Source organism: Alnus glutinosa, chromosome 1, assembly GCF_958979055.1.
Source record: "Alnus glutinosa chromosome 1, dhAlnGlut1.1, whole genome shotgun sequence".
In the NCBI taxonomy this organism is placed as follows: domain Eukaryota; kingdom Viridiplantae; phylum Streptophyta; class Magnoliopsida; order Fagales; family Betulaceae; genus Alnus; species Alnus glutinosa.
This window is the reverse complement of record NC_084886.1, coordinates 36,743,414-36,815,502: the sequence shown is the minus strand read 5'-3', so window position 1 is coordinate 36,815,502 and position 72,089 is coordinate 36,743,414. Positions and strand designations below refer to the sequence as shown.

General features: G+C 37.5%; 4 protein-coding genes across 5 annotated transcripts; 2 read left to right on the top strand and 2 right to left on the bottom strand.

Annotated features, from left to right (window-relative positions):
- Nucleotides 1–18,112: 18,112 nt before the first annotated feature.
- On the top strand, nt 18,113–18,972 carry LOC133879763 (calcium-binding protein CP1). The gene has a single exon (XM_062318543.1). It carries the CDS (start codon nt 18,197–18,199, stop codon nt 18,683–18,685), a length of 489 nt encoding a protein of 162 aa, XP_062174527.1. The 5' UTR covers nt 18,113–18,196; the 3' UTR covers nt 18,686–18,972.
- Nucleotides 18,973–19,584: 612 nt separating this feature from the next.
- On the bottom strand, nt 19,585–42,087 carry LOC133879753 (DNA replication complex GINS protein SLD5). Of its 2 annotated transcripts, XM_062318520.1 has the most exons (6): nt 41,469–42,065; nt 22,453–22,575; nt 22,080–22,162; nt 21,886–21,995; nt 20,163–20,238; nt 19,585–20,075 (listed from the first exon to the last, which is right to left on the bottom strand). In XM_062318520.1, the coding sequence occupies exons 1-6, from the start codon at nt 41,634–41,636 to the stop codon at nt 19,979–19,981; spliced, it is 657 nt and encodes a 218-aa protein (XP_062174504.1). In that variant the 5' UTR covers nt 41,637–42,065; the 3' UTR covers nt 19,585–19,978. The 2 variants fall into 2 exon arrangements, with proteins under 2 accessions (XP_062174504.1, XP_062174514.1); XM_062318530.1 differs by lacking the exon at nt 22,453–22,575 and having other exon boundaries at nt 41,469–42,087.
- An 11,939-nt stretch (nt 42,088–54,026) lies between these two features.
- Nucleotides 54,027–54,877, bottom strand: LOC133858834 (uncharacterized). The gene is made up of 2 exons (XM_062294288.1): nt 54,738–54,877; nt 54,027–54,609 (listed from the first exon to the last, which is right to left on the bottom strand). The coding sequence occupies exons 1-2, from the start codon at nt 54,822–54,824 to the stop codon at nt 54,304–54,306; spliced, it is 393 nt and encodes a 130-aa protein (XP_062150272.1). The 5' UTR covers nt 54,825–54,877; the 3' UTR covers nt 54,027–54,303.
- A 13,994-nt stretch (nt 54,878–68,871) lies between these two features.
- On the top strand, nt 68,872–70,254 carry LOC133862991 (protein SINE3). Its single transcript, XM_062298948.1, has 3 exons — nt 68,872–68,996; nt 69,090–69,221; nt 69,640–70,254. The coding sequence occupies exons 1-3, from the start codon at nt 68,901–68,903 to the stop codon at nt 70,075–70,077; spliced, it is 666 nt and encodes a 221-aa protein (XP_062154932.1). The 5' UTR covers nt 68,872–68,900; the 3' UTR covers nt 70,078–70,254.
- Nucleotides 70,255–72,089: the final 1,835 nt, after the last annotated feature.

The window sequence follows — 72,089 nt, the reverse complement described above, 5'->3', positions numbered from 1 at the left end:
TTTTTGACCAGGTTCAAAAGATCGTCTCAATATGTTCTGGTCATGAACCTTCTTCATTCGTGCTTTGTACAACCTAGCACAATCATAAGCAACGTTCCTCAGCTCTTCCAATTCGTTGAGTTGAAGCTTCCTTAGTGAGCCAGCCTTTGCGAGATCGAAATTCAGCTGCTTAATGGCCCAGTAGGCTCTATGCTCCAACTCTACTGGCAGATGACATGCTTTTTCGTATACAATACGGTAGGGTGACATGCCAATCGGGGTCTTGAAGGCTATCCGGTACGCCCATAATGCATTGTTCAAACGAAGAGACCAATCTTTCCTTGACGGGTTCACCATCTTTTCCAAAATCCTCTTGATCCCTCTGTTTGAAACCTCCACTTGACCGCTCGTCTGAGGGTGATAGGGAGTGGCAACCTTGTGCGTGATGCAATACTTCTTCATCAGCTGTGATAAGTCTTGAATTATTCGATTCAAGACCCTTTAATTTGCATTTGTTAGACCTAGTTCGTATTGTATATATAACATTTTGTTGTAGTTTTTGTGTTTTATCTTATTTTCAGGTCTTAGTTGAAATCTAATTCAAAACTCTTGAATTAGACCTGGAAATACATCAAGGGCATTTTGGTCACTTCCAGAGTTCGAGACTGACCCTGAGAAGATGGAAAATCGTCCAAGGCATTTCGATCGATCTACTATTTGTACAGCCAATAATTCGATCGATCGACTCTTCGATCGATCGACATATTTTCGATCGATCGAATTCGCCGACTTCCAGAAAATCAGATATTTCCAAATCTTTGCATTTTTTATGCAATTCAAATCATAAGTTGGATTTTGTGGACAGAAATGGATGCCGACCAGCTCTGTTTGTGTGGCTAGGATTAGCTCTTGATGTTCTTTTGTAAATCCAATTCTCTATATATATGAGATTAGGGTTTTAGGTTAGAACATGCATCTTTTGGGGTTTAATCGGATTTGCTCAGGTGTATCACTTCAATTTCTTGTATTTTCATTCACTTAGATGCTACTCTCTGGACCGAAATCCAGAGAGTTTGTTTCCTTGTTGTTTTTTTTTCTTTGTTCTTCATATTTTAGTTAGTTTTCTTCTTCCTCTTTTGTAATCCGAATTTCTTTAAGTTTAATATAGTTGATTTCAATTCATTTCTCCTTTATTCCTTTACTGTTTTCATTCATTTCCATGCCTAGATTAGTTTAAATTCATGTCTAGCTAATTTAGTTCTTAGGGTTTGATCCAAGTCCTATCCAAAACCATGTAGTGTTCTTGATGTTCTTGGGATTTTCTTTAGATGTTTGATGATTGCTAAGGGCTAGAGAATATCAAAACTCATGCTAAAAGGTTTTGATATCAATATTCCAATCCAATTATTCATGAAAAATAGATTAACTTGTCTATGAGTTTTTCTTGAAGTCTTGAGTAAAACCAACATTCTTGGAAACAAGAATGATGTCTTTTGCAATGAAGCTATTTGACATGATGTATGATTTCTCATTAGAGTCACCTTATAGGGTATGCTAGGGAACACCAATCATTTCATCCCTTTGGTAGTCTAATGGTTTTTCAATTGTAGTTTAACTTTATGTGGAATGATTTGGTGTGAAACTAGATATCTTATCATTGTGGCCTAATTAGGGTTTTCATGTATTGTGTATACTCATTAGGATGTGTTATAGAGTAGTAAGCTAGGGAACATTAGTCACTCCACACCTTTGGTAGAGTAAATGTTTTTCAATTCTAGTTTAGTCTTTACGTGGAGTAGATTAATGTAAATCTAGGTGCTTTATGATTACGTCTTAACTAAGGTATTTTCGTGTTGAGGTCGTCGTAATGGTTGACGCCCATTACGCGCTCATATCAAGCATGTTGGGAAAGTCCATATAGACTTTAAGCATTGCATTGGTGGAGGATTGGATAGGATCAACACCCTAAGTTTTCTTTTAAGTTAATTTCATTTCCGTTTTCATTTCTTTCACCTTGTCGTTGTAGCTTCAATTCTACAACCCTTTACTTTTATTTTTGTTTTTAAGTTAAGTTAAATACGCTCTTTAGATATTCCATTACGCAAAACAACCAATAATCTTTGTGGTTCGATCACCCTTACTATAGTACAATCGATACGTACTATTGCGAGTGGTAAAACATATATAAATTTAAAATCCACGTGTAGCCGGTTAGTCCCGAGCTATACCAATTTTTGAAGCTCGAAGACCCGGTTGCAGAAATGCTTTCCTCCATCACTAATAATTGCTCGAGGAGTACCAAAACGAACAAAGATAGTGTCTTTTAAAAACTGGACCACAACTCTGTGGTCATTGGTCTTGCAAGAAACAGCCTCCACCCATTTGGACACATAGTCCACTGCAACCAGAATGTACAGATAGCCGAAGGAGAGTGGGAAAGGTCCCATGAAATCGATGCTCCACACATCAAAGATCTCGACAATAAGAATGGGGTTGAGGGGCATCATATTTCAGCGTGAAATACTCCTTAGCTTCTGACAGCGCTCGCATGAGACACAATAAGTGTGAGCGTCTTGAAAGATGGTCAGCCAATAAAATCCGCACTGCAAAATCTTTGCAGCGGTCTTCTTCGCGCTGAAGTGGCCTCCACAAGCATGATCGTGACAAAAGGAGATGACACTAGATTGGTCGGGCTCGGGGACACATCTCCTAATGATCGGATCGGGACAATACTTGAACAGATAAGGATCGTCCCAGAAAAAATTCTTCACCATGGCCATGAATTTGGACTTATCTTGCCGCCCCCAATGCAAAGGCATTTGGCCGGTGACAAGATAGTTTACTATGTCAACAAACCATGGTGAATGAGTATGAGCAATATGCATCAATTGCTCATCAAGGAAGGACTCAGAGATGGGGGTGGCCTCCTGAGTGAAATCTACAGTAATCCTCGAGAGATTGTCGGCCACCACATTTTCGGAACCTTTCTTGTCCCGAATCTCAATGTCGAACTCTTGTAAAAGCAAAATCCACCGAATGAGGCGAGATTTAGCATCCTTTTTGAAGAAAAGATACTTCAATGCCGCATGATCCAAGTAGATGATGACTTTTGATCCCAACAAGTAGGATCGAAACTTATCCAAAGCAAAAACGACTGCTAGCAGCTCCTTCTCAGTGGTCGAATAATTCAGCTGGGCATCGTTTAGAGTCCGACTCGCATAGTAGATGACATGGGGGAGTTTATCAATGCGCTGCCCCAAAACAGCTCCAACCGCGTAGTCTGACGCGTTACACATGATTTCAAAAGGTGTACCCCAGCTGGGGGGCCGAATGATAGGTGTGGATGTCAAAATCTTCTTCAAGGCCCCAAATGCCTTCTTGCAATCCTCATAAAAAATAAATGGGGCCTCCTTTACCAACAACTTGCTTAAGGGTCGGGCAATTTTGCTGAAGTTCTGGATGAATCGCCGATAGAATCCTGCATGGCCCAGAAAAGAGCGAACCTCTTTCACCGTACGTGGGGGTGGAAGGTTGGATATCAGATCCACCTTTGTCTTGTCAACCTTTATCCCCCGATGAGAAATAACGTGCCCAAGTACAATCCCTTGTTTCACCATAAAATGACACTTCTCCCAGTTGAGCACTAGGTTCTTCTCTTTGCACCTCACTAAGACCAGAGTGAGGTGGTGCAAACACTCCTCAAAAGTTGAACCGAAGACCGAGAAGTCGTCTATGAATATCTCAAGAAAACGCTCCACCATGTCAGAAAAGATGTTGATCATGCATCGCTGAAAGGTAGCGGGTGCATTGCATAACCCAAAAGGCATGCGTCGGTAGGCGAAAGTCTCAAACGGACAAGTGAAGGTCGTCTTCTCTTGGTCTTCAGGGTCCACGGGGACCTGGTTATATCCGGAATAATCATCCAAAAAGCAGTAGTACTCGTGCCCAGCCAACCGCTCCACCATCTGATCAATGAAAGGAAGAGGAAAGTGATCCTTCCTGGTGGCGGTGTTCAACTTACGGTAGTCGATGCAGACTCTCCATCCTGACTGAACTCGGGTCGGTACCAACTCGCCCTCCTTGTTCTGCTCGACCGTTACTCCAGCTCGCTTGGGCACAACATGAATAGGGCTCACCCATTTGCTATCAGAAATTGGATAGATGATCCTTGCATCCAATAACTTGATTACTTCTACCCTCACAACTTCTTGCATGGATGGGTTGAGCCTTCTTTGTGGCTCCCTCGATGGTTTGGCGTCTTCCTCCAAGTGTATCATGTGCATCACCACCGAGGGGCTGATTCCCTTAATGTCGTCAATGGTCCAGCCTATAGCTTCCTTGTGCTTTCTTAAGACGTCTAACAACCTCTCCTCCTGAGCAGCATGAAGATCTGAAGCTATGATCACAGGCAAAGTCTCTGCTGGACCGAGGAACTTATACTTGAGATTGTCCGGTAGGGGCTTAAGTTCCTTCTTTTGAGGCTCAGGTACTGCTGCCTCCTCTTTCTCATTGCTCTCCAGAGGAGCAAACTCCAAAATGGCATTGGCTTGCTCAAGTAACATGTCCAAGTCCAAATCCTCTCCGAACTGAGCAAAGCATGCCTCTAGGGGGTCTTCAGTGCTTGATTCTTCAATAACTTCCTCTATGATCTCCTCAATCAAGTAGGCACTTCCGATCTCATCGCATTCCCTCGGCTTCTTGCTGATGTCAAAGATGTTCAGCTCCACTGTCATATTGCCAAAGGAGATCTTCATTACCCCCGTCCTATAGTTGATCAAGGCGTTAGCCGTAGCTAAGATTGGTCGCCCGAGGATCACCGGTATTTGAACTCCAACGTTCTGTACCGGCTTTGTATCTAGCACTATAAAATCCACGGGGAAATAAAACTTGTCGACCTTGATCAAAACATCCTCCACAATTTCCCGTGGTATCTTAACTGACCTGTCAACCAACTGCAGTGTCATAGAGGTGGGCTTCAATTCTCTTAATCCTAATTGCAGGTAAACTGAATAGGATAGGAGATTGACACTGGCTCCACGGTCAACCAAAGCCTTCTCATTGTGGCTGACTCCTATCGTGTAAGAGATAGTAGGACATCCAGGGTCCTTGTACTTGATAGGCAGCCTACATTGGAGGATTGAGCTGACTTGCTCGGTCAAACAAACTTTTTTCGGGACATTGGTTCTTCGCTTGACGGTGATCAAGTCCTTCAAGAACTTGGCGTAAGACGGCACTTGCTGGATGGCATCCAAGAACGCGATGTTGATCTGCACTTGTTTGAATACCTCCAGAATGTCCTCAAACTTTCCTCCTTTCTTGGGCGCTAGCAATTTGTCAGGGTATGGCGCCTTAGATACAAAAGACCTAGGAGGAATCTCAATAGTGGGAGTGGTGGTAGATGGCTCCGCATCTTTCTCCTCTGTGCTCCAGCTTCCTTGTCCTTCTTGTGTAGCAGGGTTCTCTGCAGGAAGAACCACTTGTTATCCACTTGTCTCCCTGACCTAAGTGTGACAACAGATTGCACGTGCTCCTGCCCATGCACTGCATTTGATGAACTTCCCTCATGGAACTGCAACTTTGGATTCGGCACAGGCTGACAGGGAGCTTTCCTTTCTCTCTCTCCCCCAGGTGACTAGCAATTTGCCCAATTTGGGTCTCCATCTTGGCAATAGCTTGAGTGTTCACAATGGTAGCATTCTTCACATCATTTTTATGGATTGCCCTGTAAGCTGTATGAAGGCCTTGAGAGTGTCTTCCAAAGTGGATTGTGAAGAAGAGGCAGGGACTTGAGTAGGGGCTTGATATGATGGTGCTGGCTGGGTAGGACGACTTTGATGGTGAACCGGTTGATGAAATCCAAGGGGGTATTGAGTTTAGTGAGGAACCCCCCCTTGAGTCATCGATTGGTTCTGCTTCCATGAAAAGTTAGGGTGGTTGCGCCACCCAGGATTGTAAGTCTCAGAAAAGGGTCCATTGGATTGCTTCCTAAAGTCGTTGAAAGCGTTCACTTGCTCCATTGGTGACTCGACAAAAGCCGACAAGGATGGGCAAGTCTGTGCTAAGTGCATGGGACTAGCACAGATGAAACAACAATCAACGTGGAATGAGTTGATAGCGCTGATGGACTTGCTTACGACTAGAGCTTCGGCCTTCTTTGTGAGAGCATCTATCTTCATCTTTAACTCAACATCTTCTTTCACCTCATAGATGCCTCCCTTCTTCTGAATGCGAGCAGCTTTATCTCCACAGCTTGAAAATTCCCACTGTTGGGAATTGTCGGATAACTGATCTAAGGTCCTATACGCCTCCTCTCCCGTCAAACTCAAAAATGCTCCTCCATTCATTGACTCGATCATGCTACGGTTGGATTGAGTCAATCCTTGGTAGAAAAATTGCACGAGTCTTCACTTCTCGTATCCATGTGGAGGGCACTTAATCAACATATCTTGAAATCTCTCCCAACTCTCAGAAAATTTCTCATCTTCTTTTTGAGTAAATGAGCTTATTTCCTTCCTACATTCATTGACTTTGGACATAGGGAAGAATTTGTTGTAGAACTTGTTCAGCAAGTTCTCCCAAGAAGTGATGGAACCAGGCATGTTTGAATCCAACCATGCCTTGGCTCTATCATGGCGTGAGAAAGGAAATAGCCTAAGATGCACAGACTCTTCAGAGAAAATTTGAAATTTGAAGGTGGCACAGATGTCTTTGAATTTCTTCACATGGCTATAAGGATTTTTGACGTCCAAGCCATGGAATGCAGGTAGGAGTTGGATGACATGGGGTTTAAGGTCAAAGTGAGTGGCATTGGTTGGGGGTAACACTATACATGAAGGAGAATTTGTTGCAACGGGTGCAAACAAATCCCTAAGTGTCCTAGTATGATCAACGTTTTCTCCCCGATTCCTCTCATTCTCACCCGCATGCATGTTATCTCCCATCTCAACAGAATTTCTAAGCCTTCTCCTAAGAGTTTTTCAATCTCGGGATCTAAAGATGTCAAGTCTATATTCAAAGATCTTCTACCTAAGCATACACTAACATACAAACAGTTATTTATTCCAAAAGGACAAACAAAATAAAGAAAAGAATTTGCAAATTGGGAACAAAGTTCTCCAAAGTACAATCTAGGCTAGTTCCCAGGTAGGTGAAGGGGGTCACACCGGACACACTTAAATCCCAAGACCTTTTCTTGCCAGAATTTACCTTGACATTGCCCTTTAGATAGCTAAGTAAACCTACACTAGCAAATTTTTTTTTTTTTTTTTTTTTAGAGATTAAAAGAAAAATAGTACAAACAAATTAAGAAAAATAAAGACTAACACAAATGCATATAATGACACAAAGGTAGCAACAAGGGCAAAAATTTAAAACTTACAAGAATAGACCAAAAAAATGTTTTGGCAAAAATTTCTGCTACTGAACTTATCCAAGAGCTACCTCCTGTGTTGAAGTCGATCGATCGGATGTACTGGTCGATTGATCGAATCTTTGAAACTTTGCAGGACCAGGAACAAAAACAGAAACAGAACAGAAATTCTTTTTTTCTTTTTTTTCTTTTTTTTAACACAAATCAAAAACTAATAGACAGTAATATGAAGCGTAAAACGTACATAAAAATTTTAATTAAACTAAAATAAACTAAAAGAAATCAGACAAACAGTAAAATAATGTAAAACAGAAACAAAATATGAACAAAATAGACTAGAGAAAAGAAATACTTACCTGGTTTCGAGCAGCTGCTGTGTGCAGAAAATTCGCTCGATCGAAGTTTATTTCGATCGATCAATTTATGAGTCGATGGATCGACTTTACAGGGCACTCAGAAAGCTGTAGCAACTGCAGAAACAAATCCGGGAGAAACAAAAGAGAAACTTAGAACACAGAACAGAAGCTAAACAACAGAAAAATGAAACAAAAATCTATCTAACTAGTAGAAAAACGAAATGAATCAAACAAAAACCAATTTTTGAACCGATTTCCCCGGCAACGGCGCCAAAAACCTGTTGTGAGTTTTAAAGAGTACTCGCAAGTGCACGAATCGTTTGCAATATAGCGTTATGCAAGTGAGAGGTTGAATCCACAGGGAAATGGTCAAAAGTTAGTGTTTTGCTTAATCAACCTCATTCTAACCTAGTTCCAAGAGTTTGAGGGTTAAACATACACCAAAAATGCTAAGTTAAAGAGGAAGAAATGAAATATGTAAAAAGGGACTAAGGCTAGGGAATTCACCAAACCAAATCCAACAACTCACACTTTTGGTTTCCACTTGAACACCCAAAGAACATTAAGCTTAAGGTGTCATTCAAGTTTCTCAACCATAAACCTTAGAACCATTAAATGAATCCAACTCAAAGATAAATCACAAAGAGTACCCATTTGAAATCAAATCATCCATTGTATCCATTCAAAGAATAAATCAAAATGGATATCGTCTTTCAAACCGATAAAACAATGTATCCATCGGTTGAAACACATCAAATGTCCTATTTCTACACCAACCACATTCATTGCAAAAGATAAAGCATTAAATGAATGGAACTTGAACAACATAATGATATAACATTAAATGTGCAAGTAGTACTACAAGAGTGTGATTGTCATCAATGGAGAGGTTTCATCCTCAACCTTAGTTGAGAGTTCTAGCCTCCCATGACTAAGAACACCACAAAAACTTGAAGAACAAACATGAAAATGGAAGAAAAGCTTTACAAAGACAAATGTCTAAAGAAAAGAGCTGTTGAAATAAACTACAAAATGCACGAAATTAAACCTAGTTACTACTCTCAGAACTCCTTCCAACAAGAAGGCATGACTATGGCTTTATAGAAGGAAATTAGGGTTAGAAACCCATGTAAAATGACTCCTCTAACCCCCTCTAGGGTTACTCTCTTGCTATAGACAACCAAGGTCACGAAACCAGCGTATTCTGCTGCGAAAATCAGAGGGAGAACTGCTTTTTGTCGTGGAGAAGCTCCTGATTGGGCGTTCTGGTGCGCTTCTGCAACAGTCAGTTCTGGGAAAATTCGATCGATCGAATTATATTTGATCGATCGACTTTTGAGTTCGATCGATCGACTTTCGGGGACTTCCGAATTTCCAAGCATTTCCACATGAAATTTTGCCATTCCTCTCTTATTGACCTACAAAACACAAAAACACAAAAACTAACCAAAACATCAGAAAATAACAAAGCCAAAGGTCTAACTAGTGTAAATCTAGAGGTCCAAATACACAATATTTGGCACTCATCAATGGACTCTAGCCCATAACTAGGCCCAAGGCCATCACAGCCCAATTGTTCCTTCAGGTCAGGCATTGCCAGCAGCAGCCACAGCCAGCCTACACTACCGCCTCTAGCCGCCAATCTCCGACTCCGCCACCATACTCCGATATCTTCCTATAAGTTTTTCTGTGCCGCCATTGCTTCTGCCAAATCTTATCGCTTTGTCCCCTTCAGTTCTTCCTTTTCTAATCATCGTCTCAAGTTGGTGACTACACCACTCGAAACCTTGGGAGACGACCATGCTAGAGCTCTTGAGAGCAGATTCATCGTAGTCATCACACTCCCCCACACGTCGCCTAAAGATTCTACCATCCCACCTCACGCCGCTACCGTCAGCCAATCAACCTAGTTACTGCTCTAATCCATAGATCCGCTGCCGAGATGTCCAGAACCACCAAGACCACCACCATCTAACGTCTAACGCGTCGATGGATGGTTCTGCATTTCTGCATCACGCGCCTACGCACCACCAGCCTACAGCGCGTGTTCTACATGCGCCTACAGTGGAATTAATTTTTCCCTTTCTTTTTCCCAAGCTCAAGGGGGATGTTAAGAATATTATATTATTCTCCAGGTTTATTGTCTTTCCTATTAGGGTTTATTCCCTACCTTATGTATCATAGGTTTAGTGTAGGGTTTCTTGCTCACTACTCTTTGTCTCTCAATAAATAGAGACCTATGTAATATTATCATACACTACTTCAGTACAATGAGCCTCGTTTGGTTCGCAGAATAGCAATTCCATTAGGAAAATGAATAGTTATTCATAGGAATAGAAGAAAGTGGAATGAAATAGCTATTCCTATTCTTTTGTTTGGTCGTAACGTTGGAATAAAACACTGAATATGTATTCATTTGTTTGATATTGTGCAATATGCTAGTGAATGGAATCATATTGTAATCAAATTTCCTAAAACACCCTTATATAATTTTACATGTCATTTTTTATTTATTTTGGAAACATAAATGGTCATACTATAACTTCTTTTTTCTTTTTTAATTCCATCGGGTTTGTGCCTTTTTTTCTTTTTTTTTTTAATATACAATTTCAGTACAAAATGATTTATAAAAATAAAAAAATAAAATAAAAAAGAACATAATCATCATATCACCATCAATTTTTTTTGTTTTTTTTTTAGGAAATATATATATATATATATATATATATATATATAAAGCGCATCAACTAACTTGACATCATTTTGTAGAATGAGTCATTATAATGATTGAAAAGCACATAAATTAAAATAAAGCTGATGCTAATGCAAGGTATAAAATTGTCTCGTAATACTCAATAAAATTTAAATAAAATCACAAAATCAATTATATTTCATCAAACATACCATCCAAAAATGGTCTAGCACAAGTTCTTAATTTTTTTTTTTTTTTTTAAAAAAAAATGCAAACTAAAAATAGATGATTTTCAGCAACTGCTCATACGTTATTTATAATTCCACGCACTAATTCTTCCTTGTCATCATCTGAAATGCTGAAGAATCGATCCATTACTTCAGGCTAACAAACAATTGATCTTGCTACTTTTAGACGATCCTTAATACTAAGACCAATTTTTTTGATAGCTCGTCATTAATTTTCAATCTATTCTCAAGTGCTACCGTCCTGGTAATTGCCTTGTTAAGACTATTTAATGCAGTAATTAAATTTGTTGCAAGCAACTTATTAACACATATCAAACATTGCCTTAACAATTGATGAATGCCTGAAGCTTCTCATGAAACCAAGAAGTCATCAACCAATTTGGCTACCATTCCATGGTTATGATAGTATTTGATTATTAATAAGCTATAATTTATAGACATATGCCAACAAATCCCCAAACAAGGAAAGATTAAAATAAGGGTAAATATCAAATTACTATCCTACAGGTTCCAACAACTAGAGGCTACAAGACACTCAAATGTACCAGATAGAGAACAAAAGTATGTCACCTTGAATCTACCAAAAAAATCTCTCTCTCTGTTTCCCAAAGGTAATCCATCACTATATTGTCAACTAGCTTCTTCAACCCTAAAATTCAAACCATATCAATTGTTTTATTGATCATTCTGCAAAGCCCTTTTTTATTTTATTCTTTTCTATTTGTTTTCCAGCAGCAAACATTCGTTCTATTCCGAGAGAGAACATCAGCATGAATATGATCTAAAAGTATCCAGAATTACTTTTATCCCCCTAAAATTAACATCATGATTCATGTGTGTTGGCTAAGTTTTGTTCTCTTTGGTTGATTTCTTCCTAGAAATTTATGTTCTACATTATCCACTAGTCTGCATTCAACTATGAAGATCTCTCTGGTTGTTCTCTCAATCTATAGCTATAAACATCTCTTTGATTATCCAATTGGTCATCTGCTTGGGATTATGGGTTACATCGGCCTAATCCCATTGTAACCCATAAAACAACACCATTCGTAAACCACATGGAAGACTATACTAAGGTTGCAGCCTTGCGGGACCCAGATGTGGCCTCCATCTCTTCGACCAACCCACTCTCACTGCTGATCGGCTCCAACACAGTCCCCCTCGATATCAAGAGGTACTCGTTTTGCTACGTCTAAGTACATTCTGTAGGCTACGTCACAGAAAACAGCAAAAAAAAAAACACACACACACACACACACACACACAACGTAACCCACAACAAAGCTGGGTTGAGAAACAGAGAGAGATGGATGAGAGATTGTCTCTTCTTCAACCGTATTGTGTTGAGAGGGTTGAGGCTTTTGGGCAAAAGACGAATTTTATTTATTCCCACAAGAAATGAGGAATACCTATTCATCTTTGTATGGAATAGCTATTCCCTTAATTAGGGTGGGCAATTTTGACACGACCCGATAACCCGACACAAACACGACACGAAATTAGCGGGTTTAGGTCTACCTTAAACGGGTTTAAGTCATAAACGGGTCTACCCGTTTATCTTGGTTTGGCGGGTCGGGTCGCGGGTCACCCGTGGGCGACCCGCCAGACACGATTAACTTCTTCTCTTTTTTTTTTTTTTTTCTTATTTCTTTTTTGGGTTTAAAAAAAAAAAAAAAGAGAATGGCCTCATGGGAAATTGTCAAATTGGGGGGAATGATTTGAAAAGTGAAAAGTTGAAAACAAAAAATTCAAAACTCAAAAGAATCAAAACAGTGAAAACACAAACAAATATATATATATATATATATATATATATATATATATATATATATATATATATATATATATTCTTAGATTCTTAAATTCTTAAATTCTTAAATAATATCACAAGTTTCTTAAACTCTTAGTTTGTTAGTAAGTAGTAACTTAATATATATATTCATAATCACTTACTAATTTTATGTTTATTTTATCTCTTTTTATGTAGAATTTTTTAGTATTTGATGGAGTCAATCCTGATGCACAAAAGACTCAATTGAAACTTTATTTGAATGAACCCAAGTATTTGGAGAAGAACACGACATTTGACATCCTTTTATTTTGAAAAGGAAATGAATTTCGTTTTCCTGAAGTAGCTGCCATGGCTCGTGATGTTTTGAGTATTCTTATTTCTACTATTGCTTCAGAATCCACTTTTAGTATTGGTGGACGTGTGATTGATCAATATAGGAGTTCACTCAAACTTGATATTGTTGAGGCATTGGTTTGCACTAGAAATTGGTTATATGGAGAGCAAGGTAATATAAGTTATTTGCATATTTAATTTCTTTATTTACTTGTATTTTTTCATCTTATTTTAATGAAATTAATTTCTTTTATCTTTTGATATAGAACAAACTTCAATGAAGGTGGATAACGAAAAAGAGGATGTTTTGACATTGGATAGTAGCAGTTCCTGTGAGATCCCCTATTCTTTCTTTTGTTCTTATGTTATTGTTTGTATTTTAGCATGTGAGGCAGAATGGTACAATCTGTTAGATCGATATTGAATTGTAGAAAGTAAATGATGTTAGTTGACATCTTAAACTTTTTCACCTCCCAATGTAATTATTCTGTTTTTTTCCTTTAGGTATTGGAGTTGAATGACAAAGATGGGCATGCCAAACTAACCTGCGTTGGACTCAATCTGATGGACAATGAGCATATGTAGGTCATTCAAGAAATCAAGACTCAAGAGTGGACAATTATAATGCAGTTTGTTGTATTTGTAAATTTGTAATGATGATGTAGTGTTTTTTTTTTTTTTTTTTGGTTATTTGATTAGACAATTAAACATATTAAGTAATTTGGTGCTAGCCTACTAGGAGACTAGGAGTAGGAGTTTAGAGATGAATTGCTAAAATTATTATTATTTCATTTAAATACCAACAAAAAACCCCCCCAAAAAATAATAATAATATATATTTTTTTAAAAAAAAAAAAAAAAAAATTTTATGCTAAACCGGTCTCACGGGTCGTGTCGGGTGACCCGTGAAATTATCGTGTCGTGTCGTGTCTGGAGCCCCGACCCGTTAACGTAAACGAGTCGTGTCTGGGTCTAGGCTAAACGGGTCGCGGGTCTTAAAAGGTCGTGTCAGGTGACCCGTTTTGCCAGCCTTACCCTTAATAATATACAACCAAACAAAAGATCCGTAGGTTTAATTCGCGAACCAAACAATGCCGTAGTTTTTATGCTTCCTCTCTCTTTCTCTTTCATATTCTCCAATATATTCAACAAACGGAATTATAATTTTAGGTGTGAGGGGCAAAAGTAAAAAGAAAATTTTAATTTTGAAAGGATTATAGAGATATTTTTTAAAAAAATAAAAAATAAAAATAGAAGTTGGAGAGTTCCCCGTTTGTATCTATCTTCATTCAACAAAATGAAAAACTAAGAATATTCCAATTTGTGGAATCTCGTCTCAATCATTATTTATCAAGGTTATTCCACATAAATTTGGGCTGGTCAATTCTTTTAGTCCACGTCGTTATTCCTGGATCAAAGAGGAATACATTTTGTGGAATAATTTCTTTAACCAAAAATATAATATATCATAATTAAGAAATACTATGCTTCGAATCGATCTTCTGCATTCTCTTATTCGTTACCAATTTTTTAGTTCTTAGAATTAAAAGTTTCATCTGAGGGTGATTTTGAAAATGAATTCTATGCCACCCAAAACCATTCCCTTTCCCTCAAAACACTAGACAACTTGGCATTAAGACGACTATTAGCATCATATATAATCTGGAAACCATATTCCTTGGCTTTTTCCAAGGTTGATAGGGCCGGGACATTTTTTATTCTTTTAGAATTGAAAAAACACCCATTTCCTCCTTCCTGTGATAGGCACAACTATATCAGATTTGGGTTATTGTTGGGCTATCCCACCCCTCTGTTTTCATTGCTTGTAACCTGCTCTTGTTGAATGAAAGTGGTATTTACAAAAAAAAAAATAATAATAAATAATAATAATAATAATAATAATAATAATATTATGGTGTGTAACTTGCTTATATAATTGAGAATAAGATTCCTTTGGCATATATAGTGGTACGAATTCGATCGGTTGGATGATTGGGAAATTTCAATGGAGAAAAGTGCCCAAGCTCGGATTAGGATCTCATCATGCTTATGTGTACCTAATTTTTTTTATACATAAATTTTCTATAAATTGAGTTAAAAGAAAAAAAAATAAAAAAAAAATTCAGCTCAGTCTCTTAAAGTGTTATGCGTTCCTTAACACATAAAAAATACATATTTTTTTTTAATAATATGTGTTTCTCACATTTTTTTTTAATAACATTAATAAAAAAAAAAATGTACTTATTAAATGCTCAAAAAAGACATGACATTTTTAAGAGTAAAGTAGGAGAAAGACCCATTGTCTTCGTTTTGTTATTCCAAAATTGATTGGTTTTTAAAATTATCATTAAATTTGTGTTAGATCACTATTAAATTTTAATACAATAATAATTTTAATAGTAATATAAATTTTGAGAAAAAAAAAAAAAAAAAACAAACAAACAAACCTTCCTTCCGTAATTACTCCAATTTTTATTGAAGAAATTTATTATTATTTTTTAAAAAAAAAAATTTAAATTTAAATTTAAATTTTTTTATATTGTCAATTCAAGAACAGAGCCAAATTATGTATTGAATGCTATAAACCACACGTTGGAGTTCTCACATGGGTTTGGATCTTGTGTGGACCAAGACCCACCACGAGCCCATCAAATATCAAGTCGCACAAGTCAATATTACAATGCCAACTGCCAAGCATATTCCTGAGAGGTTGGCGCAGAATTGTTCTTCAACGGTCCCATTATGAGCGCAAAATACACGGAAGTTACATGGTTTTTATATTTTTCTAGTTTTATATATATTTATATTTATTTATTAAGATTGACACGTGTCGTTATATTATTAGCGTTAATGTAACACCTAATAAAATTTGTTAAATATTTTAATAAAAATTTACTCCAAAAAACGATTTGTAAATTAAAAGATTGATGATGCATCTTTCCTTTCAATTAATTACTCATGACTACCGACTAGTAGTCAATTTTTTTTTTTTTTTCTCCTTTTAATTATAATGCTTTAAAATTATTAAAATACTTTATCATGTAAAATTATTAAAAACTTAATTATTGTTTTTAATTGAATGGGATGAGTTTTGTCACCCCAGTATGTTCAACTTTTAATATATTATTAATTCATAAAAAAAAAATACTAAGTTAATAAATGGTGTGATAACAAAATCTCATTTATTTAATTTAAAAATATCAATTGAGATTTAAAAAAATCTTCATCTGATAAAATATTCTAACAATTAGTAAAACATAATGTAATTTAGTAGAATGATATATGACAGTAAAAATTAATCTTTGAATAAATACTTGTTAAAAAAAAAAAAAAGGCAACGTTATTTATTAGATTGTTATATGACTGACATACAATTTGATAACATAGCAGTGAAAATTAGCTCTTGTATCAACACTTGTGAAAAAAAAATAAAACAAAAGTTCTAACGACATTCTAATTGTATGACAGTCTTTATGAACATTAACATTAATTGTAAAATTAAGAAAATAAGTAGCAGAGAGATTTATGAGCACCGAAAACAGAAATGATTTATTTTTTCTTATGGTCTTTCTCCCATCTCTTTATTTTTATTTTTTATTTTCTTTTCATAGATCATCTTTTTATTTTTTAAAATTACCATTAAAGTTACTGACTCCAAAAGAAACAAAATCGGAAAAATCAAAGCCTATGTAAAACAACACAAAAAAGCTGCTCTTAAAGTCCTCCCACACAAATCACTGACGACAAAGAAAAAAGGTCGGTCTTTTTTGTTTTTCTTTAATAATGCTCTGTTTGTTTCGATGTAAAATGGTTTCCGTCGTAAAATATTTTCGACGAAATCAATTTCAAAAAAAATTATTTTCTCGAAAATATTTTTCGACATTTGGTTCGTACGAAAAAATTACGAAAAGTGAAAATGCAACTGTCGCCGGAATCCGGTGAACATGTTTGGCCGGATCCGGCCAAAATTGCCGGATTCCGGTGGGAAACCTCCGGGCCCGGTCAGATCCGGCCGGATCCGGTCATTTTGGCCGGATCTCGGCAGGATCAGTGGCTGGATCCGGTCAAATCCGGGCGGATCAGTGTCCGGATCCAGTCATATCCGGCCGGATTCCGGCCATTTTGGCCAGATCCGGCCGGGTCAGTGTCCGAATCCGGCCGAATCCGGTCAGATCAGGCCGGATTCCGGCCGGTTTCTGTGGGGGCCAGATTCCGCCGACATTCGGCGCAGTTGCCGGATGTCGCCAGATTCCGGCGGCCGGCGGTATTCCGGTGGTCGGATTCCGACGCCGGCATTATTCCAGTAACTTGATGATGCTGGATTCCGGTGCTGCCTATTTTCGAACGACCGACTATTGTCGGATTCGGACAGTCAAATATCAAATGTGCGTGTAAGGACGAAGAATATAATTTTAGAAAACGATTTACGGTTTTAAAAACCGTAAATCGTTTTCCAAAAATTAAAGAAGGTTTTACGGTCAAACCGAAAATGATTTTCGTTGACCGTTATTTTCGCCCCTACCAAACACCGTAAAATACCGAAATCATTTTCTAGAAATCATTTTACGCCGAAACATACGGAGCATAAGTAGAAAAGTCGGTCTTTGAATCTGAGTCATTCCAAACAAGCAAACCTACCAGTAAACTGTGACACGTGTAATTTAACCAAATGGGATATGTTATTTTTATATCATATTAAGACATAATTAGTATGAGACCTACGTATATGAGATTTACATATATAAAATTTACATGCATAAATTTCACATTTTATATATTTTAATATAAAATAATGTGACGCTAAAAATTCATATCCCCAACCAAACAGTCCACACAACTCAAAAACACACGAACACGGAACACCGACCGCTAAAAGAGCCAGGAGTCGGACGTCATCACATACGTATCGACCTATGTAAAAAACCCACGTGAGGCCTCAAAACCTTGTGGCCCAAGCCATTCTTTTGACTCGATTCCCAAACGGGTGGGCCCCGAAACTCTTGGAACACAACTGTATAATGATTAATTTTAATATTTTAATGTAAAGAGTTTTAATTCATTAATAAAAAAATAAAAAAAATTATTAATATAAATAATAATTTCATGTAAATCAACGCAAACGATCATGATTTTGCATTCTCTCTTGGTGTGTAATTGTAAAATGTAAATGAAAGCGAAATTTGAATAATTTAATTAAAAATATTAATTACAGTTTTAAAATATAGAAAGATTATATATATATATATAAATAACAAGAAGATATAAAATAACACAAAAGCGAGTAAAAGACCTAGTCCCTTCATTTTCGTCCTATATAATATGATACAAGGCCTCTATATAGCCTGCCTTCATTGAACACGTACGTTTGTTCATTTCCTCGATCTGCAGTCTGCGGTGCAAAAACTAGCTACACGGGCAAAAAAAAAAATGTGTCCTTCTGGTACAAGCCTACGTGCCGAGGTCACCGAGAGCTCGTCTTTGCGGCCAGCTTTCAACGTGCTCGACGTCGACCGAGACGGCAAGATCAGCCGTGACGACCTTCGCACGTTCTACGCAGGGTTTTCGAGCGGAGGAGCCGATGAAGACGCTATAAAGTCGATGATATCGGTGGCGGATATCAACAAAGACGGGTTCGTGGAGTACGACGAGTTCCAACGCGTTTTGGGTGCTCGGAGAAGGTCACCACAGGCACGTGGTGGTAGTGGTGAGATTATGGGAGACGTGTTTAGGATCATGGACAAGGATGGGGATGGGAAGCTGAGCCATGGCGATTTGAAGAGCTACATGGAGTGGGCTGGATTCGCTGCCAGTGATGAAGATATTAGAGCTATGATTGCATTGGCCGGTGGTGATGAAAAGGGTGGGGTGTCCTATGACGGTTTGCTCAAGATATTGGCCATTGATTTTAGCTCCTAGTCTTCCCGTCCTTGGAATCTTGAAATTTTCAGAGTTTTGTTCATCTCTGTCCTATTAGATTAAGTTTTGTATTATATTCAACAGACTTCTGTTGGGTGTCACGAGCCGTTCCAGGCGAAGACGCGGTCGTTTTGGGATTTGACTGGTAGGCGTGCCTTAATATAATTTATGGTATTTTTTTTTTTTTTTGTAAAAGGTTAAAGAATACTCGTTTCCTTTTTTATTGAATTGTAGAATAAAGTCCTTAAAATGAAATGGACTATTCTAATGAAACAGTTATTTCTTTATTTGGTAGGACTTATTCCATAGGAATAATTATTCTCAAAGAGGAATAAATTCCAAGGAATAGACACTCTCTTCAAAAAGAAAATGAAAAATTAAAAAATTGAATCTTAGATACGTGGGTGGCCACCCACCCATAGATTCAACATCTTCAATTCATTCTTATTCTTTTTCTTTATATATATATATATATATATATATATATATATATATATATATATATATTTGAGTTTTTAAAATAAAGAAAAAATTATGTAAATTTTTTAGTAATTTTGGTTCAATTTCAAATATGATATATATGTTATCACCAAGTTAAGAAAATGGAATAATTATTTCATTCCACCTTTCTTCATTCTTAGTAATAACTTTTTTTTTTTTTTTTTAGTAGAATACACATTCCGCGTACCAACAAAGCTCTCACAGATTTGGGGGAAGTGGGTATGATTTTTGAATTGTAGGTACTTCCTCCTCCATGTTTAATATTTTGAATTCATTGGGCTGCCTTGTAAGTGGGGGGAGGGAGACCTCGCTGCAAAACTATATAATGGAAAAATGAACCATCACAATTTCTTAAGAAAGGGATGTAGTGCTTACGGAAGATTTGAAAGATGTATTAATTTGATGAATGATTTTTTTTTCATATAGCCTAATAGGCTTCACATCTGTTCACTCAATAAAGATGGAAAAGCTAATTACAATCCCTTTCTCCGTTAGCGGACATGCATAATGAAAACACAGAGAGGGTGGCAAGCATACAGATTCAGGTCACCTTGTAAGACTAAGGTTGGGCCTCAACATTCTTAGCAACAATTCAACCTTATGGCAAATGCCATAAAATAACAAATGTTGGCACCGCCATGACATTCATATGGTCGAATGATGAAAATGTTCCAATTAGAATTACATGTGTTACAACATCTTTTGGAGAGGAAAGAGCGCCTATCTTCTTTTAGCAGCACATCTTTCTGAATAACTTAAAACATAGTAGAATCCCACCGAGTTGCAAAATTCTCAGACCAAATCAATTTCCCCTTCCTGTACACGCTCCCTTATTGACTTGTAATGTATTATACATAGATCATCAGGCTTCATCTCCAGGAGTTCATCACTGCCAAAAGAGATAAGAGGTTAATTAGCAAACAAATGAAACATGTCTAAGGGTAGAAACTAGAAAAATACAAGAATAACAGCTTGCCTGCCATCAAGCTGGAAAGGTCCCAGAAATCTCCTGCTCTTGCAGACAACAAAAGTGTCCAACTGTGGCTCCGGGACTGGAAATGACAGAGGTATAGAGCAATTGTAAATTTCAAGGTATATATACATAGTGCCTGACTGCCTGGCTTTCAAGCAGTTACAAATCAACCCAACAAAATCTTGATCCAAGTCAACCTGAGTCAAATGCTCAAAAACTTTGCACAAGTTTATGACAGCAAAAGGAGAAAAGTTGAAGAAAAGAAAAGCCCATTGATATATTTGTTTTTCAATCATAAAATAACTCAATCAGAACTACCTAAGAAGTTGAACACGGATCACTTCTAGTCATATACACAGTACTCAAAAGTCCTGACAAATACTGTCCATGTTTGGAGAAAAATATAAAAGCAGTAATCACTGAAACGAAAATACATGTGGAAAATTGTGTATACTGTATAGCACCAAGTGACTAGGACACTGATAACTTTAACCAAGAGAGAAAAGCGATGCATGTAGTAGTGATCTTTGCCTAGAAATACAGCAATAGCTTCTCTTTTTTCCTTTTTCTTTTTCTTATGCGCTGTATCCACAATAATAAAATACTAGTTAGTAGCATAAACCAAAGACCAGGGTGCGCATTAACAGAACAAATAGCTAACATGCAGCCACACATAATATACACATGCAGCCAGTAGCTATCATCGAGTATACAATGAGACATGGAACTCCAACTGCTGGGGGAAGTTGGGGATGTGTCCATTCCCTGTAATCCGTAATCCTAGTAATGCCTTCCCATGTGTACACATGCCCACACCTTCACACTGCTTAAATGCACATCCAACAAAGATAATAGAGCATTGTGGTAGTTGATATGGCCATCAGACCAAACAGGTGGCCCCTAGTAGCTTAATAAGTAAGCATTTCTACCACTAGCTCCAAAATCAACATCTTTAGTCATTGACTAAAGCCATGAGAGAATATTGTCGGGCATCCAGAAAAGGTGCAATATATTGGAGTCTTCCCTATCACTAAAAATTCTCACCAACCAGGAAAAAGAAAAAAGAGCAGATGTAGCGGCCAATGTACTTTCATAAAAAATAGTTGTAAGCAATATGAGTTTGTCAGATATAGAGATATTACAACCAGAAAGAAATTAATCTATGAGGACAGTAGAAGCTGAAATTCACTTCCTGAGTTGTCCAAAACTGATTTACCAAATTGGTCTATGCATTGAAACAGCAAAACTAGTGAAACCCAAAAAAAAATTCAGATTGTGATTCCCTTTGAAAATCTTAATTTAAAGCTCAGTCCAACAATTTTTATTGATCCTAATGTTCACAAATATTAATAAGATGCGTAAAGGAAAATAATTTCTCCTCATGCAATCAACATTCAGACCCAAACAAGACACAATCAACTGTTTGAGCATCCTAAGTAACAATTTACAAGATGCCCGCTTTAGAATTTCACCATATAACTTTTGGAATCTCAAAATGGATCCACTAGTGCCCAAGTAATTCCAAACACATTTTACCAAATCAAAGAAGGTCAAGAAATCTCAGGTCAAAGTTCTACTGACTTCATGTTATAACAACCCAGAAGTCATTAGAATTGGAGTAATAACTAAGGCATGCACAAAATTCCAAACGCAGAAGGGAAAGAGGGAGAGAGAATTAAAATGAGAATAAAACAAACAGAAGTAACTTGCAAGGATGACTGAGTACCCATGTCATTCTCTTCACTTATTATGGACTGCTTTAGCATAGCCTGATAATTATCAGGCAATTTTGACAGAACACTCTCTTCAAGATGTCTCTCCATATCCTCAGTACACCTGTAACCATAATGTCAACTTCAGAAATAGTGAGAAGAAAAACTTTAATATGTGCTTTCAACAGATAAAACATACAGGCTTTACCTTTTGGCAAACCCTTTCTCTTGTTCAGAAAGCCGGTTCTGAACTTCAGGATTATTTGAGATATGGAACATGTACTTTCCAATCTGCGATAGAAACTTACTTAGGAAACAAGATAGACAAGGTAATCCAATGTTGATGGCAGGAATTTTGGGGCATCAAAATTTAATTCAGTGCACACCAATGTTTTTCTTTTTCTTTTTTCTGGAATATTAGCAATCTTTTTATTACTCGTTAGGAAGGGTCTCTATTCCATTGCAGCTACATTTTAGATGAACATTATTCCTTTCAAATGAAACAGAAAACAACCGATTAAATTTCCGCAAAACATCCAGGGAGACACTAACAAAGATACAACAGAAGAACTAATGGCCACCTTTTGGAGGCGAATCCGAAGGTACGATCTCAATAAATACTGAGTCCTATCCAAGTCCATCTGGTAGAGTGATACTGTCAGAGGATCGATCCCACTACTTGAAAATTCCTCAGTGGTTTCTTCCTGTAAACACGCAGCAAAAGTTTTGTAACCCGTTACTGCACCAATAAATCAGAATAGCCATTTAGGAAATCCATCACTCTTTACGATAGCCAGATAAGCATTTTAAAGGTAGAATTTACACTGCTCCTCATTTAGCCAAGGTAAACGCTACAAAAATCATAATGTGTATCACCAATATTTTAGCAAATAGATTGCTACCAGCTGGTTTGGATTCGATTGTGCACCATAGTCAAACAGCTTTCATTCCCTTTTTTATCTATAAGTAAAACAACTTTCATTCCTAATAGACGCATGTTACGTACGTATGTAACATGGGATGAGAAACTAATAAGAAAGATAGATTTGTAGGATTTCCAAGGAATCCTAGACTTCCTACAAGCAATTAGAGGTGCTCTCAACTCACAAACACAAGGTGTGATAATTTTCTTGATTTATTTCTTATCCCATAACAATGCAGTAATTAAATAACAAAATACAATGAAAGAGACACGAGAAACATGGACTATAACTCACTACTAACATAATTAAATCTATTCCTATTGTTAAAGCACACGGACTCTTATCAAAAAGTTCGAGTACTGAAGACCTCTTGCCTTCAACCGAAGATAAGAGAAAGAGATTAGCTTTAAGAGAAAGAGATAAGCTTCAAGAGAAAGAGATAATCTTTAGTTTAAATTGTAAACCAACTGGTTAGACTTAGATCAGAATAGGTTTAGATTAAACCTATCTCTATTAATGTATATCTTATAGTTAGAGTGTATTAACGCAACTCACGCACACGACTCACAATCCAAACATGGGTCTTGTGCACTGCAATCTGTCCGAGAGTCCAACGATAGGAATACATCTCCTATCCAAAGTTCTAGCGCAGATAAGATAAGATAGTGTTCTTCTAGTGTTCAACTTCAAATGTTCATAGTTAGATAGATAAGGGATAAATCTAGATAGAGTTCTAGTCGATTGTAAAGAGGGAGACGTAGTGTTTATCTTGAGTCCTTGTAATCAGTCTATATATATCAATGAAAGCTCATGTTAATGAGCATGGTTGAAAACCCAATTATTCTATGTTCTATTATGGTATCAAATCCCATACATAGACAAACGTCTTGATCAATGGCTGATTCAGAATCTGATTCCGCCTCTTCCGTCGCTTCCGTAGCCTCCATGGCTACTCACCCTCAACCACAAACCTCCCAGCAAGTTGTCTTTACTGTCCCAAATATGAACCACAATCTCCATATCAAACTTTCCAAAGGAAACTTCATGGCGTGGAAGACATAGATCCTCGCCTATATCAAGGGTCAAGATGCCAACGGATTCATTGATGGCTCATCTCCACCCCCTGCTCAGACAATACCGAATCCCAGTACCGATGCTGGAGCTCCTGCTACTATTGTCAACCCGGATTTTCTTGTGTGGTGTCAAAGGGATCAAATGATCCTCAGCGTCCTCATCTCCACCCTTACCGTTGGTTGTACCACATCCTTAGCTTTATGGAAAACTCTGCTCACTATGTTTGCTTCTCAGGTTCGAGCCCGAGTTATGCAAATTTATTTTCAACTCGCCATAGTCAAGAAGGGAAATAGCTCAATCACTGAGTATTTCCAGACTATTAAGACCCTCAGTGACACTCTGGCTGCTGCTGGTCAGCCTCTCAATGACTTTGAGAGTGTCTTGTTTCTTCTCAAGGGCCTTGGATCCGAATATGATCCATTTGTTATATCGGTTACTACCCAAGTTGATCCTCTCTCTATTGATGAGTTATATGGCCATCTCCTTGCTCATGAGATGCGTCTGGAGCAGCAAATTCCACCCCTTGATATTCAACAACCTGCTGCAAATTTATCCACTCGAGCTCCCATGTCTATGGGCCGAGGATACTGTGGTTGTGGTGGCCAACCATACAATCGTGGCCGTGGCTCTTTCAACAACAATCGTGGTCGTGGTTCCTATTTCTCTAATGATGCTACTTCCTCTTCCCGACCTACATGCCAGATTTGTGAAAAGCTTGGACACACAGCCCTTCACTGTTATCAAAGGCAGGAATCCTCTTCCTTCTCTAACCCTCCACAAACTCCTCCATAGGGTTATTACTCTTCTCCGGTTCTGCCAGATAAGGACACTTGGTACCCCGATATTAGGGCTACCCAGCATCTCAATCCGTCACATGAGGATTGTACCGGTTAGGATCAAATCGGTGTAGGAGATGGAACAGGTTTGCCAATTTCTCATATTGGTTCTGCTTCATTAACTCTTTCCCATCGAGCATTTATTCTTAATCAACTTCTTCGTGTCCCTTTAATTTGCAAAAATCTTCTTTCGATTAGAGAATTTGCTTTTGATAATTTTGTCTTTTTTGAATTTCACCCATTTCATTTTGTGATCAAGGACTCTCAAACTGGTATCATCCTCCATGCAGGCCTCATTAAAGATGGGTTGTATCAACTCACTCCTTCATCCAGTTCTTCATCAATAAAATAAGCTCTTGCAGGTGAGCGAACTTCCACTGCTCACGGGCACAAGCGCTTAGGTCATCCTGCTTTCCGCACAGTACACTGAGTCCTGTCTCAATTTTAGCTTCCAGTTCTTTCCAATAAGGCAACATCTCCTTGCACTGCTTGTCCACAAGCCAAGGGTCATCAATTGCCGTTTTCTGCTTCTAATTCCCACTTATGTAATCCTTTAGGTTTAATTTATACCGATGTATGGGGACCTTTTCCAACTCTTTTTATTAATGGAAATCGTTATTATATGTCGTTTCTTGATGCTTTCAGTCGTTATACTTGGGTTTTTGCAATTCAATCCAAATTCGATGTTATGCCAACTTTTCTTAAATTCCAAGTCATGGTCGAACGCTTACTAAACTCCAAAATTAAAGTGTTCAATCTGACTGAAGTGGCGAATATCACAATCTCCATACATATTTTCTGTCTATAGGTATAACTCATCGCATCTCTTGCCCTCACACACATCAACAACAAGGATGTGTTAAGAGGAAACATCGTCATCTCATTGACACAACTTTGGCTCTCTTGGTCGATAGTCATCTTCCTCAAAAATTTTGGGATGAAGCATGTCTCACCTCATGCTATCTCATCAATCGGTTACCAACCCCATTGCTGCATAACAAATCTCCTTTTGAGAAACTCTTTCATAGTGCTCCTAATTATAAATGTCTTAAAGTATTCAGTTGTGCATGCTTTCCTAACCTTCTTCCGTATAATTCACACAAATTCTCCCCTCGTTCCAAAGAATGTGTCTTTCTAGGCTACAGTACACATCATAAAGGCTATAAATGCCTTCATATAGAATCCGGCTTATATCTCCCGAGATGTCATATTTCATGAGAATAGCTTCACTTTTGCTGCTGCCACTTCAGTCACCGATCCTCCTTCATCTATCCAAAATTCTGTTCTTCCTCCTCTCCTTTTTCCATCTACTATCTCTACTCGGTCTTCACCTCCTTTGACAGCATCTCCTTCCACATCATCTTCCAGTCCATCTCCTCCTTCTGCAGAACAAAGCATGCCTAGTTCCACCTCTGGCACTGATGAACCTCGTGCCCGGAATCATCCCATGCATACAAGAGCCATGAATAAAATTATCTAGCAGAGAAAGCTTACGGATGGCACCATCAGGTATCCTATTCCTCGAGTATTACTGGCAGAATCTCAATCTGCACTTGTGGAGCCGACCTGCTTCTTCAATGCCATCACTGTTCCTGAATGGCGGAATGCTATGCAAGTAGAATTTAATGCATTGCTTCAAAACAAGACTTGGTCTCTTGTTCCTCTGCAGTCTTCTCAAAATGTTGTCGGCTGTAAATGGGTCTTCAAACTTAAAAGGAAAGCAGATGGTTCCATTGAATGCCACAAAGCCAGACTTTTTTTTTTGATAGGTACAAAGCCAAACTTGTTGCCAAAGGCTTTCATCAACAAGTTGGCATTGATTATGGAGAGACCTATAGTCCGGTTGTTAAGCCTACAACAATCTGCACGGTTTTATCTATTGCCTATTCTACAGGTTGGCCTCTCAAGCAAATTGATATTCAGAATGCATTCCTTCATGGCTTTCTATCCGAACATGTTTACATGGTGCAACCACCTGGCTTATCAACCCAAGCTTTCCGCAGCATGTTTGTAAGCTCCAGAAGGCAATTTATGGTTTAAAACAAGCTCCTCGAACCTGGTTTTCTTGACTGAGTACCAAATTACTATAGCTTGGTTTCATGGGATCTAAGGCCGATTCTTCTCTTTTCATTTACCGGAACAAGAATATCACTATATATCTTATATTTATGTCGACGACATCATAATTACAGCCTCAGTACCTGCTGTAATTACTGAGTTACTCCAGCTTCTAAGTACTGATTTTGCTGTCAAGGAGTTGGGTGTTCTTCATTACTTCTTGGAGTTGAAGTCCTCAAGGTTGAATCTGGCCTTCTTCTCTCCCAACACAAGTACATCTTGGATCTCTTGAAGAAAACCAATATGATTGAGGCCAAACCAATTACTTCTCCCATGGCATCTTCCTCCAGTCTCTCAGCTTTTACTAGTGACCCTATGGAAGATCCTTCTCTCTACCAGAGCATTGTTGGATCCTTGCAATATCTTTCACTCACACATCCTGATTTGAGTTTTGTTGTCAATCGGGTATGTCAGTGCATGCATAGACCACTTAAACCTCACTGGCAGGCTGTCAAACGCATTCTTCGGTACTTAAAGCATACTCTTTCTCATGGCCTTCTTCATCGCACCTCGAACACCAAATTGCAAGCTTATTCGAACGTTCACTAGGCCGGATGCCCAGATGATCGACGCTCAACAGGTACATACTGCGTGTTTCTTAGCTCAAACTTGATCTCCTAGAGCTCTCGCAAGCAACCAACCGTCTCTCGGTCCTCCACGAAAGCAGAATAAAAGGTTGTTGCTAATACTACTGCTGAGCTCCTCTGCATTCACGCCCTTCTACTAGAACTTGGGATTAGCCTCTCTTCTACACCAACGTTGTGGTGTGATAACTAGGGCTGAGCATGGGGCGGGGGGGGGCGGGGATGGGGATTTTTTGACCCCGCCCCGCAGAGGTGCGGGTTCCCCAAAGTGAACCCGCACCCCGCAGAAAACCCCCTCCACCCGCACGGGGCGGGTGTAGATGGGGCGGGGTTGCGGGGCGGGGATCCCCGCGGGTTTTGACCCATTAACCCTTGTGTTCAATTTTTTTTTTTTTTTTTTTTTTTTTATAAGTATCCCTATGTTCAAAATTTACTAATCCAAATTAATAATCCATTATTTGTACTCCCTGTCACCCTTGCAAATTGCAAGTTGCAATTGAACCCTAATTAAAATCCCAACATCTATTAAAATGTAAGGAGAAAAAAACTTAAAAAGAAGAAAGAAAGCATTTTTGCTTGCAATGTTTTCAATCACTTAGTGCAAAAAAAATTGAAAAAAAAAAAACAGATTACAAAGCAAAAACATAATATTACAAATATTACACATAATTGCTAATTACGAATAGAAATTCAATCCCATAAAATGAACAAATTACTGACAGATCGAAAGATCGAAAGACACAAGTTAAAAACTTTCTATTCTTTTTCTTTCTTTAACTTCTATCCTCTGAGAACAGAATAAATGGAAAAAAGAGCGAAATTCCGATCCTATTCTTGCCTTTTCTTCATTTGCTTTTCTGTATATTCTCAGCTTCCAGACAAAACGCTAAGCTATGTTTGGCCGCTTAGACAATGCATGAAGATTTAGAAGGAAAAATATCTGAGGCTTCAGGTATTTTACATCATTTAGGATCCAAAATGGCCATTAAACAGAGATCAAAACAGTTTATTACTCGATTGAAATGAGCTTTTAAATCTTAAAGACTAAACTAAAAAAGAATTGAATTTTTTTTTTTTTTTTTAAAAAAAAGATTCATAATTTTCATTTTCTCTTTTCTTCCTCAACTCTCCTGACGACCAAACAAAACCCAGAAAGAAACATTAAATGAAGAAAAAAAAAACATGCTAAGTTGAGCTTCCCATCCATCACCGACTATGGACCACACAAAACAGAGCTTCCCGATCTCCTCAGTCTCTGATCTCTCTTCAGTCTCCCGATCTCTGACTCTCCCTCTCTCCCGATCTCTGACTCTCCCTCTCTCCCGATCTCCTCAGTCTCTGATCTCTACTCTCTCTGTGTATCTCGACTCGGCGAGAAGAAGTGAAGAACAAAAGACTACTCTCTCTGTGTATCTCGACTCGGCGAGAAGAAGTGAAGAACAAAAGAAGAGGAAAGAAGAGGAAAGAAGAATAAGAAAAGGAAGAGGCAGAAGCGGCAGTCGGCAGACAGAATAAGAGATGCTTTTATTGCTTTAGGTACTTAGGTTAGAAGCGGCAGTCTTTTTTTTTTTTTTTTTTTAATATGCGGGGCGGGGCGGGGCGGGGACCCGAGAAAATTCTGGGGTCCCCCCCGCAACCCGCCCCGCACCGCGCGGGGGGGCCAAAATCAGCCCCAAAACCCGCACCTGGGCTCTGCGGGGCGGGTTGGGGCGGTTCTGCGGGGCGGGGCGGGTTTCGCGGGGATTTGCTCACTCCTAGTAATAACATTGGGGCTACATGCATGTTGGTCAACCCAGGTTTTCATGCGCATACCAAGCATGTGGAAATTGATTTCCACTTTGTTCATGATCGTGTTGCTGATAAATCTCTGGACATTTGTTTCATTCCTAGTTCGGATCAACTATCTGATGTGCTTACTAAACCACTTGTCTCCACTCGGTTTCAACTGCTATGTTCCAAGCTCAACATGCGTTTACCCACGTTGATCTTGCGGGAGGGTATTAACACAGCTCACGCACAAGACTCACGGCCCAAACATGAGTCTTGTGCGCTACAATCTGTTCGGAAGTTCAACGATAGGAATACATCTCCTATCCGAAGTTCTAGTGCTGATAAGATAAGATAGTGTTCTTCTAGTGGTCAGCTTCTATGTTCATAGTTAGATAGATAAGGGATAAAGCTAGATAGAGTTCTAGTCAATTGTAAAGAGGGAAAAGTACTATTTATCTTGAGTCCTTGTAATCAGTCTATATATATCAATGAAAGCTCATGTTAATGAGCACGTTTGAAAACCCAATTATTCTATGTTCTATTAGAGTGTAACTCTATTCCTATAAACACTCATATGTAGAAGCACTACCTATTAAAAACTCTTGTGACCTATATACTCTATAAATACAAGTGCTAGCAACCAGTAATTAATACGCTTGAAATATTTCATTCAAGAGAAGTTCTTTTATGGAATCAAAGCTACAAAAAGACTAAACATCTGCTCTTCTTTCCTTTCCTTCCTTTTCTCTTCTCAATGGCCGAATCCAGTGTTACCGCTGATTCAAGTTCCAACCTACAATCTCTTGTTTTCAATATTCCTCACATGAATCACTCCCCTTCCTACATGGCTTGGCAGTTCCAGCTTCTTGCATATCTTCGTGGACAAGATGTGTATGGCTTCATTGATGGCACGGTTCTTCCTCCTATCCAACTGATCATGAATCCAGCCACTACCCCTAGAGCTCCTGCCAAGATTGCCAATCCTGACTACCTCTCATGGTATCAACGAGACCAGGTTATTATCAGCGTTCTGGTCTCCACATTGTCCGATTCCTATGTCTCCCATGCTGTGGGCTGCACCACTTCTCGTGCACTATGAGAATCTCTGGAAAAGATGTTTGCTTCCCAAGCCCATGCCCGAAGCATGTAAGTGCATTTTCAGCTTACTACCTTAAAGAAAGGTAACTCCTCCCTCACCGATTATTTCCATAAACTGAAAACTCTCAATGATACACTTGTTGCATGCGGCCAACCTCTCAATGATTTTGAGGCCGTCTCCTTCCTACTAGCTGGTCTTGGATCGAAGTTTGATCCATTGGTCACCTCTGTCACTACTCGGGTAGATCCTTCTCCCGTGATGATATCTACGGGTTGCTACTTGCCCATGAGATGCGTCTCGAACAGCAAATGGCCAACATGAATCTCTCGAATGCCACTGCTCATGTCACTGCCCAAAACTCTGGCACTTCTGGCCAGCATGATCGTAGCTTCAATGTTGCCCGTGGCCATGGATTTCCAAATGGCCGTGGCTACCGTGGCTCATTCCCTGCCGGGCGTAGCACTTCTGGTCGCCGTGGCCGTGCACAGCAGTTCCACTCGCATGGTGCAGGTTCCTCTCAACCCATTTGCCAGATTTGCAACAAGCCAGGCCACTATGCCATCTCCTGCTATCAACGCTTTTATTAGTCTTCTCAGCATGATACTCAGTCTCCATTGCAGGCCTTTTACTCCTCTCCTGGTCTGCCCACCGATGATAGTTGGTACCCGGATTCAGGTGCTACTCACCACCTCACTCATGACTTGAACAACCTCAACCTAACCTCTTATGCATACACGGGTTCTGACCAGATCTGAGTGGGAAACGGTACAGGTTTGTCTATCCACAATATTGGTTCTGCATTTATCTCTTCTCCACGTCGCTCCTTTATTCTTAAACAATTACTTCATGTTCCATCTATTTGCAAAAATCTGCTATCTATCAGTCAATTTGCTCATGATAACTCTATTTTTTGAGTTTCACTCCTTTTTTGTTATCAAGGATTGCCGAACCAGGTCAATCCTCCATCAAGGTCCTCTAAAGAAGGCCTCTATCAGCTGCTGCCTTCTCCCACCTCTTTTTCTTCTCCCTACTCTCTTGTTGGTGAAAGGACTTCCGCTGATCAATGGCACAAACGCTTGGGTCACCCTGCTCTACGCACTATTAAGCAAGTGATTTCCAAGTTTTTCCTTCCCGTTTTCTCTAATAAGCCAGCTGCTTCCTGTGTTTCCTGCCAACAAGCTAAAGCTCACCAGCTTCCTTTCTCGGCATCTACTTATGTTTTTAATCGTCCTTTAGAACTACTTTTTTCAGATGTATGGGGTCCTTCCCCTGTAGTTTCATCTACTGGAAATAAGTACTATGTTACTTTTGTTGACGCTTTTAGTCGTTTTACTTGGTTATTTCCAATCCAATGCAAGTCTAATGTTTTCTCAGTTTTCAATAAATTTCATATCATGGTTGAACGTCTCTTCAACACTAAAATTAAACAAATCCAAACAGCTTGGGGTGGGGAATTTCGATCTCTGACCACCTTCTTTCACAAACTTTGCATTGTTCATCGTGTTTCATGTCCATATACACATCAACAACAAGGTTATGTTGAACGAAAACATAGACATCATTGATACAACTCTTGCTCTCCTTGCTGAAAGTCATGTTCCCAAAACCTTTTGGGATGAGGCTTGTCAAACTTCATGTTATCTCATCAATTGTCTTCCTACAACCATCTTACAAAACTCACAATCCTGATTACAAGTTTTTAAGAATTTTCGGTTGTGCATGTTTTCGCAATCTCCGTCCATATAATCAACATAAGTTTGATTTCAGGTCAAAAATGTGTTTTCTTAGGTTACAGCCGAAACCATAAAGGCTACAAATGTTTTCATATTCCCACTAGCCAAATGTATATCTCTCATGATGTTGTGTACCATGAATCATCATTTCCCTTTTCTTCACATTCTTTGGCTTCCACACTAGTTTTGCAGCCTTCTTCTACCTTGTTACCATCCTCCTTATCACTACCTCCACACTTGGTCAGTTCTCCACCTGCAGCATCCAATTATACTACTCCTATTCCTTCACCATCTTCTGCATCCGGTTCTACAAACAGTTCCTCAAACTCTTCTTCTGCATTCAGTTCCCCAATTTCTCAATCTCTCAATCCCTGTCCTGCTCCCACTCGGATACACCCAATGGTCAACCGTGCACAAAATCAAATTGTGCTACCGAGAGTCTTCACAGATGGCAGAATAAAATACCCTCTTCCTCGTGCTCTACTGGTTGTAACCAACCCAGCTATTGAGGAAAAACCTGTCATACAAATGCTGTCAAACTACCTAAGTGGAGACAAGCTATGCAGACTGAGTTTAATGCTCTACTTCAGAACCACACTTGGACTTTAGTTCCTCCTCAGCAAGCTACCAACCTTGTGGGTTGCAAATGGGTATTCAAAGTGAAACGACATGCGGATGGATCCATTGAAAGGCATAAAGCTCACCTTGTAGCTAAAGGTTTTCATCAACAGGCTGACCTAGACTATGGAGAAACTTTCAGCCCATTTGTTAAACCAACAACCATTCGAACTGTGCTGTCCATGGCTTACTCTCCAGGTTGGGATATGCGACAAATTGACATTCAAAACGCCTTTCTACATGGCTTTCTAGATGAAGAGGTATATATGTCTCAACCACCCGGTTTCTCTAATCCAACTCTACCACATCATGTATACAAGCTACACAAGGCCCTATATGGCCTGAAACAAGCACCGAGAGCCTGGTTTTCCAAATTTAGTACCATGCTATGTGACCTGGGTTTTATTAGCTCTAAGGCAGATTCCTCTCTCTTTATCTTACGGGCTACCTCACTAACTATGTTTATCTTAGTGAAGTTGACATCATCATCACTGCATCTGTTCCAGCAGCTATTAATGATCTCTTGCAGCAACTTTGGACATCCGTTGCAGTCAAAGATCTTGGCAAGCTAAATTTCTTCCTTGGTGTGGAAGTAATTCCACTAAAAAATCTGGTCTTCTACTCTCCCAAAGACGCTACATTCTGGACTTGCTCAAGCGCACTGACATGCTGGAAGCTAAGCCTATTTCTTCCCCAATGTCTTCCTCAAGTTCTTTATCAGCCTTTGCTGGAGATCCAATGGAAGAACCTCTAATTTATCGTAGCACCATGGGATCCTTACAATACCTATCTCTCACGCAACCAGACTTGGCTTTTGCAGTAAACCGAGTGTGTCAGTTCATGCACCAGCCCTCTAAACTTCATTGGCAAGCGGTCAAAGGGATACTCCGCTATCTCAAGCACACGCTGACTCATGGACTCCTATTAACTCAGACAAATGTATCCACTCTTGAAGCTTTCTCAGATGCTGATTGGGTTGAATGCCCCGATAACCGAAAGTCGACTGGCGGATATTGTGTCTTTTTGGGATCAAACTTAATTTCTTGGAGCTCTAAGAAGCATCCTACCGTGTCCAGGTTAAGTACAGAGGCTGAGTACAAATCGGTTGCAAATGCCGCTGCCGAACTACTACGGATTCAATCTCTTCTTCTTGATATTGGTGTCCAGCTCACTTCTCCTCCTAAGTTATGGTGTGACAACATTGGAGCAACTTTTTTGGCAGCAAATCCAATTTTTCATGCTAGAACATGTGGAAATAGATTTCCACCTTGTTCGAGACCATGTTGCTGCCAAGACACTTCAGATTCTATTCATTCCCAGCAAAGAACAAATCGCTGATGTACTCACCAAACCGATTGTTTCTAATCGGTTTCAATGGTTTTGCTCCAAGCTCAACGTGCACTCTTCCTCGTTGACCTTGAGAGGGGATGTTAAAGCACACAAACTCTTATCAAAGAGTCCGAGTATTGAAGACCTCTTACCTTCAACCAAAGATAAGAGAAAGAGATCAACTTTAGTTTAAATTGTAAACCAACCGGTTAGACTTAGATCAGAATAGGTTTAGATTAAACCTATCTCTATTAATGTATATCTTATAGTTAGAGTGTAACTCTATTCCTGTAAACACTCATAGGTAGAAGCACTACCTATTACAAACTCTTGTAACCTATATACTCTATAAATACAAGTGCTAGCAACCAAAAATTAATACAGTTGAAATATTTCATTCAAGAGAAGTTCTTTTACCTACTAACACTCAGTGTTGATACTAAGAGTCCTACCCACACAACAATAATAAAACAATGAAACAACTAATGTACCAAACAATTAGTAGAACAATAAAATACTAATGAACTGAATAACCTATCAGATAATACTTCCTAACAGACCCGCTACCTAACGATGACTACACGTAACAAAGCATATCAGGAAATGTTTTACTTGCTCTAGTGAAAGATTATCATAAAGATAAAGGACAAGTTAGATGCACAATCAAGGTGAACTTGAGGAACGCTTATGATTCATTGGATTGGGAATCCATTCTGCATTGTTTAGCATGCTTTGGTGCTCCTTCCAATTTTGTAAAATGGGTGAGGGAATGTATTACTTCTCCATGGTTTTCAGTCTTGTTGGATACTTTGAAGGAAGAAGGGGTTTAAGGCAAGGGGATCCATTCTCCCCTTACCTCTTTGTGATAGCAATGGAAGTATTGTCAAAATTGATGGAAGGGGCTGCCTTGGATAACAAATCTTTATGGTCCGTTTGAGTGTTGAATTTTTGAAATCAGAATTGAATTCTTATTCTGTTTGCGAATTTCGAAGTTTGACTTTTTAGAAAAAAGTTAAATAAAATATGATTTGTTTAGAAAAAGTTGAATAAAATATGATTTGTTTTTGAAAAAGTCGAATAAAATATGATTTGTTTTTAAAAAAGTTGAAAAAAATATGATTTATTTTTGAAAAAAATAGAATCAGAATCATATTCTATTTCCAAAATTCTGTTACCAAACAGATCATAGATTTTCATCCTAAATGTTCGAAGCTTCATCTTACTCATTTATGTTTTGCTGATGATCTACTTTTATTCACGACTGCAAATGTTAAATTTGTTCAAACCATTAAAAAGTGCTTCAAAACTTTTCTGAACTGTAGGGTTTGTTTGCAAATCCAAACAAAAGTTCACTATATTGCACAAGGGTTACTCAACTGGTTAAAGAGAAGCTAATTGATTGTTTGCAAATCAAAGAAGGTAAGCTGTCAATTCAATATCTGGGAGTCCCTTTGATATCAAAGAAATTGACAGCAGCTGACTATGCTATTTTAATTGAGAAGATTATAGCTAGAATTGATTCTTGGTTGTCAAAGAAGTTGTCATTTGCAGGGAGATTGCATCTCTTATCTTCTATGTTGTATGGTATACAAGTTTATTGGTCTAGTATCTCATAAGAACCATAGAACAGAAATTTAATAGGTACCTATGGTCTGGAAAAGAGATTGCAAATGCTAGAGCTAAAGTGGCATAGGAAGTGATTTGTGTTCCTAAAAAGGAAGGAGGATTGGGGCTTAAAAGGATTGAGAATGGAATAAGGCTGCTATCCTGAGACATATGGAATTTGTTTGCCAAAGCTGGTTCTTTATGGGTGGTTGGGTGAAGAATAACTTGTTAAAAGGTAGAAGTTTTGGTAAGTAAAAAGTCCACAGAATTGTTCTTAGAGTTGCAGAAAAATATTGAAACTTCGTGACACTGCCAGGAATTTCATCAAATTCAAAGTAGGTGAGAGAAATAGTATCCATATGTGGTTAGATTGGTGGCATCCAGATAGAATTATTTATAAAAGATTCAGCCACAGGGTAGTATATGATGCTGGTAGCAAGGTGGAAGCAAAGCTATCAAGTGTTTTAAACAATAAAGTATGGAGTTGGCAGCCAGTAAGATCATATCAGCTTGTTAATTTTCAAAGCAAATTGCCTATGGTGAGAATTGTTGTTTTTTTTTTTTTTTTTTGATAAGTAAAATTTATTGAAAAGGCGCAAAGGGGCGCAACCCAAAGTACACAGGATGTATACAAGGAACCCCTAAGGAACAGGGGAAAGAGAACAACTGTCTAAGAAATCAAAATAGGAACAATCATGTATAGTCTTAATTCTATCCCTCCACATATACAACAATTGCAACATCTTTCTCTTCAGATTTGACAAACCCGTCTCACAATCTTCAAAGCAGCGAGCATTCCGTTCCCTCCAGATGCACCACATCAAACACAGCGGAGCCATGCGCCAAATCTGTAACGAGGTCCGATTACCCTTCTGGCCCCTCCAACTCCCCAACATATCTTTCACCGACTTCGGCATTACCCATTCCACCCCAAACAGTTGCAAGAGAACCCTCCATAATTCAGAAGCCATCATACAATGCAGAAATAAATGATCGATGGATTCTCCAGCGGATTTACACATATAGCACCAATCCATTACGATAAAGTTTCTCTTACGAAGATTATCCAGAGTTAAAGATTTCCCTAGAGTTGCCGTCCAAACAAAGAAAGCCACTCTCGGGGGAACATTAACTTTCCAAATACTTTTCCATGGGAAGGAGAACTGAGAATGACTCGACAACAAATGATAATAGGACTTTACCTCAAAGGATTTCTTACGGGCTGGCACCCAATACAACTTATCCTCTCCCTCGCTACTAACTTTGAAGTTGTACAAAATCCCAAAGAACCTACTAACCGCATCGACCTCCCAATCATGAACCGGACGAGCAAACAAAATATTCCATGAGATGGTGCCATTTTGTCTCTGCATAATATCCTCCACCCAAGCATCCTTTCTTGTAGCAATAAGAAACAACTCAGGAAAGAGGATCTTCAAAGGAATATCCCCACACCAAACATCATGCCAAAACAAGACTTTCGAGCCATTCCCGATCTCATATTTCACATGCGCAGCGAAGTCATCCCATCCCCTCCTAATGCTTTTCCACACACCAAACCCATAAGAACCCCCAACCTCCTTAGAACACCAACCACCCCTCGAACTACCATATTTGACCTCCACCACCTTTCTCCAAAAAGCATCTCTCTCCATAGCGAATCTCCATAACCATTTACCCATCAATGCTTTGTTGAATCTAACCAAACTTCTCACTCCCAACCCTCCCGAAGCTTTTGAAGAGCAAATCGTATGCCAATTAACCAAATGAATTTTGAATTCATCACCAACACCACCCCATAGGAAATCTCTCTGAAGTTTCTCCATCTGATTAGCCATACCCACAGGAATAGGGAAAAGAGAAAGAAAATACGTAGGAAGGCTAGAGAGAGTGCTATTAATCAAAGTAAGCCTCCCCCCTCTAGATAAACACACCTTCTTCCACCCTGCTAGTCTAGCTTCCATCTTCTCAATAACATTGTTCCATATATTAGAATCTTTATATTTAGCACCCAACGGAAGGCCCAAATACTTAATCGGAAGCGAAGCCACACCACACCCAAGGATACTAGCCAACTCCTCGACATCCTCTACCTCTCCCACTGGGACCATCTCAGATTTGGATAAATTGATTCTCAAGCCGGAAACTGCTTCAAAACAAAGCAACAAACACCTCAGATCTCGGACCTGATCAACAACCGGATCACAGAAAATCAATGTATCATCCGCAAATAATAAATGGGAAACCTTCATGGCAACCTGGGAACTCGATCCCACTGAAAAACCCGATAGCCGCCCACTATCCACTGCTGCATATGCCATCCGACTGAAAACCTCCATCACCATCACGAACAAGAGCGGAGACAAAGGATCCCCTTGTCGAAGACCCCGAGAACTATGAAAAAACCCTGAAGGCGACCCATTAATATTGATGGAAAAAGAAACAGTAGAAATAGCATGAGCAATCCAGCCAACCCATTTCTCCCCAAAACCACATCTATTTAGAACGTAAAGCAGAAATTCCCAATTGACATGATCATAGGCCTTCTCCAGATCCAATTTGCAAATTATGCCCGGAGATCTAGAACGAATCCTACTATCCACACATTCGTTAGCCACCAACACTGAATCCAGAATTTGCCTCCCCTCAACAAAAGCATTCTAAGACTGAGAAACAACCTTCCCCAAAACCACCTTCAACCTATTAGCCAGAATCTTAGAGATGATTTTATACATACCACCTATTAAGCTGATAGGACGAAAATCCTTGATATCCACCGCTCCGGCCTTCTTTGGAATCAACGACACAAAAGTAGCATTAAGGCTCTTTTCAAATTTACCGGCAGAGTAAAACTCCTTCAGCACCGCAAAAATATCATTCTTCAATATCTCCCAACACTTCTGAAAGAAAGCCATAGAGAAACCATCAGGCCCATGAGCCTTATCCCCTTTGAAGTTCTGTATAACCGCCCAAATCTCATCTTCCTCAAACTCACGTTCCAACCAAATTCTATCTATATCATCAATGGAAGAGAACGATAAGTCATCTACCTTTGGTCTCCACTGATACTGCTCACTATAAAGCTTTGCGTAGAAGTCTACAATGTGATCTTTGATAACTGCACGATCCTCAGTCAATTGACCATCCACCACCAGTGCCTCAATCATGTTATGCCTTCTATGAGAGTTAGCCACACGGTGAAAAAATTTTGTGTTGCTGTCCCCCTCTTTTAACCACAGAGCCCTGGACTTCTGTCTCCAACTGACCTCTTCAAGAAAGACATGCTGCTCTAACTTTCTGGAAAATTCTACCCTCTTTTCTTTTTCTTCATCAGATAACGGCCTCTCCTCTGCAATCAAATCCAGCTCGCACAGTTCAGTCTCAAGTTTCTTCTTATTAGCCCCTACATTTCCAAACACCTCCTCGTTCCATTTTCTAAGGTCAAATTTCAAAGCTTTTAATTTCCGAGCAAACACATAGCTAGGCGACCCTTCGAACCCATAAGATCTCCACCAACCCTTTACCAACTCCTCAAAACCATCAACTTGCAACCACATATTCTCAAACTTAAAAGACCCCCTGCCTCTTCTACCAATGCCGCAATCCAAGAGCAAAGGATAATGATCCGATAGAACCCGAGGCAAACGCCTTTGAGAAACCTCAGGAAAATACTCCTCCCAATCTGGAGACAACAAAAAACGATCTATTCTGGACCACGAACGGCAATTAGACCAGGTGGATCTCCCCCCAACCAAGGGAAGATCAATGAGAGCCTGATCAAAAATGAACTCAGAAAACTCAACCATAGCATGGGTAGATCTCCCTTCCCCCCCTCTTTCGCTCGGATACCGGACAGCGTTAAAATCCCCCCCCCATACACCACGGCATCTCCCAAATATTCCTCACACCCGCCAATTCATCCCAAAGGCCTCTTCTATCACAATCATCATTAGGCCCATAAACACCCGCAAAACCCCACTCAAAAAAGTCTGACACATTCCGAAAGGCACAGGCTACCACGTATCTCCCAACATACTCTTCAAACTTCTCAACAACTCTTCTATCCCACATCAACAAAATACCTCCCGACGCCCCTCTAGAGCCCAAATACACCCAATCCACATAAGCACAGCCCCAAACACTATAAACCAACTCCCTGGTAATAAACTCCAATTTTGTTTCTTGTAAACATACAATGTCTGCTTTCCATTCCCTCAACAACCCCCTAATCTTCGTTCTTTTCTCAAACTCATTCATGCCCCGCACATTCCAAGAAATTATTTTTGGCTTCAACATAAGCAATTGCCTACCCTCCCCTTCCTAGTCAACCTGGACGATTGACCTCCTTTCCCATCATAATTCACCGAACACTCTAACCTCTTCACTTCACGGTGTCCTCGGTTCCCCATAGTACTACTATTATTGTTTTGCCTCACTCTATCAGAAAACCGTTGTGCCTCAATACCATTTAACAATTCCATCATCTTCTCCTCAAGGCCTGGACAAGAAATTCCAACAACTTTGCAAAAACCACTAATTCTCTCAAGCACCCAATCCGATGACTCCACTCCTAAATCCTTCTCCAAGACTGCCAAAGGCATAACATCCAGCAACTCAATATCCCCCAGATTCTCCTCTGTGCTAGTCATCAAAGCTAAACTGTTAACCCCATCACCCTTCTCCCGACAATCAAGATCACTCATAGAGAATAGGAGTTGTTGATCAGCTTATTTGGGTCCTATCTAAAAAAGGAACCTATACTAGTCCAAAAACTTGGAATGCCATTTGTTCCAAACTGTCAAAATTTAACTGGTGGAATTTAATTTGGTTTCCTATTGCAATTCCCAAGCATGCGTTCATCTTGTGGCTGGTTGTAAGAGATAGTTTATCAACTGGGGAGAGGTAGCTAAAATGGGGCTTTAAAGGAGAGTTTATGTGTGTGTTCTGCAGAAGCAATATAGAGGGGATAGATCATTTGTTATTTTGATATGGTTTTAGTAAAAGAATATGGAGGGAGGTCTTGATAAGGTGTTTAGTACATAATCCATATACAGATAGGGAGGAAATTATGATTCGGGGATTAAAAGCTTTGAAAGGCAGAAACTTGAAGGCAGCATTATGTAGATTGAGCTGGAGTGCGACAGTGTACAATATTTGGAGGCAGAGGAATGACATAAAACATGGAAATCAGCTTATAGATCAGAAGAGAAAATTGTGCAGAATATCATTTGGGAGGTTAGAACTCGGATTATGGCAAAAGGGAGATTCAAAAAGAAGACCTTAGAGCTTTGCTACAGATGATTCCAGATAAAATTCTTTCAACATAGTAGATTTAGAATTGGTTTGTTAGCTGGATTTGTGTTCTTGATCTTTGTATAGAGAATATATGGTATGTCTTTGCTAGCTGCTGTTATGTAATCCAGTGGTTAAGTTGGAGTGTTTTTGTATTGTTTTGATTTGTATAGAGTAAGTGTGGTCTGGTTTGTAGCTGATGTTCCAGTGGATAAGCTGGAGTGATCCAATATGCTGAGATAGTGATGTTCTTTTCTTAATAGATTTTTTTTTTTTTTTATCTTAGGTCACAGGTTGTCTATTTGAGCCTAAAATTGTCAGTGTTTCTGAGTTCAAACCGACAAATCCAGAATCAACATCCAGAATCAGTTAAAAATTAAACGGAAATAACCAATCAGATACCGACAATTAAAACTAGCTAATCAAATTAGACAAATAGTACTACTATTAGTAATAATAAAAATAATTTAACATAACAAAAAGGAAAAAGAATTAAGTGTAAATTTTACGCATCCAAATTTACACAAAAACAATGTTGAATTTTAATTTTCTTTTCCTATATTTTCTGGGGGAATCAAACAGAGATGTTAGAGCTTTTTAGAGTTTGAGAAGTTACCATCAACTGGATCTGCCCTCTGATTCGCTGAATCAGAGCGGTCTCGAAGCGAAGGATCTCCGGGGCGGCCTTCTCGTTACGCCACGCCCTCTTGAGGAGCTCCATGTCGGTCGTCGAAATCAACGCCTCGTAATCGTCGTCCATCCCAGCCGTTGACCCCGAAGCCATCCGATCTGATTACTACTTTCTCCCTCTCCGAACGTCCTCGATTTTTCTTGAGAGGGGAAAAAATAGAATCGGAATTGGCGCCAAAAGTAAAAAGCTTGTGAATTCTGGATTGAAAAATGAGGAGAGAGAGTACAGAGGTGTTGTAGAGCAGACAGATCACGAGTTTGTGCGTGAATCTAACACCATTCAGCGTTGATTAAAAATGAACGGCGCTGATGGGGTTTGATTCACGCACAAACTTGAGATGTGTCCCATCTCTCTGACAAATCCAAATTTATACAAAAGAGAAAAGAACTGAGAAGAGAGAGAGACGCCTAGAGGCTATAGGCTATAGTCTATAGACAAGGCTGGTATGCTGATGGCCTCGGCATTGCCTTTTATAGAGGGCGCGATTACTCGATTAGGACGCGCCAATTGCAAGTGTCTATTTCATATTATCAACTAGTGCAAGGCAAGTAAGCACAAACCCATAATTCAAGGTCCTCAACAATTGGCTAAGAAAAAAAAAAAATATTCCGCAACAATTCTACACAACTCCTTTTTAATAAATCACACTTACTTCTTATAAGCTGTCACTCGTTTAGGATCGGGATTTCTATAATTGTGGTGCCTAAATTGTACATAACGCACTATCGCTGTTCCCAAGAGGTAGTTCAATCGGTTGGGGTCCTTAGGGACCACGCCTCATGAACGGTGGTTACTAGTTCGAATCTCCCCTCTCCTCTTTTGTAGACATGTCAAAAAAAAAAAATAATAACACACTGCCGGTTGAACGCCTTGGTAAATTAGGAAATTATTTAAGGTCTTCAATTAAATAAGGTCAAAAATAGTGATAATATAAATAAATTTTGTTTTTATTAAAAAAAAAAAAATTTAAAGACCTAAACTTATTGTCTTAGCTGTTATGCCTCAAAATCTATGATGCCAACCATAGTACGTAATTAAAATAGTTTACAGAAAGGAAAACTGTGAGGCCCATCCATCTTGAGCAGTTCGAGGTGCGAGATATGTGGGTCATATCTTTTGTATAAGTCAGCCTAAATTGCATGCATTTCGTTAGACAATTATAGAAAGAGTAATGATTGAACACCACCTAAATGCACAACTTTTTACCACCTTGCATATGTGGCAAGGTGGTCCCCTACCTTAATTTATATTTAAAAAATAAAAAAACTCAAAAAGTAGTGGGGGACCACCTTGCCACATAGGCAAGGTGGTGAAAAAGTTGTGTTTTTAGGTGGTGTTCAATCATTACTCTTATAGAAAATTCTCATCTCACTCGCGCATCATTTATTCTATAAATTTTAACTTAATATAGTTCGAATCCTATTTACAAGTTTTGGATTCAGAAGCATACTTAAGGTAGCTATAAAATACTCTTTTTCTTTCTTTCCTTCTTTTTTTGTTTTTTGTTAATTATAAAAAAGTCTCCTGAACTTCCAAGCGCATCACTCGAGCCCCAAAAATTACCAAAGAGTGCCAAAAAGACTCATTTTGTCAAAATATTCATATAATACTCTTTCCATGTGTCATATATTCAATTAAAACAATTTATAAATCAAAGAAATATTAAAAAATTAAAAATAAATAAGAAGAAGAAGAAGAAGAAAAATTTGGCCAATGGGAGTTGTCGATCACCCTCATTTTGGCTCAACCACCCCATGGCCGGTTTGCAGGTAGCTCGGCCACCCACATTGCCTTTGAGGTGGTTCAGCCACCCTTAAAGAGCAAAAATCAGGGTGGTCGAAACCACCCCCAAGAGCCTTAGGGGGCCACCCCCATTTGGCAAGGGTGGATTCGGCCACCCCCATAAAGCCTAAAAACAAAAACAAAAAGTTTAGGGTTTGACCCTTAGGGTGGCCGAACCACTCCCATGGTCCATGAGGGTGGTTCGGCCACCCCACAAGGCAGGAAAAAAAAAAGTTTGGGGTTTGGCCCTTGGAGGTGGCCAAACCACCCCCAAGCCAAACAAGGGTAGCCGAGCAACCCCCAAGGCTCTTAGGGGTAGTTTCAGTCCCCTCCATTTTGCTCTTTTGGGGTAGCTGAACCACCTTCAAGGGACAAGGGCCCTTGGGGGTGCCTCAACCTCTTTTGTTTTTTTTTTTTCCAATTTTTTTAAACCTTTTTTGTAATATTTTAAATATTTTTTTGATTTCTAAATTTAATTTTTAAATTGTTTTATTTTTTTTTAATTGAATATATGACATGTAGCAATGATATTATAGAAATATTTTGACAAAATAGGTCCTTTCGATAGTCTTTGATAGTTTGTAAGGCCCGAGTGATACACTTGAAAGTTCATAGACTACTTTAAAAACGACTGGTAGTTTGGAGGGTTATTTCATAACTAACCCTAAGGTTAATTAATAAGCATGACATTCAAAATCCACGAAATCCTCCTCCAAATTTAGGTGTTTTTACAAATGATGTTCCACCTCTAAATTGAAGCCTTAAATCGAAATCCTCACCCATTCTCTGAAAGATAACAACGACATGCATATATACATGGTGGAGGGGGAGAGAGAGAGAGAGAGAGAGAGAACATATTGATGGGTTCGAGGGAGGAGAGATGTCGAAAAGTGGGCTGGAATTGACAGCATTGAGATGAGATCAAGCGACAAAGGCATTGAGATGAGGGTGGCGGCAGCGTCCAGTAGGGGAGAGAGAGAGAGAGAGAGAGAGAGAGAGGGGGGGCGGAACATGAATAATATTGTTAAAGTGAGAGATGGCGATCTGTACATACAAATGTGTCTAGTTGAGATGAAAAGTAAGAGAGATCACCTAGATTGAGCATGAAAGTAAAAGATATATAGCTAGGCAGGGAATTTTGATTTTCCCAAAATTTCCTAGCCTTTGTATGTACGCTAGAAAATTCATCTTTTAATGTTGTATTCTTAAACACTAGGAAAAAAAATTTTCCACTTTTTTACCTACACGTCAACTTATATGCCAAGAATTGTAACATTTTTGGCACATATACATGAGAAAATGCTTTCATTTTTTTCCTGACACAAAATTATATGCCAAGAATTTGTAACATTCCTAGCACATATATAAACGCCATGAATTAATATTTAATTTGTTAATTGGCGTTTTACAAAAATACGCCACAAAAGAAAAGATTAACATGGCATTTGTTACAAATGACAAGATAAAAACGCCAAGAAGGGCCATTTATTTTGTAGTAAAGAGATTGAATTATTGCTCTAAAGCATACTTTTCCTTCTTAAATTTACTCAAACATCGAAATGAGATCCACCGACAACCCCAGTGTGTTCTCTTGATGGTGTTCGTTTTTGCAGTGATCAAAAGTTCAAATGACGTGAAGAACATCGAAGAACGTGTAGTTCACACCATACCAGAATTTGTACCAACTACTGCCATAACAATTTATTTTTTCTTTTAATTTTTTTTTTTAATGAGAAACAAATAATCATTCACATAGATGACGTTAAACTGTTAAGACAGTTTTTGGTACGATGTTAACGACACTTTCTTTGATGTTCTTCACGCTCTCAAGTTTACTGCAAAACAACTAAGACTAAGAGACCATTTCGGGGATTTTACTCGGATGCCTAAGTCAGTCTCTGAGAGAAAAGTATGTTCAATGCATAAAATATTCAGTTTATAGTTTATACTTGGGGTATGAGCCTATTTATATGCAAAGAGGTGGAGTCAAACCTGAATTAGGTTTTCTACTCTCATTGTATGTAGCTTGATTTCATCTGGGAGTCCTATCCCAATTCAACTAGAAGTTGGACTGTCGACCAGATTCTCCAATGAGTCCTTATTAGACTCGGATTGAAACTACTACCCCGATTTGACTTGGAGTAAGATTATTCCCAACATCACATATGCATGTTAATGAAATCAAACAAACAAATAATGTCTCAAAAATGCTCCTAGATTGATTGTTTGGATTAAGATATACATCGTTATCTAGACACAATAAGAGCATTCTCATCCGATTATGTACATCTCAATTTAAAATAGCTAATTAAAACCTACTTTATCTAGTTTAGCTAATTGGTTTTAAAATGCATTATACATCCAATTATCAATTTTTAACTCTATATTCTTTCTTTATTATTTTTTCCATTATTGTATTTTTTGATCGATTCTTTTTTTTTTTTTTCAAATGGTCATATTTGTCCACAATCGTTTTGTTAAAACAGTCATTTTTCTAACGCAAATTTTTCAACGATAATTTTTTCTCAAACGACCATTTTTCTAACTGTTATACTTTTTAACAGTCGTTTTGTTAATTCTATCATTTTTCTAACACAATAATTTTTAAATTCAGAGTAAAGGAAGAAAAAAAACTGTTAATAATTTTTAAATTCAGAGTAAAGGAAAAAAAAAAAAAAAAAACTGTTGTGGTGCATGTTCCTTAACAGGTATGGCCATTGCTATAAATGTGGGGTGCAGAGGAGATGGGAGCACAAAAATACCTAGCAAACCAATACAAGAACACCAGAATCACGACCAATATGAGAACAATTCAAACAGGAATTTTTTTATCGAGTTTTCATTTACAAAAACCCACTCCACTAAGACTACAGTTAAAGTAGAAATTGTACTGTATTACTTTCCAATATTTTTCCGCAACCAAACAGAGAAAAAGAGAAGGAAAAAAATACAAATAAAAATTTTGGGGTTGATTGTTTACCTGTGGTGCCTCCATAGGGTAATGCTCAGGAAAATCAACGTGAAACTGGTAGGTTTCATTTGCGTACAAAGAGACACAGAGATGAGAGAAATAAGTGGGAGAGAAGAAAAGGGAAAGGAAAAAGGTGGAGGGAAAGGAACAAGGTGGAAGTAAAGGAAAAAGGGAAATGTTGGGGTACCCACCAGCATCCCACCATGCCTACGTAGCTTTGCTTTTTTTATTTAGTAAATTCTTTTCAGTTTTTAAGATTTACTCATTTCTATTCATTTTTTATTTTTTAAATTTTTTCTTTCTTTTGAGTTTTAAATCTAAAATGAGTTCGGAGGGCAAATTTTTTTCATTTTCCCTCCCAACACCTCTCTCTCTCTCTCTCTCTCTCTCTCTCTCTCTCGTTCATTCGTTCTTCACCAACGGTAAGATCTAGTTGTAGCTCTCTCTCTCTTTTTTCTCCGACCATCCTTCATCGGTGAGTGAAACGGAACCAGATCCGATGGAACCAAGGTTTTTTCTGAAACTTTTTTTTCCTGTGTTTTTTACATAAGGCACTATGTTCTTGGTTCGATTTGGTTTTTCTACATTCAATGGTCTGGTTTCATTTTTTCTTTGTTCTGGGTTTTGGTCGAAATATGGATGTTTAGGGGAAAATTTTGATAGAAATATGGATTCTAGTCGAAATATTAGTTTTTCTACATTCGATGATCTGGGTTCTTTGTTTTGTGGTTTTCTTGGTGATGGAAAGCTTGCACATTGTTGAGGTTGACTTGGTTTCTCCATTTGGTCGCTTTGCATCACTGCATGTACCATGTACCATACTGTCTTCTATCTTCCTTGTTTTGGTTTTTAGGTCATTTTTTCATTCTAAGGGGTGGAAATTATATTAAAATGAGTGATTTTTTTCTATGTTGGAACTTGTAACATGTAGTTCTCAGACAAGGATATTAGCTAGATTTTTTGATGTAATACGCTAATATTTGTTCCTTGTACTGCCTATTTTTGGAGCACTGCGTAAAATGTCTTGTGGGAAAGTGTAATTCAGGTGACTCAGACAATAATCTTTGTCCATGGAAAGAAAAAGGAAGAGGGAAAAATCTCCTATTGTTAGGCAAAACATGTTAGGCAAAACATTTTTTTGCTGGGGTATACTCCCTTTGCTTTTGTACTATTTTCTCTTTAGGACAAGCATATTCTTACTTCTTTTTGGGTAAGTAGACTCATTAATTGCCCAAAAAAAAAAGAATCAGTTGTTTGGGGATTTGAGGTGAGAATCGAAAATCCTCTATGTTTTGCGAATTTCTTACCAATTGTTGGTTGATGATTGAGTGAGTTTTTTTATTCCTTGTCTTTCCTATTGTTTGCGTTTGGTTTTGATTGAATTATGATCTGGGTTTATGGTAGATTTTGGTTTCAAATTCAATTTATCAGCTGGGTGTGTGGCACATTTGGTTTTTGATTGAATTTGTCAACTGGGTATGTGTTAGCTTTTAGTCCTGCATAAATGAGGTTAAAGTTCTGCAAAAGGGTTAATGGGTTGATGACTTTTAAGTGGTCTTGCTTCAAATGAAGGAGGGATTTGTTGGTTTGATTGAATTTTATTACACTACTGACTTTTGCATCATCATGTTGGTTTGATTGTTTTTTGTCTTTTTCACAGGAAGATGGTGTGTTGACATGATGATATAATTAAGCTTAATTTTGAAATTCAATTCAAGGGTAGAGAGAAAATGCTCTTGTAATTTTGTGTTATTGCATTTTCTTAAATCTAAATGTTTTTGTAATTTTGTTCAATGCTAAGTGCTGTAAGACATGTATGTACGCTGACATAATCAAATGTAGTTGCCTCTTTTGTGTTATTTATCTTGAAAATGTGTATACAGACATTTGCTAAGTGCTGTAAAAATTAATCAATTGATTTAAGTTTCTTATACAACATTTTTAATTATCAGGTTTTAATTCAAAAATGAGAACATAGATAATGTCAATCAGGAAGCAAAGCAAGGAGGAAAAATTCTTTATTGTTTGCACAATAAGCGCCCTTTCAACACAACAATTCGAAACTAAGTTATTGCTTCTTTGCATACTTTGACATTGAAAACAGACTATTTTGTTTGCATTCTCAAAAGCATCAATTATTTAGTAAAAAATATAACCAAGGGACCCACTAAAAATTGTAAATGCCTACCGCTTTATTCCATGTCGAAGTCCAACAAGAAAAGAATGCATGGAAGCGTTAAAAAACAAGGAGAAAGCAAGTGCATTTTTGTGAAGTTTTACAACAAAGTCACATTTTAATTGAACTACTCCAATTGAATTCGAAAATCATTTTAATTTATGTAAATAATTATCCACAAGTATGCCTTTGAAATCACTTTGTGACTGGAAGTGTTCTGACACTAAAATTTCAAACAAAATGTACATGCCCGAATCCAAATTGCATCTTTAGAAATTTTAATAGCAACACTAAAATTTCAAACAAAATATACATGCCCGAATCCAAAATATGCATCACATACAAGATAACATTGGAACTCTCAAACAACCGTTTCACCTATAGGATGGTTCAAATCAAACTAATTACAAAAGAAACTCCACTACTTAGCCATCAACACTTTCATATTGCGTTTTCAATGCCCCCACAAGAAGTTACCTCTACAAAAAGTCAATCATCTAGAGAATAACTTAAATATGTTACAATCAAAAAAATTATATGACCATGATAGTAAGAATATTTCACAAAATTACATAATCTGACCATGATAGGAGTACAAATATAATAACTTTAGAACTATTTAGAGGTCATGATCATGGAATTGATGAAATTGATCAAAAAATGAATATTTGAAAGCTCAACACTAGCTTGTAAGGGCAAGGTACTTTGATGGTTAAAGATGTTATAGACTTGAAATAAGATGGGTTGCACATACAATGTAATCACTGGGTCGATTGGAATTGTTGCATTGGCTACGACTGTCATCCAAGCAAGTTTTTGGGATGGATTGTTGTTGATATCACAAGCAAATTGCCACAGAAGGTAGAGCAGTAATCCTTGGCTCAGAGGGAGAGGAACTACAGATAATATCTATTGTAGATCAACCTGAAAAGAAAGCTTTCGTTGCATCAGTCACATGCGTATCTTCAAATGTCAAAGAAAGAGTTGCTATTATTCTTTCAACATAAATTTTCACATATTGTGAACATAGCCAAGACACAATGGACAAATCACCTGTGAACATAGCCAAGACACAATGAACAAATCACATATTGAAAGGGCTATGTGGAAAGCCTATTCAAAATTGTGCTCATATACCAATTTTAATAACTCCCTTGTTACATCAACGACCACCCCAACCTAATAAACAAATGAGACAACCCAGTTTGAAAAGATTTTAAAAATGGCATAAAGTAAATCGTCATATTTGTTTACATATTAATGAAAATAACTGAGTACGAACTAAATGACCATGTTGATCATCAATTACTGAAGGCAGTGGAGTTTGACTTCTGTTTACTTGATCTTGCTTTGCTTTTTTTGAGATCTACAATTAAAAAATGGTTAAGTTCATGTGTTTCAAACAAAACGCAAGATAAACCTAGGCATGTATGTGTTTCAAAATTATGGGAAAAAGAAAAAATGAATGAAGCTGTTTTTTGCGTCTATTTGTTTTGGCATTGTTGTCACTTGTTGGCTCATTTGTTACTTATGACTTCTTCTTCATCGCTTGTTCAACTGCTGGCACCATTCTTCTAAGCGGTGGTCTCCCTTTACGTGCAACCTTAACAGGATTAAGCAAAATATTACTTTGCAACGTTGAATCTTCATTACTTTGAACAACTTCATTACAACTAGAAGATGCAACTGAAATGAGACTTAATTTACGGCATTTCTCTTTTAAAACATCAATTCCTTTCATCACCGTAATGTAAATGTGCTTGCCTTTTGATCCGAGAGATGCCAACTCATCTAAATTCTTGGACAAGCTGTTATATCTTTCGTCATCAGAGTTACCACCAAAATTGTCGTAACTACTCTTAAACAATGTGTATTTTCGCCTTAGATCCTTCCCTCCATCTCGTAAGAAAGAATCTTGGTGCCAATGTTTCAACTTTTTTTGACAATAGCATAGAAATGGCATGCATGTACAAGATACCTCTTATTTCAAACAATGCACAAGTGCACTTCACTTCTACCTCCTCTTCATTTTCTTCATTGTAGTAAACACAATGTGATACGGTCTTTCATATTTCTATTAGTGACACCAACTTCAATTACTTAATAGGTAGAAATTGCACCTTCATCTATAAGACAAGAGTTATTACAACTCACAACTTTCATAAACTCTCCCTAAAACTTTGCATTAGTGTACACATCTTGAAATTTTGCCTCTAAATGATAGGGAGAAAAACATGGAATCATGCGATTAAACGAATCGAAATCAGCTTTTTTCTCTTTCTCAACCGTTCTCTTCAAAGCACTATCAAATTGACCAACAAATTCCTTTAATGTAGTCTATGAGTGCACATAACCATCAAAAAACACATTCATATTTTCACTCCACTGCGTAGTATTCATTCCAGCCCAAAATGTATGTTTCATATATGCCGGCACCTAAAAAATTCGCTCATTATATAACCCATTGAGCCATGCATTGTTCTAAAGTTTATAAGTCTCAAGTAGACTTTTTCAATTTTCTTCGAATTCATCACAACTTTGAGAATCATACAAACAAACATTAAAGGCACTCTTAATGTAATTGTATTGAGCATGTGCTGCAAATTTTTCTGGCAGTTTTCTCGTAATGTGCAACAAACAATATTTATGTCGAGTTCTCTCAATGAAAACTATAGCAATTGCATTTGTCATTGCCCTATTTTGATCTGTTACAATTGCACTTGGAATTTTGCCATTCATGCACTCTAACCAAGAACTAAACAACCAAACAAATGTTTTAATATTCTTATTTGATATTAGCCCTGCCCCCAAAAGTATTGACTGACCATGATGATTCACACCTACAAAAGGAGCAAATGGCATGTCATATCTATTGGTCAAGTAGGTCGTGTCAAACGTAATGATGTCCCCAAAAAATTCATATGCTGCCTTACTTCGTGCATTAGCCCAAAATACATTTCGTAACTTACTATCATCATCCACATCCATCACATAATAGAACCCATCATTCTGTTTTTGCATTCTACTGAAATAATCACGAAGTGGTTGAGCACCTCCTTTCCCAAGACGGAGCTCTCTTGCCTTTTCAATATAATTCCTATAATCTTTCTCTCCAAAAGTAAGTTGCTCATAACCCCCTTTTTCAACAACTAAGGAATTAAAATTCTTATTCAAACATATTCCGGCCCAATCATTTAGCTCAAGCCTTTTTTTCACCACAACATCTATATTCTTATAGCATCTAAAAAACCTTGATTTTTCTGGGCTTAAGCAATGATTATGCTCCACCACAACATAACTCAAAAACTACTTTCCATCAGCACACAAGGTCGCACAAATCCTGGCTTTACATTGCGTTCTAATTATTTTTGGAACTGCCTTTGTACAATCACCTTTGCCTTTTTTTGGTTTGCCTTGGTGAATACATGTAAGGGCTATGTACTTGGGACTTCCATCTTTCCCCTTTTTTTCGGTTCTTTTTACCACACCAAAACCAACTTACTGACCATACTTCCTGTAATAGTCTTCCACTTCTTCCAACGAATCAAACATCATTGATTCCTTAGGTTCTTCAACTTTATCATTCATGTCTATCATCTTGTATTGTGGCTTATTATCCTCCTTATCATTCAACTCTAAATCACGTATTACAACAAAAAAAAAAAAATCAAATCAAATCAATAATATAGAGTTCAAATAAATAATGCAAAAGTTAAAAGCCTAACCAAATTCAATATAAGATAATATAATGCATATATGCCTATAATTCCATTTAAGAGAAAGAACATTGCAATGAACAAGGTTTGGAAAACACAATAGAATTTTTTAAGACAATATATATAAAACATCGGAAAACTAGACAAATACCACTTGACCAGTGGACAAAGGGGCTTCAAACCAGAATTTGGTCTTGATCCGATTACAAGACCTTAGCAAAAAACTAATCTCACCATGAACATTTACTAATTATAAAAGAAGCCCTTAAGCAAATTGAAAACAAGACAACCCCAAAATTGTGAACACCACGCAAACAAAATTACAAAATAACAACACAAACAGACAAACAAACAAAAAATGGGATTAAGCAAATTACATCTACTCAAGCCTTCTTTCCAAATCCTCCCATTGTAGCTACACTTGAATAGCAATATTATTTACCCAACAAAATGATATAAATTAACAATCAGATTGTATTAGATTAATTAATTCCATTTTTTCTTTCGTATCTTGGATTGGCAATGGCAACACATTAGTCAATTAGTCAGCCTCAAAAGTTTAAACAAATTTGTAATGCTTCACTCAGATCTTCAAATTCTAATTTTTTCTTATGAATTCTATAAATAAATGCGAAAAAGAAAACAAAAATTAATAATCTCAAGACCCTCATTACTATCCCTCCTTGTCCATGAATTTCTTGGCCTTCATGTACGCTTCCTTCAAGTACTCCCTAAATCTTACCATATATAGCTTAACATTTTGTTCCTTCAAGTACAGTCCCATTTTACTTTCAACTCCAATAAACACATAAACATGACTACCCATCTTTCACTCCCTCTTTCCTTATACAAGTGATGTTATTAATGAAAGAAATGAGCACTGCCGAGAGTGGAGCTTTTCCGGCAAGGGAAAGATTTTCGGTGAGGAAGAGATTTCCGGCGAGGGAGAGCTTTTCTGGCGAGGGAGAGATTTATGGCGAAAAGGGAGAGATTTTTCGGCGAGGGAGAGATTTCCTGGCAAAAATGGAGATCTTTTTTGACGAAAAGTGAGAGAGTCTGATGAGGGAGAGATTTCTCGGCGAAAATGGAGACCTTTTTTGGGGAAAAGTGAGAGAGAGTCTGATGAGAACAAGAGGGAGTCCAACTGAAAAATGAAGATTTTTTCTGGCAAAAATGGAGACTTTTTTCGGTAAAAATGACAACTTTTCCGACAAGAGAGAGGGGGGACCGCAGAAGATTCTGGAACCTGTATAGGAATAGTTTTTGGCTTTTTCTCTTTGTGAGAGAGAGAGAGAGAGAGAGAGAGAGAGAGAGACGCGGGATAAAAAATAAAAAGAAATGAGTAAATCTTAAAAGCTGAAAAGAATTTACTAAATAAAAAAGTAAAGCCAAGTAGGCATGGCGGGATGCTGGTGGGTACCCCAGCATTTCCCAAGGAAAAAAAATCAGAACTTTCTCCTTTTTTTGTCTTTTTGGTCGGGAGAAACAATAAAATAAAGGACCCATTTATAAACGTTGCAACGCCACATGGAAGGGTGTTTTATCATGTGGCGTATACTGTTCACAGATCTAAGCCAAATTCAGTTTACATTTTCTTTAGATAAACCGATGGAATGGTGTTTTATCATTTTTGTTACCTATTCTAGCCAAAAGAAGAAGCTAAATAATCGGATGGGAATACTTTAATGGCCCTGATTAGGATTTATTTCTAGCTATGAAAACCTAAGTTTTGGTTTCTTTATGACGTACGTATCTTTTATTTAATCTCTACTATTGCATGCAAATGATGCGATTCACGATATTAGGTCCAAACAAAACTACATATATCAGGCGGCATATAAGCAAACACACGGAACCATGCTAGCCATGCATGATCCTTTTATTTTAGAACAGCCATAATTCACAACATAGTTTGCCTACAGGCTACAAACCCAGAAGCCCGTCGCACACAAACGATGAAAAATAAACTGATTACTTCATCACAGTGAAACTAAACATGCATGTGCCAATAATTCCCATACATATTTTCTTTGGCTACTAACATGTTGGTTCCATTTTATTTAAAGCCAAACCATACGTAGTACATACATAAGCTCCATCATTCTTCTCACAAGCTTAGTGTTGGTTGGGTTTTTGGTCATCCACGTAATAATGGTGAGTTTCAGTGGATGTTGCAGAATAGCTCTGATAGGCCGGGTTCACTTCATCCACATCGTTATCGGTTTTGCCGTCTGTCTTAGTTCCTGAGCTTACCTTTCGACCAAGAGTCGCTTCATTAAGGAGATGACGCTTGGCCTTCACGCTATGCTCCCCCTTCACTGCGAGCCCTTCTACATTGGCTTGGAGAGTTGCTAAGATCAAGATGAACGCAACAAAGAATACAAGTACGGTCTTCATGATGATCGAACTGTCTACCAAGCCCTGAAAAGTAAGAATTAAGTTCATATGTGTGTTAATAATATTACTATTTAACAAAACTAGATGATTATAATTAAACATATATATATATACATAATTAGCACGGAAACTAGGGTTACAATATTACATACCAGCGTTTTCTGCTTGCTAGAGGATATCGTTTGTGGGTAATGAATGAATGAGTGGCAAAGGTGCCAATATATAGAAGATTTTCTCATGGATTAATTGCGTGATAGAATATATAATATCAGAATTCAGAGCACTAATAAAGCATGGGTGCGGTGGGGGCGTCACGACTCACAATTGCGGCATGCACCATGAGAGACAGTATATACTGAGCGGCCACCAAAGAAGTAATTATGATTAAAATTAATAATTCGGCATTTCATTGTTAATATTCAATGATTTAATAATTAATCGTGGATTATGCTTTCATTGTCGGGTTCCAAATTGGGTGATATACGTGCGATAATTCTCACTGCAATAATTAGGAGACATATGGCAGATTTCTTTTTCACTGCATATATACAAGTAATGATCTTTTTTAATTTTCTGAGCACTGTGCGCGCATAGAACTTAGTGATCAGTTGACCATACACAAATATAAGATATTGAAATGGTTATGGTTCAAGTTTATAATTATAAAATTGGTCAAGCTTTTTAATGGCAATGATACTGTCAATATATATATATAAAGAGCATCGATCATTCAAATATCTAAGTATCTTCATAATTATGGCAGTGTTTTTTGATGATAAGTTTGCCAAAATTGGACAAGTACTATATATTAGCCAAAACTTTGTTTTAGTCACCGAAAGCTAGCTTGGACGTCAGGAGAACAAAACAGGCTAGGCCATTATGAGCTAATGCAATTTTTATTGGTTAATCCGAACGTGTAGAAAGTTAAGTCCTCCAACGTACCATTGCAAGCGATATTATCAAGAAGGTACGGTATTCATCGATCAAACAGCAAGGAAGGCCGAAGAGATATATAATTAATTAAGTTTGTGTAAGATGAAAATCACCAATTTATATATTGATCATCCAATAATAAGGCCGGAGTGTGTATATATATATATGAATCACAACGAATTAATTAAGTCCAAAGATGCAACTTGCAAACACTAGGCAGCTGACACGGATCATTCAATAAGGGCTATTGTTGAGAAATTTGGATTGAGATCCGTTATTGCACCGGTGCATTACTTTTTATTTTGACCGTTAATTTTATATTAACGACCTAAATCATGATAGCAAATAAAAAAAAAGAAAGAAAGAGTGGCTTACAATGCAAAGGTGGATATTGGAATGATTGAATTAACCCTAGCCACGGGAAGCTATTTTTATTGGTCGGTTTGGAGTGACTTAAACCACCCTTTAGGAGTGATCGACCAAATCAATCCTCACCTCCCAACAATTAATTCTTGCATTGCAAGCGAACCTTTTTTATAATGAGTAATACTAAAAGGAAGACTCATGTCCTCTTTGAGTCATCTCAAAATTGATGTAGCTTTTAAAATCACTATTAAATATGTGATAGATCATTATTAGATTTTGATCTGATGGTAATTTTAAAAGTAAGGATTCAAAGAAAACATATATGGATATTCCTTGTAGCATTACTATTTTTTAATTGATGTTATGATTCGAGCCCTTCACCTAAAATAAATAACGCAAATCATAAGAGGTATATATTGGACTATTCCTCAATTCTAGAAATTTATATCTAAAATCGAGCACTGAACCGACTGCCTCAATTTTGCTAAAAGGAATTCATACTACAATACCCCAAATTATTAGAAACGGGATGAGGTTGGTCCCTACGATGCGAGTAATACTATAAGTTTATTTTGTGTCGATCCAATAATATGACTTTTAAAATCAACATTAAATTTTGATTAAATAGTGATTTTAAAAGCCACCACATTTTTGGAGGGACACAGGAGACTTTTAGAATTACTCTTACAATGCATCAGTTTTGAACTGGCCGGATTCATCCCAGCCTAATTGCAGTGAACCAAAGCTCTTATAGCCTTCGATCACTTAGTAATATGATCAAAGGGACAATATTAGCCGGTATTTTTCTTCTTTACATTCTTTATGGTGCATTTGGGTGTTAAATTTTTGAAATTAAAATTGAATTCTTATTCTCTTTGCGAATTTCGAGGCAAAAAAAATTTAATTTCTTTTTGAAATTGTGTTTGGGTGTTGGATTTTTGAGATTGAAAAGTAGTGTTTTTTAATAGTAGGAAATGATTGGAGGTATGAAAAGTTGTGTATAATGATTGGTATTATGAAAAGTAGTGTGAAATTATGATTGAAATAAGTATAATAATTAAAAAATGACTATTAAATTAAAATTAAATACTTAATTATTTTCTTTTTTAAATCTAAGATCATGCGATTTTTTTTTTGTTTAATTTAAATTAGGGTTAAATACACTTTTGGTCCCCGAGTTTAGAAAACTTTAGCTTTTAGTACCTGAGTTTCAATTAGCATCACAGATTGTACTTCAACTTTGAAAAAATACTAAATTAATACCTTAGTCAAGTTTTCCGTCCAAAAACTAGCAGTTTGCCTCGTGTCAACCCTTGAGGGTCAACACATGTCACAATATAACAAATTACAAAAATAAAAAAGTCTTTAAAAATTAATTATAAAATTAAAAAATAATAAAACAAAAAAAAAAAAAAAAACTTAAAAGAAAATGAAAAAAAGAAAAGAAAAAAGAAGAGAGCCACCCACATGATCGGTATGGGGGTGGTTTGGCCACCCTATGACAGAAAAAATAAATAAATAAAAATTGAAGCATTTTGGCCACATGCCATAGGCAAACCCTTGAATTCTTTTTTTTTTTTTTTTTTGGTTTTTCTTTGGGGGGTGGCTAGCCCTTGGGAGTGGTTTAACCACCCCCCAATGGCCAAAACCCTTGATTTTATTTTATGTTTTTCTTTTTCGGCCACCCTAGACCGGTCAAGAGGGTGGCTCCTCTTCTTTTTCTTTTTTCAATTTTTTTAGTTTTTAATATATTTTTTTAATTTTTTAATTAGTTTTTAAAGATTTTTTTTTAAAATACTACAACACGTGTCTAGCCCTGGGGGTTGACACGTGGTGGGTCGTTAATTTTTGGACAGAAAACTTAACTTAGGTACTAATTCGATTTTTTCCCAAAATTAAGGTACCATCTATAATGTGAATTGAAACTCAGGTATTAAAAAATAAAGTTTTCAAAACTTAAGAACCAGAAGTGTATTTAACCCTTTAAATTATGTTGCTTTTTGAAATCTAAGATGATACTAGTTTTTTTGAAAAACTGATTGTGAATTATTTTGCTTTTTTAAATGGGAAAAGTATACATAACCCCCTCAAACTACCACCTCATTGTCAATGTACCCCCCAAACTACCAATTGTGTCAATGTCCCCCCCTATACTACCAAAAAATGTCAATGTCCCCCTAATGACAAAAATGTCCTTCATAAAATTATTAAAATAAAATAAAACTAAAACTAAAAAAATTATTAAAAAAAATATAAAATAACAAAAATTTATTCCAAAAACTAAAAAAAAATTTAAAACTGTTTTTTATTTTTTATTTTTTTAAAAAAATAATAATTTTCAGTTTTTTTTTCGTTTTTTTTTCTTTTAAAAAAATTGTCTTTTTCGTTTTTTTATTATTTTAATAAAAACTGTTTTTTTTTTAATTTGTTTTATTTCTTTTAAAAAAAATAATAAATAAATTTCAGTTATTTTTTTGTTTTTATTTTTTTTCTTTTAAAAAAAAATTGTTCTTTTTCATTTTTTAATTTAATAAAAACTGGTTTTTCTTTTTCTTTTTTCATTTGTTTTATTTTTTTTAAAAAAATAAAAATAAATTTCAGTTATTTTTTGTTTGCTTTTTTTTTTAAAAAAAAATGTTCTTTTTTCTTTTCTTTTCTTTTTCGTTTTTTATTTATTTTTTTTTAAAAAAAAAAAAAATTAGTTTTTTTTTTTAAAATTTTTAAATTTTTTAGTTTTAGTTTTAATTTTTTGAATTTATGAGGACATTTTTGTCTTATAAAAAAAAAAGGTCATTTTTGTCTTTTTGTTGGTCTTAGGGGGGACATTGACATTTTTTGGTAATTTAGAGGGGGACATTGATACAATTGGTAGTTTGGGGGGTACATTGACAATTGAGTGATAGTTTAAGGGGGTTACGTGTATTTTTTCCTTTTTAAATCTAAGAAAAATACGATTTTTGCTTTTATTTTTGCGTTTAATTTTAATTAATTTGCTTTTTTCAATCTAAGAAAAATACCACATTTTTTTTGTTTAATTTAAATTAATTTGCTTTTTAAAATCCAAGAAGAATACCCCTTTTTCTTCTCGTTTTACTGTAAATTAATTTTCTTAAAGTCTCAATTAAAAATTGAAATTAATGACATTTAACTTAAATTAATTTGGGTAAGATAAATCTAAGACAAATGCACACATATAATAATGTAAAATAAAGAAAGAAAAAACATACATAAATCTATGGAAAGAAAAAAAAAAAAAAAAAAAAAACCAGGCAAGTCAATTCCGAACAAAGCTTGGCAGCTAGTCAAATGCATAGCTCCATTACAGTTCATGAACGGTACTAAAAATAAAACAGTTCAAGTAGTGATCCCTAGAAATATCCGACATATATTATACAATAGACTGAGTTCGGCAGAAGCAAAAGAGATGCATAATAAACAGTGGTTTCACATCCCGTCCGCAGTACCAACCAAACCACTTCAGGCAAACATGAGAACTAACAAAAACAGTAACCCTAAGAAACACAGGATGCAAATCCCTGTAATACCACAACATCGCATAATGCCCCCAATGGTCCACGGCATGCCCGACGCGTTGCCCTAAGCACGTAAACCCACAGCGTCGTCATCATGTACCGGTTCTGGCAAATTTTGCATCAACTCATCTTCTCAATAAAAACCTCTGGGATGATTCTACAATAACACATTAAAACGAGATGAGATTGCCATTGTTAAATACAACAAACGCGTCAAAAATCAAAAATCATAAAAATGAGGCTTCAATTTAAGGCCTGCGATTGTTTATGAGTTCATACTTTGCCTAGGGGACACTTGTAAAAGTGTCTCATATAGTTTCTTTCTGTTCTTGAAATGAGGAGTCTCATGGGTCCAACACCACATGTACAATTTACCTCGACGTCCATGTCTACTTGGTAATGCGGCATAAAAAAACGAACTTCTCATATACGGTTACACAATTTGACATAACAAAATATGTAATTCGAATGACCCACACAAACATTTATCCACAATGAGCATACAAACAACATACATTTCAGTCAAGTACACATATTTGTCTTACATTGAAAACAATTATCAACCATAATACAAACACAACCATATCAAAATGCACAGGCATTACAAAAAATATTACTTCAACATTATAATTGCCATTTTTTGAATTATCTTCATCTTCGTTTTCATGTGCATTATCCCACATTGCTTGTGCAACGCCTTCTCTAAAGTTGGCCATTTCAAGGCCAGCTTCAAAGGAAAAGTCATATTGTTCTAAATGTGAGGGGCCTGCCTCATTATTGTTGCCATATGCTTAAGGCTGCTCACTCATCCTTAGTTCTGTTGCATCAATGCCATTGAAGATTTTATCATTTGGATTACATGTCCCGATGAAGTTGTGCAGTGTATAGCATGCCATTATAATGCCAGGTTGACGTGTCAATAAGTACCCATACATATCATATAAAATACACCATCTCTTCTTCAATCTGGAGAAGCAGTTTTCGATAATCATTCGTAGTGATGAGTGTCTGAAGTCAAATAGTTCCTTGTACCCACGGGGCAAAGCCCTGTTGCGAAAATGGGAGAGATATACCTCTCCCCTTTATAATGAGGCAAAAAACAGCGTGTGCATGGGTATGCGGAATCGGCCACATAATAGTGCCCTTCATAAATAAAATACCTAAAGTTTATTTAAAAACATGAAAATCTATTCCAATAGAAAATTATGCAATTGTATACAACGTACTAACCATCTGTAGGCCACTCAAAGCCTTGGTCAGTTATAACAGCATCCCTAAAAATGCGCCATCTTTTGCGGTTCCCTCCCAGCCAACGTACACGAACGTGAATAACATATCAAAATTGCATATTGCCATAATGTTATGTATGCACTCATTTTTGCGGCCACGAAAGAGGCGTTGGTGCTCGGCTGGGATTTGTGCCCTTATGTGTGTGCCATCGATTGCACCAATACAATCCTGTAAGAATTCTTTTTTTTAAAAAAAAAAAAAAAAAACTTAAAAATGTGCATTGTTTTACAAGTTTTGAACAGTGGCATTGATATGAACCAATGTGTTAAAAATGAACAACACTCACCTTAAACCAAGGATAATATTTAGGATTTCCGCGTACGTGTGGGTGCACCCCAGTCCTGTGTCTCACTTTGATGTAGACCTTCACCAGACGGCCCAATGCTCTCACCACCCTAATAAAATGCCGGTTTATTGTCTCCGTGGAGTGTTGAAAGCAATCTGAAGCGATCCGTTGCCCTTGGCGGTGCCCAGTAAGCAAAAGAAATATAGCAACACTTTCCTCAATATCAAGGTTCCTTGTACTTTTTATGAACCAGCGCTCCTTCAACTCAAGACACAAAGATATAAACTCCTGTGGCTCTATACGAAACATTTGAAAACACGGCACTGGGTGACCATTTAGCATGTATGTTATGTAAATGACCCTTCGTAATGGCAAGTTGCGTTGCGGCATATTGGTGGTTTCATCGTCGTCTGATAAGTCAACCAATGAGTCAATCACAGTCATTAGAAGGAAAATCTCGTCATCAAATTCCTTGTCTTTATCTTCATTCGTGGGTATGAAAGGGAGGTTAGATCCATCCATCCTACCAATGGAGACTTATGAGTTTAATACAACTTAAAATAATTTGGTGAATAATACCAGCAAACACACATTCAACACTTAATTATTGTCACATACGCACGTACTAAAACACATTGCACCAATTAAACTTGTCTCATAGCTAATACCTAAAATACATTAAACCAACATAAATTGTCCTCGAAGTTCAGTGAAAATAAAATAACACATTGCACCAATCAACTCAGATTGTCAGTCTAGGGGCTTCAACTTTGATAGCCAAAGCAATCTGCGTTGTTTGTTCCAAAGGACAAACACGTTTTGAAGTTGTTCATCTGTTAGGGCAATTGATGCAGCCACGTAAATCTCGTCAGTAATCTCATCCTGCAACTCATCTAGCAAGGCGATTGGATGCGGATTTGCCAGTGCTGAACTGTTGTGTCGAGCTCAAGTCCTGCTGAGTCCGCCGCTGTAAGGATTCTCTTCTTGCCTTTGCCATCTCCCTCATCTCATCGTACAAAGCCTGCTTCGAAGCTTTTATCGTGCTTTTTGTTTCCCTTGAGGATTTATTACTCGAAGATCCTTTCCCTGTAGATCCCATGCTCATGCCCAATCTGATATCACGTGCCTAGTCATTTCCCCTACCCCTTGTATCCTTCGCCATTGGCTCTTTCCCACTGTGGCGACTTCCAGCAAATGAAGGTCCACTAGTCTTATCATCATGCAGACTGCTAATGTAACACCCCGGTCCCATATTGGGAAGATGAGTAGCCCACATAGAATGGATGGTTTATAAAGATACTTATTGGTGCTAAGTCTTACATTACTTAGTTACTATGTGAAACTGGGCTTTATAAGTGATTATAGGAAAAGCTTCAAATTGACTAGTCCTTTTAGGGTGATAGCGCAAATGTGGCTAGTACTTTTCCTTGAATAGTTACAGCTAAGGTCAACAAATGTGGGTGACGGATAACCTTCGGGTTAACCTCTATGACCTACCCCACCATCGTACATGTGTATGCCTTCTGTCTGCATACGGTGCATAAGATGTGCGGAGGACTGACAGAGAATGCCAGTTGTAGTGGACCGATCGAATATGATCCCGAGTTGCTCGTAGTTACGGCACCTTCTTGCTTTGAAGCATGTATTTTTCGGATCCACCTACGAAAACCCGAAAAAAGTATTTTAAATTATTGTTCCCTAAATAATATATAAGAGTGATCATACCGAGCTAGTTTGGGATTGAGCATACCATCTTCACTCTCCCATTGCATCGGGGTCCCACTGACTGTGTTTAATATTGGATCCCAGCCAAAGCCGGTTTCATGATTTAACAGACCATAAAAGTCCTTGTGGTCTTTTCAAAACCTTCCGTACTTTGATGATAGCTGGCCAGGAGTCCACACTTTACTCGTCCTCGCAGTCATTATATTGGTTAGCCCCACCCATAATTCAGGGTTCACGACCCCTCTGATAATGGTACCGTTCTACACATATTCGACAAGAAGTTGGACCAAAAGGTCCTCTTCCTCTTTTGTCCAGTCAGCTCCCTTTCCACTTGGCATTGTGTCTCATTTTCTCTAGTATGGTAAGGAAAAATAGGGCTATTATAGAAGTATAGTAATGGCGTATTCAAAAATGTTAAACCAAAACCAGCAAAAAAGTTGACATATTTTTACATAACCCCCTCGAACTAACATTTCGTTTTCTATGTCTCCCAACTACCAATTGTGTCAATCTCCCCCCTTAAACTACCAAAAAATGTCCCCCTTAATGACAAAGTTACCCTTAATTTTATATATTTAAAAAACATATAAACTAACATAAACGTAATAAAACAATAAAAGTAATAGAATAAAACAAAAATTTCGCTTGCTAATTTTATTTTTTTAATGGTCAATTATTTGATTTGTTTCTTTGAGGCTTATAATAAACTAGTTTCATATTCTACATTTAATAGTATACATTATACATTTTATATTTTCCAGATTTAATAGAAAATGGGTCTAACTTTTTCACTTTGAACAACTCAACTACTTATAAATGAACAAGCATATTTAGCATTTATATAAAACAGATAAAGAAAAAGGTTGTGCGTAATACCTTTCGAATATGATTATAACTAATCGCTCCAGATAAATGGTGCTTCCCGCTTCTCGTTAGATAAGGTTGTACACCATGTAAATTCAATTAGTCCAGCACTGTGACACATAAGTTCAATTTTATAAAATTACTATATAAAATAAGATTGTAATAAGTAATTTTGTTTTTACCGTATAGAGGAATTGTGACACATCATTTAAATTTTGATAAAATATATTTTATCCGCTTGCATTTTCATCTCTAATAATTTTGGATATGTTTGTTATTGCTATTTCAATAGGCAAAAAGTGTAATTTTATATCAAATCTTTTTTTTCTTTTTTTCTTTTTAATATCGTTAGGAAATTGCGTTTGCCTAAAGTCATTGATTTGAAAACGTACAAAACTGCATTTTAAAATTGCAGGTATGAGATGCTTATTTGAAATCGCAAAATTGGACAAATAATATACTAGTAATTCATCTGTTTGAATTGGGCAAATAATAGTATATATATTCCATTTGTTTGATCAGTTTTGACCTATAAATAATTTTAGTATAACTAGTGGCAAAAAACTATTCTGGCAAACTAATAAAATTGATGAAAATTAATTTTGATAAGGGTAAAGTGCATTATTTTCATAATATAAAAAAAATTGAAAAAAGTATATTTATAAAAGCATGTGTCTAATATGAGCCGAAATAAATATTGTTTCTATTTTTAAATTATTAATAACTATTAACTTATTATTTGCTAAATACTAATGACACGTGGTATTTTACTCTCAGCGAAAATGGAAAATACACGGGGATTGACAAATGATTTTTTTCATTTTTATAAACTAGTTTCATATTCTACATTTAATAGTATACATTTTATACATTTGATATTTTTCAGATTTAATAGAAAACCGGTCGAATTTTTCAATAAAATTACAAAACCTAAAAAAGAGCACATTTTTTTTTTTGCTTCCCCGTTTTTCATCTTGATGTGAAATATTTGTTATTAAATCGATCTAATTCTTTCTTTCGTTAAAAATTGATTAATAAAAATTATTTTGCAAAACCAAACAGATATAGGTGACAAAAAAAAAATTTACTTAAAAGAAAAGACGATACCATAGAAAGATCTGCGGGAACAACTCAACGAAAATGAGCTCAAGTCTTACAAACATTGCATTCAAACAGAAAGAACACCATTCAATAGAACATTCAAGCGGAAATTACAAAAAGGAAAAACATTCAAACGGAAATAATTGTAAAGGAATTAAATAGACCATGATAATCAATTAAAAATCTAATAACAGTCCATTAAAACCCATTGGCAGTGTTCTTGGGCAAATTACAAAGAACTAATAAAAAAAAAAAAAAAAAAACATGCTAAATCTCAAATTTAAAACTAACCCTCCAAGATCGTGTTCTCGGACCGACTACGTGGACTGGCTTCATCGGAGGAACTGGGTACCACGAGGAGTTGGAACCACTGGATGAAGAAGGTGATTCCTAGTGAAGAGCATTCTCCGATGACATGGATGGGTTCTGCCTTTCTAATGCTCGAAGTTATAGGCAGTGCACGACACTGTGCGAGGCCTCAAATCAGCCTTAGGATACTCAGAACACGTTGCCCGAAAAACGGTAGGTTGAGGTCAGTAATAACAAGTAAAAGCCATTGAAGGAAAAAACTTTAAAAAAATACATACCTACCAAACTCTTGTTCAAGATCTGATGGGGAAGATATTCGGAATATTGTGCTTTGAGGATAACGGTCGTAAGGAGGTGATAGATGCCTCGAAAGCACCCTGACACGTTGCTAGCTGGCGATGGCTTGTAACGGAATGGAGAGTCGTCCTCGCACAGTGCCTTTACCAAATCGATTTGCTTTTGCAGGAGTAAAATGAGGGAAATACTTTTGGGGAAGACATACGGTGGGATCAGGTTCGAGTGTAATGCACGTGTATTCCAGAAAACAGTATGAATGGGTGATTGGAACTCATTTCACAGCTATGGAAATCCAAGATTGATCTAACGGTTGAAAAGTTTATAAAAAAATGTGGCCTATTGTGCGACCAACTACACACAATCATATAATGGAGGACACATGGCAAGAATCTACTGGCTTTGGGAACGGTGGTAGCGGAATGGGTTTTTGCAGAAAGATACGTGTCGACCATGCAATACAACACTAATATAATCTGGTGCAGCCGGTCTGACGCTAAGCTTGTTAGGTGGGTATAGGGTGGGCAAAACTCACCCGAACCCGCAAAACCCGCCCCACCCACCCCGTACTGCCCCGAAATGGACGGATTGCATACTCACAAAGTCAAACATGGGCCTTAACATGAAGGACCCGCGTGTTATGGGGCGTTTTGTGGAATTTATATTTTTTCAAACCCATCAATCCGCCCCACCCCGAGTATAGGTTTAAGTATGTATACAAAATTTTCCCCAACCATAATCTGATTTAGAACTCTTCATTCTCGTCCTTCTCCAACTCAAACGGCGCATCCACTGCATCCACTTTGTTTAAGAGAAGTATAAATGGTCATCATGTGAAGCTGAAGCATAGGCCATAAGGCAATTTCTGGTTGAACGGTCAGCCGTTTCTTGTCTTCCTGATTCACTAGTGTTTTCTTGTTCGTTTCTTTCTCCTTGTTGAATCAAAAAAGCATAGAGAGCTCTTTTAATTTTGAGACCTGCAATGTGCCTTTATCTAATGAGGAAGAAGTGTGAGCTAAGTGAAGTGAAGTGCTGAGCAAATTGTGGATCAGGAAGCTACGCGAGAGATGCTGGCGTCACATTCTAATGCACGTGGCAGTCAATAGCTGGTGAAGCGTGGTGCAGCGTAGACCATGGGTTATAGTTTCAGTTGTTTTGCAATAGTTTCAGTGCCTTTTTTTTTTTTTTTTGATGAATAGTGGTAGTGTCGTTTTGTTCTTTACTTTGTGCATTTTGTCTACTTGTATCTCTAGTATCAATTCTGTAACCAATATATACAACCGAATTGGCTTGTAGAAGGGGACTTTTGGATTTGTAAAGTTCTTCTGAACCGCATCAATACAATTCTATCTTCTTTCATTTTGTTCATTTCCATTCCTCTCTTCTCCATTTCTATTTCTATAATTCTACTGAAATTTCCATACCAGTAACACGATTGTTACAAGACCTGTGCTGTTGTGATGTTGTGCATAGCTTCAACGACAGAAAAAGGAATCTAAGACGACGATGAAAGTTTATTATCTTGTGTCCCTGTTGTATGACCTCAACCGGTAGAAGGCACTGGCCCCTTCCTTCATTCTTATATGGTTATAAGATGGGTTTTCAAAATATTTACTCTTCAAGATTTCAACCAGCTGGCGCAACCTTTGTCTCAGATTTTCAGTCTCAGGTTGTGTTTGGGTAATACCCGAACTTGATCTACTCTGCCTCGCCCCGCGAAACCTGATACCTGGCAGTAAACATAGTTATGGTGTGGGTAACAGGGTTGAATTCCTCAATCCAAAGACCCTGGGTTGGGTTCAAGGAAACCCCTAAACCAGTCCCACCCTGACCCGTGCACACCCCTAGGTGGATATATTTTTAATTTTTCAAACCGTTGGATCAGAAAGACCCTTTCATCTAGCGGTTGATATTTCCAAGCTCAAATTAACGTATAAACACACACTACACAATAGCTAAACATAAATTCGAAATATGTGTTTGCACGGTTTACTGGGAAAATGGAGAGTTATAGGGTGTGGGCACATAGATGATGTTCGAATCCATTGGACGGCTCGAATGAAAAATCGTCTACAATTTACGCATCCAAAGGCTAATATTAAGTCAAACTATGAATATGGTGTACATGTTTTACACCGTGAACTAATCAAAGCCATAATGCCGTCTTACGCGTCAGTATCCCAAATAGTTGAAGAGACGTGCATACACGTATATCGTGAAAATGGGAAGTTATAGGGTGTGGGCACTCGGACGATGTGACACATCAAATCGACTGCTCAGATGAGAAATTATCTACAATATACGCATCCTAAGGCTACTAATTAATTGCCACATATATCCGGTGTAAATGTTTTACACCTAGCATATCCACTCAAAGCCTGTCGTCGTCTGACGCCTCAGTCTCATAAAAATCATGAAGAGACACGCCTGGTTTAACGTGAGGATTGGGACTTATTGGGTGTGAGCACTCGGACGGAGTACCTAAAAAATGAACGGTTCAAATGATCACTTATCCACCATATACGAATCCAAGGGCTAATAATCACGCAAACCTAGAAATACGGTGTAAATGTTTTACACCCTGTCCAATTTCGTACCCTTCACGCGTTTGACAGCTTTAATGGGTCCACTATGTTCGGGAGTTGCATTCGGTTTTGTTGAGGCAATAATGGGCATCAAAATTCGAGATGAATCGTGGAAAAATTCTTGAATTCGGGCTTTTATTCGGGTTGATTGCGGGTTGTTAGGTTTTGAAAAAAAACCGGAAAAGAATCCTGATTCTTTTCTGTATGCAAATAGAGCATTATGGTTTGTTTGGATTGAGAATAGAATACTTATTCTATTCGGGTTTTAGAAAAAACCCACCCACTCGCCAAAAAACCCGAATTTCACCCAAATTTTGTTTCAATTTAAGGCTGACATTCTCATCAGTCTGATTTGATGACCGGGACCCACGCGCATGACAAGTTGTCTCCAAAAACGCGTGGGTCCCACATTTAATTAATAAAATAATAATAAATTAAATCAACAATTTTTTTTTTTAAAAAAAAAAATAGAGGGGTGGCCGTGCGGTCACCTTCGACCCTTGGGGGTGGCTGCGCGGTCACCCCCGACCCTTGAGGATGGCCAAGGGTTGCCTCGCGCCACCCTCGACCACTGGGGGTGGCCGGGCCACCCCCTTGCATCTTTTTTTTTTTTTTTTTTTTAAAAAAAAATTATTTTAATTATGTTTTTCTTTTAAAAAAATTATTTATTTATTTTTTAATTAAACAATCAATATATAATAAATTATTATTATTCTACATAACTTTTCACAATACCAATCATTATACACTACTTTTCAAACTTTCAATCATTTCTTACAATTAAAAAATAATATTTTTCAATCTAAAAAATCAACACCTAAACACATTTTTTTGTCTCGAAATTTGTAAAGAAAATAAAAATTCAATTCTGATTTCAAAAATTCAATACCCTAACACACCATTAATATCTCTCATTCCACACTATATATATATATATATATATATATATATATATATATATACACCTCTTATATTCCCCGGCCTTTCAAAAAAATGGTCATTCAAAATCGTCCCGCCAATCAGAGCGAAATGAAGGAGCACCAAACTCCACGGAAGGACTATGCTCGTCCCTCAGAGCTCGCGAACCGGAGATCCAAAGACTCCTCGTCGAAGAAGCTCCAAAATGTACAGATCTAAACCCTAATTTTTCAATCTCTGCGTTCACCTCTGTCGCTTTCGAATTCGATTTCCTCATTCCCTCTTTTTCTTCTTTCCCAGGTCACCAAGAAAAGCTTGAACGCTGCATTCACGTCTGTTTCCGAAGATCCTTCGGAATCTTCAAAGGAATCGGTGGATTTATCTTCAATTTCTGAGATCGCTGACTCTGATCATATTGGAGAAATCGCAGAAGTAAGATTGGATCTCAACCATGTGATTTTCGGTTCCTTTGTGTGCAATTCGTTGTTTTAATTTTACCTAAAATAATTTCGATTTTTTATTTTAATTTTAATTTTTTTATTTTCTTAAAAGAAAACACTAAAATGGAGTACTTGTTTCTGTTCTTTTCATAATTTGATTGGTTTTCTGATTAGCTGGATAATTGTGTTAGTTAATGTTTAATTTCCGTGCGTTACTCTTATATATCCGTTATCATCGTGAATGATTATGGTGACACAGTGTGTAAAGCTTTCAATCAATGTGAACTTGCACCGTTTGGTTTATGAGAAAGCGTAGGAAATGAAAATTAAGTATAATTTTTTTCACATAATGTAGTTTGATTGAATAACACTCTGTTTTTGAGTTTTTGAATCGTGTTTCTTCTTCCTAGAGCTTCTTGATTGCGGCGAATCCGTCACTTTTTGCTTCATCTGAATCCTCAATTCCTTCTGACTTTACTCCGTCTTCCACGATCACCGCTGACATGGACGAACCAGGACAGCTTTCCGGAACCATCGAAACAACTGGTTTGAAGATCGGTTCTGTGGAGTCAGAGATCTTGGTCGATATTCTGAAACGAAATCGAACTCAAGTCCTGAACTCAGCGGATGTAGATCCTCAATCTAAGAAGATTCTGGACGCACTGATTGCGATCGTTATTGACGAGTTCTATACTCGCCCGGAAGAGAGAGACCGCTTTGCTGAGCTCATTTCAATCAAAACTCAAATAGTGCTCCTCTCTTTCTTCTTGTGGATCTTTGCAGTGGCAGTTGCTTTCTTCTTCGGTTCGGGGGTCCAAAACTCTTCCAGCGGGCCTTTTCCAACCTGAACAAGCATTAGTGGTAAGAGCTTTAGTTGATAGGCTTAGTAGGTCTACTTTTGCTCCTTTTGTCATGCTTTGCATTTTCCTTTCTCTCAGATAATCTTTGCTACATTGGAGTGTATTGAACTGGAAAGTACGTTCTAGTTGATCACCACATATCTGTAAATGGAAATGATTTGGTTGAGTGCTAATTCACAAATTGAATAGTATAATAGGCATCTATGTCATCGATCGAGAACATTTATCTTGTTTCATGCAGTACATACCAATATTTCTTAAGACAAACTGCTGATATATATGAGCCGTTAAATTCATTTCATATTGATATTTGTAAGCTCTATGAACTGTCTGTTTGACATGTAGACATTCAAGGTTTAGTGTCTTGGCCTCCGATGGTGGCATACACTGCCGTGGCCATCTCCAAGTTTTGTAGAAATTGCTACAAATATTTGCGTCACTAATGCATCTGCGTGCGCATATTGACAAATCTATAGATTAGTGCAAATGTAATGTTCAATTGATAGGAGCCCACGATAAATGGAATAGAAAACAGATAGATATTGATAGATAGTGAACTCCAATTGAGGGATGGAGACAAACCACAAGACAATTGTCTGATTACAAATTCCATACTGAAAATTGCTCCCAGACTCCCAGTCACTCGTCTTATATATACTAACTTACGAAGTATAACTACCCACGTAATTAACAAAGAAGCTACCTATATAAGGACTCTACCCACGTTGACTAATCTGGACAACAATGGCACAAAAGGATAAACATTAATAACAACCCATTAACAACCAAACTACCCACGTCTAGAGTCCTTCACGATTCTTCATGCCATTTGGATATGTGAGTAACCCATGATCTTCACGTGCGCCCTTCTTATGTGCCAGCTCTGTATCAACTTCCCAACGTGGGTTAGGTTGGTGTGGACGTGTAGTCCTACGTGGGGCTCTATCATCAATAAAGGAGAACAAATTATATTGCATTCTCTGCTCATTAAGAAGTCATATTAATATTTGCGATGTTTTGCATAAGTGGGAACCCTAGATTCTTTCTTATTTAACCACTGCAGCTCCCTTTCTTTTGTTTGAAAGAAATACAATTTAGTTACCACAAATGGATACATTTTGTGATGTTCTACATTGCTTGAGAATTGTGATGTGCTTATATGTATAAATACACTATTATTGAAATAACGCATTTTAAAGTTGTGATGGTCATGAACCTATCAAAATTCCGCAGTTAAGCGTGCTTCTGCGAAAGTAGTACTAGGATGGGTGACTTTCTGGGAAGTTTAGTTTGGAGGAGCCAAAAGCAGACAATATTGTGTCGTTGAGGGTGGATTGTTACAAATGGTATCAGAGCCATTGCTCAGCCTGAGATGGAGGAGTGTGCACAAGCGCATGAGGGTTGCTAGGGGGCATTCCCTGGGACGACAAGAATCTGGTGATCCCATAAGGGTCGCCAACGGGGATTCTAGGTCTCAAGGGGGTGATTGTGACGTCCTACATCGCCTGTGAATGGGGATGTGCTTATATGTATAAACGCACTATTCTTGAAACAACGCATTTTAAAGCTGTGATGGCCATGAATCTATCAGAACTTCGCAATTAAGCGTGTTTCTGTGAGAATAGTACTAGAATGGGTGACCTATTGGGAAGTCTGGTTTGGAGGAGCCAAAAGTGGACGATATTGTGTTTTTGAGAGAGGTTCGTTACAATTTTAGATACATAGAGCCTTATATTATAATGTAGGGTTAAATACATATTTGGCCCTTGTGCTTTACGAACTTTTTTTTTTGCCCCCTTAGTTTTGTTTTGTATCAAAATTGGTACCTGTGGTATGGGAAAAGACAGAAGTAAAAAGACGGAAATGGTACTTCCGTCCAAAACTAACGTCCAGCCACGTCATCCTATAGGTGTCGGCGTACATGCGCGACACATGTCCTCGTGGCACACCTCAGCGCTGACGTGGCTACCATTTTTTATTATTATTTTAATGATTTCTTA

Coding starts and splice junctions, on each gene's coding strand:
- LOC133858834 (XM_062294288.1), bottom strand. CDS start 54,824: ATGAGAAAATCTTCTATATATTGGCACCTTTGCCACTCATTCATTCAT. Junction 54,610..54,737: donor CTAGCAAGCAGAAAACGCTG/GTATGTAATATT, acceptor CTTACTTTTCAG/GGCTTGGTAGACAGTTCGAT.
- LOC133879763 (XM_062318543.1), top strand. CDS start 18,197: ATGTGTCCTTCTGGTACAAGCCTACGTGCCGAGGTCACCGAGAGCTCG.
- LOC133879753 (XM_062318520.1), bottom strand. CDS start 41,636: ATGGCTTCGGGGTCAACGGCTGGGATGGACGACGATTACGAGGCGTTG. Junction 22,163..22,452: donor TTCGGATTCGCCTCCAAAAG/GTGGCCATTAGT, acceptor TTTCTATCGCAG/ATTGGAAAGTACATGTTCCA. Junction 20,076..20,162: donor CCTTTCCAGCTTGATGGCAG/GCAAGCTGTTAT, acceptor CTCTTTTGGCAG/TGATGAACTCCTGGAGATGA.
- LOC133862991 (XM_062298948.1), top strand. CDS start 68,901: ATGAAGGAGCACCAAACTCCACGGAAGGACTATGCTCGTCCCTCAGAG. Junction 68,997..69,089: donor CGTCGAAGAAGCTCCAAAAT/GTACAGATCTAA, acceptor CTTCTTTCCCAG/GTCACCAAGAAAAGCTTGAA. Junction 69,222..69,639: donor ATATTGGAGAAATCGCAGAA/GTAAGATTGGAT, acceptor TCTTCTTCCTAG/AGCTTCTTGATTGCGGCGAA.